The 71,144-nt window shown below is 38.4% G+C and overlaps 3 protein-coding genes across 4 annotated transcripts; all 3 read left to right on the forward strand.

Moving 5' to 3' along the window:
* Nucleotides 1-9,259: 9,259 nt before the first annotated feature.
* On the forward strand, nt 9,260-9,787 carry LOC109012238. The gene has a single exon (XM_018993774.2). The coding sequence runs from the start codon at nt 9,260-9,262 to the stop codon at nt 9,785-9,787; it is 528 nt and encodes a 175-aa protein (XP_018849319.2).
* A 142-nt stretch (nt 9,788-9,929) lies between these two features.
* LOC109012217 (DNA-binding protein RHL1) lies at nt 9,930-37,814 on the forward strand. Of its 2 annotated transcripts, XM_035685956.1 has the most exons (13): nt 9,930-10,478; nt 11,378-11,488; nt 23,457-23,543; nt 23,662-23,873; nt 24,498-24,613; nt 24,826-25,052; nt 27,420-27,459; nt 27,545-27,594; nt 27,742-27,787; nt 29,367-29,398; nt 35,999-36,040; nt 36,244-36,319; nt 37,571-37,814. In XM_035685956.1, exons 1-12 carry the CDS (start codon nt 10,149-10,151, stop codon nt 36,277-36,279), a joined length of 1,329 nt encoding a protein of 442 aa, XP_035541849.1. In that variant the 5' UTR covers nt 9,930-10,148; the 3' UTR covers nt 36,280-36,319; nt 37,571-37,814. The 2 variants fall into 2 exon arrangements, with proteins under 2 accessions (XP_035541849.1, XP_018849295.2); XM_018993750.2 differs by lacking the exon at nt 37,571-37,814 and having other exon boundaries at nt 36,244-36,517.
* A 12,983-nt stretch (nt 37,815-50,797) lies between these two features.
* On the forward strand, nt 50,798-51,202 carry LOC109012236. The gene has a single exon (XM_018993773.2). It carries the CDS (start codon nt 50,798-50,800, stop codon nt 51,200-51,202), a length of 405 nt encoding a protein of 134 aa, XP_018849318.1.
* Nucleotides 51,203-71,144: the final 19,942 nt, after the last annotated feature.

The following is a 71,144-nucleotide window of genomic DNA, read 5'->3' on the forward strand; positions in this document are numbered from 1 at the left end:
TGAGCCTGACCCTAACCGAAAGTTGGATTTGATATTGATGTTTATGGCGATGGCTCTATACACCATAGAGCGGATAAGAGAAATGATTTGACTTGCTTTAATTACGAAACCTTGATCCAGTGTCTGTAATAAGTTGATTTTATTTCCCACTTTATGTTTAAACTTATGTCTTACTATTTGAACCTCTTTTAAGTAAGACAATATTTATCTATGGTTAATTTGATCTATTGAGATGTTTAGTTCATTTTGATATAAAATTTTTATAAGTCACAATGTTTTCGTTGCGATTATTGTATACTGCTAGTTGCATACTATGATACATTGCATATTAACTATCATGAATGGGGATATGTAACCATGCATTGCATTTCTCGACGCTATAAGTCTCCGTTACATCCCAAGTGAAGGTTGGGGTGTTACAAAGTGGTATCAGAGCAATTATGTCTCTGGGTAAAAACCACATGTTGTTAGGATTGATGTGCCAGAATTTAGGTTTGAATCTGTAGTTTGAATAGGCTTGAATCTTGAAGTTGGAGCATCTTAGAAGTTGGAAGATTGAAGCAAAATTGGCACGTGACAGACGAGAAAGGAACACTGAAGGTTCTAATACCTGTAGAGAGCAAGATCGCCTATCGAACGGAGTACATGATTTGGCGCGGATGTAATTCATCAAATGACTAAGACGATGAAGCAACAATAAAATATAATCCTCAGACAAAACCAACAGCAGCACTACCCCCAAGCAACAAGGCAAGAGTATGTGAAGAATAAAGGATGCTCTTACGAAATTTTTTTGATATACAGATACCTTAACTTCATGGGAACTGAAGGGCCCATGAAGGCCAATAAGTGGTTAATTGATCTTGATAGGACCTTCGAGGTCAGCAACTGCACTGAAGAACAAAAGGTGCAGTATGCTGGGCATTTGTTACAAGGAAAAGCTAGTATCTGGTGGGATACCAAAAGACAGTTACTGATAAGGGAACTAGGCGACATAGTTGCCTTGAACTGGGAAAGGTTCAAAAAAGAATTTGATAATCAATTCTTCTTAGAATCGATGATGCTGCAAAAGGCGCAAGAATTTGCAACCTTAGTGGAAGAGAACTTCACAGTTGAGTAATATGTTGTGAAGTTTATGTAGCTCGGAAGGTTCACTCTATACTTAATAGCCATCGAAAAGATACAAGCTCAAAAATTTCAAGGAGGACTGCAGCCCCAGATCTGCAGCCACTTAGCTTGCTTCCACATCGATAATTTCTAGGAGAAGGTTAATGTGGTTTTAATAGCTGAAGTGGAGCAAAGAAATGTCACAACTCAAATAAATATGGAGAGGAAGAGGGCTTCTCCCTTCGCTGTGGGAGGAAGCGATAAAAGAAGGATGGTGCCCGGAGCTAACGAAGGAAAGGGCGTCATGCCCACCACACCTGCTACCTGTCGAAAGTGTGGAAAAGTCCATGGCAAACTATGAAGATTTGGGTTGGGAACATGCTTCAATTGTGGACAGCCTGGCCATATGATTCGAGATTGCCCTAAGAATGTTCAAGGAGGGAGAAATTCCACCAACCCTAGTAGCAAGCCGAATCAGAGATCACCTACCCAAGCCTGCGTTTACGCCATTACCCTTGGAGAAGTAGATGACGAAGCACTAGGAATAGAGGAGACAGAAGTCATTATTGGCATTTATTCTAAAATGTTTTTTTTTTAAATAGAAATTAGTCCTTTGTTTTAGCTACTAAGTATATGGTAGTTGATGATTTCACTTTAAGTAATATCACATTATACGGATATACGGCGTGTGCCTTATTTGACTTTGGTGTAACGAGGTCTTTCGTATCAGCGACATTTGCACGAATGTGTAACTTACCGACAAAATCACTACCTCTAACAGTAATAGTTACAATTCCTGATGGAAGTATTGTGACGACCAAGACTTTCTAGGCTTTTGTGTAAAAAGTTTTTTCTCTTATAAGCCCATGAGAGTTTTGGCCCTTGTAGGAAATTAGAATTTTGAAGCCCAAGGGAACTAGGGCTCATGCCCAACTTAAGATTTATGTATGCTACTTGTCATCGAATGAAGTTATGTATAAGACTTGATGAATCTAGATGTAAATAAGGGAAGAAATGTGAGAATGAGTTAGGGTTTGGCTTACACACCTACCATAGGAAGATCTATCACTTTCTTGCCATGTGTCACGCATGCATAAAGATCTTTGCTTGTGGGAGAAAACTTTTTAACACATGTCACTATGAGAGAGAGATTCTAGAAGAAAATGATTAGGTTATAGAAAATTGGAACTTAGGGAAGGCCAAGAGGCCATGGACGGTGACAGAGGAGAAAGGAAGGTTGCTTTTTGCCATGCATCATACATGTATAGAGATAGGTAAAAAGGAAAGAGCAAGATCAAGGTTGGAGGAAAGGCCTTACACACCTAGGGCTTCTAGAAGAATATTTTTGTCTAAGACATCTTGAGGTGGACGGCTAGGGCATGGTTCTTTGTGCTAGAAGGGACCAATCACGTGCTTGCCCAAAAGTATGGTGAAAAGAAGATCTCCTAGGGAAGAGATGGGTTCGGCAACCTATGCACACACATGCACACACACACACACACACACACACTCCTCACATGCCACTTGGCACTCAAGCACACATGTAAGAGATTGAGAAGGATTTGAGTTTGATAAAAGACCTTATAGCCACTAGATACATTGAATCAAGACATGAAATGTAGGGCAAAAGGGGAATTGAGTTTCGGTTTTGGAAGAAGGAGGCACCACATGTAAAAAAGGGTGCTTTTGGTTCCCAACACAATCAAATGATGAGCTAGAGGAATGGGTCATAGGGTTACACACCACTTGGCATCTATGCATGAGCTTGATTCGTGTAAGAAGCATTTTGAGTGTTTATAAAAGAGAATGAGCCGAAAACCTAGGACCTTTGGCCATTTTATGTATTGTTATTGTAAGTTTCAATCATCACCATTTTCTCCATGTTTCCATCACTTTCTCACCAACCAAACAGTCTCCACAATATTTTCTTTCAACCCAAACATCCTTTTGAGAATAAGCAAAGTGAGGAGATACTTGCAAGAGGAAAACCTAGAAGGTATGAAGTCAACTTTTATTTTGTTCTACACACACACACACATGGCTTCAAGAGAGTGACGATTCGGTTTAAGCATAGTTCATCCAGAACTCATGCTCACTTATACATCCTTTGGATGATTTTCACATGAATCCATAATCTCACATACACAGCTAGGTTAGGGTTTTCATCAAAGAAAGATAAATGTAACCCAAGCCTTAAAGCATGATATTTTTTAGATTAAAGGCCATGACATTAGTGTTTCTTTAAGTTACGGTTTTGTTGAAAATGAGTTTTGGATTCAAGGGGGAATGGTCCAAATGCTTGGAATCTTTTCTTGAAAAAGAAAAGAGATGTAAAGAGCACTATACTTGAACACTTGGGTTAGAGTTTTTTCTTAAATAATGATCCTAACTAGTATTACACGTGATTTTTCAACTTGCTTGCTATAGACATATTTTGGATTTTTTGTAAGTACACCTCTAACTTGTATTTGGATATTTTATGCACATGACTTGTGAACTTGTTGTTTGTTTCAGTTTTGTATGGTCATTTGTGACATTGTTATTCTTCCATGAGCTACGAACTTCTCTTGACATGATTATTTTTAAAGTATGATTAAAATAGTCTATGGAAGATGTGTATGTTATGAAAAATGGAGTAAGAAGCCATGCTAGGGTTTCGGTTTGTAATATGTTTGTTTGAACATGAATATTTGTCATTTCACTGTTTTGGTATGGGACTAAGTTCGTGAAAATATCGTCCATAACCACAAGAAAATTTTTCAGCCATACATGAGAATTCTTTATTAAAGACTCTCCTCAATACATTTGAAGATTCTAAGTTCATGAAAATTGATTGGAATGCATGTTTTCCTACATAAGAGTTTTCGGCCAACCCTATGGATGAAGTAAGATTATTGGTGTTTTATGATTAATATGTTAAGGATGATTCTTAGTTATGTTAGGGTTTGTATGTTTCGGCCCTTACAAGGAATTTATTGGAATGTATGCTCTTGATTGATGTGAATGCCCTTAAATTGTTGTAAAGGAATATGTTCGCATGTTCTAATATTTTCAAGTCGTAACGCGATATGTATTGCATGCATGAATGTCTTATGGTTATGATGAAGCATTCTGGCATCTCATGTGTTTCCTGAAAGTTCTAAGATCATGTCACATGCATTGGGATTGTGAAAACCCTTTTGAAATGAAAATAGTCTTTTTAAAAGTTAAGTTTTATCACGACCCCAAATGCTGGGATGAGGGAAGGTCCTAGTGGAACTCCTCTGTCCTCTTAGGAGTGTTTAAAATGGAGGGATACCTCTGAGACGACGAAGTACTGTCAGTAGATTTTGAATGGTTCCTAAAAGAAAAGACACCGGAGCGGGATCGCACCTAAAGCTAGTGGGTGCACCTACGGTGAAGGCGAAATGTGAGCTGCTGTATATGAAAGACAAGACGTAGTCAGCTTAGTCAAAGTGGCCAATGGTTGATATGGTAACTAGCAGGGAACACATGGTGTATAGGGGAGCCGTGAGATATCCAATTATATGTTATAAGTCAAGAAAGACCACAAGCTCATAAGTATGTTAACGAACAAGTATGAAATGAAGAAAGAATGTTTACGAAAGTAAAAGTTATGAAATGACATGATTTTAAACGATGTCTTTTGAAAGGTCAAGTGCATAAGTATAAGTTCATATCCATGCATTCATTGTTAAGTATTTGTTGCACATTATTTATTTACTTACTGAGATTTTTCGAAATCTCACTATTGTATTTACCCACTATCGTTCTTTACTCAGAATGATAGAAGTTGTATCAGGTACACGAGACCATTATGTATGGACGAAATCTGTGAAATAATAGAGGATGAGTTCACCGTGGAGGCTCGTCATCAATCTACCCTAGGATTTTATGTTTTAGGTACCATGACTAATGTTCCTATAATTGACTTAAGTTGACTTTTCGCTGTGATATATTGTATACTGTTAGTTATTATTAGGTGCATTGTATCTTATCTGTCATGTACCAGGGGCAGGTAACCCTGGTGTTGCATGTCCCGCGTTTCAGTTTCCTTCAAATTTCAAGTGAAGGTTGATGGCGCCACAAGTATAGTCACCTGTACCTGAGTCATTAGAGACTTCCCTCTAAGTCTAGATGGAAGGATTATGGAAGAAGAACTTATCATCTTTAGTCTATTGGGCTCGATTTATATTGTTCTAACCCACAACTCTTGGTTCTCAAAATTTTTGTGTGGTTTGCTTTTGATTTGGGAGAGAGGGAGCTAGAGCTTCATGTGTGTGTGAGTGAGTAGAGAGAAGAAAAAGAGAAAATCAAGGAATAAGTATGATTTTCGTGTAAACCCTCAAATAAGAAGACGATGGGTGTTTTTATACTAAAACTAGCTAAAACTCTCTTTCATCTTGCTCTGGCTTTATTGCCAAGTAGATGACTCTGGATCTTAGTTGTTCCATGTTGGACAAGTGGCGCCTAGCTACTACATGTTGGGCAAGTGGCGCCTAGCTGATGCATGTTGGACAAGTGGCACCTAACTGATGCATGCTGGACAAGTGGCGCCTTGCTGATGCATGCTGGACAAGTGGCACATGGCTGATGCATGCTAGACAAGTTGCAGCTAGCTGTAGTTTCCCATGACTCTAACAATGACTCTTCATAAATGTTGTGCAATTTCCTACGAGAATTAATGACTCTTCATAAATGTTGTGCACTTTTCCACGAACTCCATTAATGACTCCATAAATGTTGTGCAATTTTCCCACGAGCTCCATTAATTACTCTTCATAAATGCTCTATTAACCTCCTCTAAGCTTTAAATGCTTGAGTACTATTGGATGATGGTGGGCGGGCACACTAGGCTAGGGTATGGAGAACAAAAATATGAAAAGTGTCTTCGAAAAGAATCCTCTTGCCAAGTGGCGTGGGTCCTTGAAAATCTGAAATCCTCTTCATTTTCCTCATAATTGCTTTCCTAGGAAAAATAAGAACACTTTGCATGTATGCCAAGTGTCCATTTGTTGCTAGGGTTAGGGACTTTCGGAATCCCCTTTGCCCTAATTTCGAAACCCTAAACGCCTCTTGGTGTGTTCCTCATGTGGTCTAGGTTCAATGAACCTTCAAGGGCGTGTAGGCCTTTATGGCAAAAATCCTAATGTGTCTCCTCTATGCTAGAGCCTTCTTGTTCCTAGGCATGTGCATGGTTGCCATTTGGCATAGGCGTGTGTGTGTGTTTGCCCTAGTTGCCCATTTCTCTTGTCCTCTTCCCACAAAGATTCTTCTAGAGCCTTGAGAGATGTGTGTGCCTTTGCCCTAATAATTGTCGGGATGCAAGCGCAGAGCATCGACTTAGATGGTTCTTGTGACACGTTAGCAATGAGGGAATAATAGAACATTTTCATTGAAAGCTTTGGCTTACATGACTCGATGAGAATACCTCTCTTTTAAGGGATTTTTAGAAAAAACACTTCTTGAGATGTTCCGCATTCCATGGGCGTGGCAGCTCCTTTCCCTCTGTGTCCCTAAGCTAGTAGGTTTTGAGTCAATGGTAGGCCGTAACCACGTATGGTCCTTCCCACCGTGGCCTAAGCTTCCTTCTTTCCTGGGATGTCACTCCCATTTCCCTTAGCACCAAATCTCCTTTTTTGAAGGACTGGGGTATGGCTCTTCGGTTGAAATATTGTTCTGTTTTCCTCTAGCTAGCTGATATTCTTATCTCGGCCTCCTCTCTCCTCTCTTCCACTAGGTCTAGATTTGCACGCAGACCTTCATCATTTGTTCTTTCGTCGAAGCGTTGGACTCGAAACCTCGACATTCCTATCTTAACTAGAATGACTGCCTCACTGCCATATACTAATGTAAAGGGAGTTTCCCTAGTAGGGATTTAACCGTAATATAGTACGCCCATAGGATCCCGAGGAGCTCTTCCCCCCATGCTCCCTTTCTAGCTGTCAACCACTTTTCTAGGATACGTACCAGGGTCATATTGGTCACCTCAACTTGTCCGTTGGCTTGCGGGTGTCCTGGGGACGAATACCTGGCCTTTATGCCCAGCTCATTACACAAGCTTTTGTAATGGTTGGAGTTGAACTGTCACTTGTTGTTTGCAATGATGATCCGGGGTATGCTATACTGGCACACCATGACCTTCCACAAGAATAGAGTTACACTGGCGGCAGCGATTGTCGCAAAGGGCTTTGCCTCCACCCACTTAGTAAAGTAGTCCACTGATACCAACATGAATTTTGCGTCTCCCTTTCCCGGTGGCATCGATCTAACTATATCTAGTCCGCACCATGTGAACAGAAAGGGGGAAGTGATAGATGTTAGCTCCTTGGGTGTGCAATGTGGAATTGGCTAGTGTATTTGGCACTTCTCGCACTTCCGGACAAATGCCTTCGCATCCTTGAGGGCTCAGGGAAAATAGTAACTAGCCCTCAGTGCCTTTCCTGCTAGGGTCTTTTCTCTCGAGTGATTTCCACATACCCTTTCATATATTTATGCCATGAAGTACTAGGCCTCTTTTGGGGAGATGCACCTAAAGAGGAGGGAAGAGAAACCTTGTTTATACAACTTCCCGTCCGCAAGGACAAATCAGGCTGCCCTAATCTTTACTCTCATTACCTTCTCCTTCTGCTTCGACAAGTCTTTATTGGTTAAAAATTGGCTTATCTTGTGAGCCCACTCAGGTATGGCATCCTCTATTTTTGAGATCTAGATTCCCACGGCCGAAACCCCTACTACCCTAGTAACTACAACTGATAGTAACTCTATGTCATCCATGCCCGATGCGGCCCGCACTAATTGGTCTACCTTCCAGTTATCCTTACGGAGAATTCGTTCGATGGTGAAGTTTCAGAAGCGGTTGCGTTCTTCCCATACCTGTTAAATAGAGCTAGAGTCTTTTGCTCTTCACCATGTACTTCCCTTTAACCTGGTTCACTACTATCTCAGACTCTGCCTTTACCTTCACATTCGTTGCGCCCAGAGCCCTTATGATGGAGAAGACCGCCAACAAGGCCTCATATTTTGCTTCGTTGTTGGTAGTTTTGAACTCAAGCCTTCTAAAGTAGTAGGTCTCTTGCCTTCATTGGGAACCACGTACACCCTCACTCCCCTGCCTTTTTGGCATCACGATCCGTCAACGAAGACATGCCACAATTTGCCCTCTGGCAAGGTGGGCACATATTCAGAGTCTCTGGTCATCTCAAAAACGAAGTATGCAAGGGCTTGCCCTTTGATGATTGTTCAGGGAATGTAGTCGACGTCGAACTCGCTTAGCTCGATCAACTAATTCACTAGGCATCTGGACGTTAAAAAATCTTCTTCAGTGGCACTTTCGTCAGGACCTTTATCAGATGTGCTTGGAATTAAGACCTTAGTCGGCGGACAACTGTTACTAGTGCAAATGCTAACAACTCATCAATGGGTCTCTCGGCTTTGCTCCTCTTAGTGCCTTGTCGGTGTAGTAACCAGGCCTCTAGGCTTCATCCTCTTACTGGACGAACACTGTTGAGACGACGATGGCCGTGACAGATAGGTATAGGGACAAGGTTTCCCTCAATGCCATTTGGCTTAGGAGGGGCAAGTTATTGAGATATTCCTTGAGTTGGGTAATGCCTTTTCGCAATCATCATTCCACTCATGAACTTTTAACAACACACAGAAGAACGATAAGCACTTGTCAGTTGATTTGGAGACAAATTGATTGAGCGTCGTAATTCTCATCGTAAGTCTTTGTACTTCGTTGATGGTCTGAGGGGATTTCATGTTGATTACGGCTTGAATCTTCTCTGAATTGGCTTTGATGCCTCTTTCTAAGACTATGAACTCGAGGAACTTTCACGACCGTATCACAAAAGCACTTTGGGAATGTCTTGCAGCAAACGATGTATGGGCAAATGGCTTGAGTGATATACACAAGTGGAAGATGGAGGGTGTTGATCTGCTGACATTATGGGGAAAGATGATGAAAGTACTTGAGAAAGCTAAGTTAGAAGAGGTAGCTGTTATCCTTAGAAAAGTCTAGCTGAGAAGAAACACCTTTGTTTTTGATAATAGACTCACATGCCCAAGAAGATTGTTATCAATAGCCATTGAGACACATGAGGATTCCAATAAAGAAAATGGAAGGGTTATTACTGAAGATCATCAGGCTATGGTGCTTGTTAATAAGTCTAAATGGGTTCGACCTGCAGCAGATTTTGTAAAGGTTAATTGTGATACATCATTGGACTTGAAGAATAGGAGAAAGGGGGTGAGAATAATTAGTAGAAATGAAGAGGGAGAGGCACTGCTTGCGGTGTGTGATAGTAGAAGGAATGTACAGTCTCCGAAAGTTGCAGAAAGTATGGCTCTGTGGAAGGCAATGCAGATTTGTAATGAACTCAATATTCAGAAAGTCATCTTTGAAGGGGATGCAAAGACAGTTATCATGGCTGTGAAAAATGATGAAGAAATTTTGTCTCTTGTTGGTCCTTTGATAGATGATATTAGAAATGTCTTTAAGCTTAGGAAGGACTGGTTTTTACAATTTGATTATAGGGAAAAAAACTCTATTGCACACAATTTGGCTAAGGCTGCTTTACACTTAGATTTGGAAAAAATTTTGATAGAAGAAGTTCCGGTCTTCATAGTCAATAATCTGAATTTTGATAGAAGATGTAAACATGAAACACTTTTATAATATAATGAGGTTTCTTTTCAAAAAAAAAAAAAAAACCATGGTCGCAATAACACCACCCATATTTTAAATAAAGACCAAATACAATTTTCTTAATATTTTATAAAAAATTTTATTTTACGAAATCTATGTGAATGCTCGAATAAATTATAAAATTAGTTTGAACTTTTGCTACAGCTTTCCAAATTGAAATTTGGATAGCAAACTTGTGATAATCTCTCTATTATCGCACATTAGGAATTTTCTTTCGAAAAGATTTCCGACCCGTCGTGAGAAAGGGATTTGGCGCATGCGAGCTGGCTGTAAATCTGGTATGCTCAGCTACTGCGAGTGAAGCGCAAGGAACCCTGCTGGTTCGTGGGGAATGGCGCGGGGCTCTTCATCATCATCGAAGAAGGAGGTGCGTGAGAGTAGTAGGCAGCTCGGTCCAGTTGTGACAGAGCGCAAGAGGCTCAAGAGACTAGCATTTGCCAACAACATACTCTCCGAGACTCCGGCCGAGGTCCACCAGCAGCTGAGCCCTTCAAAGGCCGTCATCAAACACCATGGCAAGGACATTCTCAAGAAATCCCAGAGGAAGAACAAGTTCCTATTCTCCTTCCCGGGCCTTCTCGCTCCCGTCGCAGGTGGTAAGATAGGCGAGCTCAAGGATTTGGGTACCAAGAACCCCGTTCTCTACCTCGATTTCCCTCAGGTTTTATGCTCTCTTTCTTCCTTTATCTGCTTGCCGATAAATTTTGCAGGAGAGAAGAATCTTCTTTTTTTTTTTTTGGGGAGGGCGTTGTGTTTTGCTTCTTTTTAGTATTTGCAAGATTACTTAAGAAGCGTTGAGATTTTTTGTTATCGAAGCAAGCGAGATTCTATATTTCAATTGAACTGAAAATTGATGGGCATAATTAACAAGATATTGGGTTGAGAACATGTTTTTTTAACTGTTTTTTAATGTTTTTTTAATAGGTAAACTAGCTATGTTTAGTTCTGAGAACATGTAGTAAAAGGTGAGAAATAAGAGCAATTGGGTTGCTGGCTATCACTAGCTATTTAATGTCCCCTCTTTGTACTTAGTCTATGTATCAAGAAAATGAAGATGGATTATCAGATTAATAAAAAATTATAATATCAGAACATTTATTATGTTAGGCGATATAATGGAGAGGTTCATGATCCGTATTGCAAATGTAGCTTGCCTTTTCTTTGCAACTAGTTCGAGGGTTTTGGTTGATAAGAAGATGAAGAAGAAAATGCAAAAAAGCAACCTGGAAGTTTCGGTTGATAAACTCAAATAGGTGTGGTTTCTTTACTTATATAAAAAAAAAGGTGTGGTTTCTAAGATTTTTCGTGTGCCTATCTCTATATCAATAAAATTTCTTCTTACTTATAAAAAGAAAAAGATTTTTCATGTCTTGTTTTTACTCTTGTCCTACAAGTCTGCTTACAAAAATTGCAATCATTTCTCTCTTTCTTTCTTTATGATTTTTCTGTTAAAGGTGGTTTATTGTTCTCATTGGTAGAATTTGCACACATGGTGTCAATTTGTCAACAGTAAATGCTATATGTACAAGATATATACTTATTTTTTGTGTGCCAATTCAGGGTCGAATGAAGTTTTTTGGGACTATTGTATATCCGACAAACAGATATTTGTCATTGCAATTCCCAAGAGGCGGGAAGAATGTGATGTGCGAGGATGTCTTTGATAATATGGTTAGTCCTATCGGTTTTGCTCAAATATCTTGAGTTACAATGATTTTTGTTGGCATTGATTGTTATGGTGTTGTTTTCAACCCTATGGGATTATTTTCTTTCTTCTTTGCATGCCTTTGATACACCCAGTCTCTTTAGGACTTTAAGATACTTGTCCTACATAGTTGCAGTGCCAATATGAAGGAGCATGAATTAATGTCTGACAACGTTGAGGCACTTATAAAAGATAAAGTCTGAAAGTAATAGGGCAAAAAATGGATTGACTAGAATTGAGAATGGTGCTATTTTTATAGATATACTTTAGATAATTTTATTTTTTTCAACAAGTAAATCAGGTAATTTTAACTTTTTAATTGGTGAGGAAAACCATTGTGTGTGTTTATTTATTTTTATTATGGAAGATTACAATGCTAAGGATGACACGCAATTGATAAATTTTTGTGATAAATTTAAGCTGTTTGAAGTTCAATATTTTCATTCTTTAAGCAGAAGGTCACTAGAGTTCCATTTAACTTGAGCTAGGCCAAAAGCAATAGTATAAAATTCCAATTCTCCAAAATTACACGCAAAGTTGTGATTTTATGGATTAGAAAGTGGTGAAGAAGTTAGATTTTTTTTGATCGGTAGAGAAGTTAAGAGTTTTTAATGGAGATTTTTGTTTTTTTTTTGGGGGGGGGGGGAGTAGAATGCCATATATTATTGATAAGTTGCTAGGGGCACAAGCCAAGTACACGAGGGGCATACAAAGGGGAACACTGAATATAAGGAATGTTAGGGAGCAAGAACTAGTAAACTCTGTAAAGGATTCAAAACAAGACTTGTTATGGACCGTAGTCCACTTATACAAGGATCTAAGCATGAAAGTTCTCAACTCTAGCAAAGTTCTTTTGCAATCCATGAAGTTTTGGGCTTACACTCCTTCCAAATCCTCCACATCCAGCACAAAGGCACCATTGTTCCAACATCTATGCTCATGACTCCACCCAACATACCTCATCTAGCTGCCATTACCTCAACCACTAAAAATGGCATCATCCATTCTATCCCAAGAAGTTGGAACTTGGAAGATTGCTACCGACAAGACCCTAGCCACTTCATAGGTGAAGCAACGGGTGATCAATGGTTTCCTTATTCTGCACTATACTCTTCTTGGGAAAGGAATGTATATCTTGGGGTGTGGGACATGATGAAGTGATCTAAACTCAAATTGTCTTCTTCTGGCATGAATTATTTGAATTTTGTTCTCATGTTCACCTCTCAACCTTAGTGAATACAGGAGGTCGAGGAGTGAAGTGATAGATTCCACTTCCCAATCCTACACCAATATGATGAAGTAGATACTACACTATGGTTTACCATTCGTAACCTGGAGAAAATCAACCACTTAGGCCTAACTGCGCAAGGCAATACCATAAAAAACTGGATAGGTTTCCTTCGAAAAATTCCCCATCCTTGATGAATGTTTTTCCACACCCTCATTTCGAATGGCCCATTGTCCAAATAGAGGTAAATCTAGAAGTTGACACAGGACCTGAAGCAATGTAATGAGCAAGTTTTTGGTAATGTGTCTCAGCAGAGGCGCTCTCTTGTGGAGGAGTTACAGGGTTTGGAAGGTGAGGAGGAGGCCAGAACTCTTTCTGAACTTGAAAAAACTCGAAAGAATCAGGTAGTGGCTGATCTTGAAAGATTAACCTTGATGGAGGAGATTTCATGGAGACAGAAATCAAGGGTGCTCTGGCTTAAGGAGGGGGATAAAGGCACGAAATTCTTCCATTGGATGGCCAACTCTCATAGGAGGAACAATGCTATTGATATATTGATGGTGGATGAGGCAGCTTCTTCGGATAAGTTGATAATTAATAATCACATTGAACAATATTATCAACAACTCTTATCTGAAGAACACAACTGGAGACCGAAAGTGGATGGTTTGTCTTTTTCCACACTAGACCAGCAGAGTGCAGGGTGGTTAGAGAGGCCTTTTACAGATGAGGAAGTGTGCAAGGTTATCAAAGGTATGGCAAGAGATAAGGCTCTTGGTCTGGACAGTTTTACTATGGGATTTTTTCAAGCTTGTTAGGAGGTAGTCAAGGAAGATATAATTAAAGTTTTTCATGAATTCCATACTAATGCTAGCTTCGAAAAGAGTCTCAATGCCACCTTCTTAGCCCTTATCCCTAAAAAGGTGGGGTCAAGGGAAGTGAGAGATTATCGCCCCATAAGTCTTGTGAATGTGGTGTACAAGATTCTTTCCAAAGTGTTAGCAAATAGATTGAGCTTGGTGGTGGAAAAACTAATCTCAAAACTACAAAATGCGTTTGTCAAAGGTAGACAAATTCTTGATTCGGTACTTATCGCAAATGAAATTTTGGATGGTCGATTGAAGTTTAGAGTACCCAGGCTACTTTGCAAGTTAGATATAGAAAAAGCGTATGATTATGTTTACTGGAAGTTCTTACTTTGCTTACTTGGTAGATGTGATTTTGGGGGGAATTGGCAAAAATGGGTAGAATTTTGCATCTCTTTAGTTCGTTTCTCTATCTTGGTAAATGGCACACCGGTGGGTTTCTTCAACTCATCTCGTGGCCTGAGACAGGGAGATCCGCTTTCTCCTATACTTTTCTTATTTGTCATGGAAGCACTCAGTAAGATGATTGAGGGTCTGGTGGACGGGGGGTTACTCCATGGCTTTGCGGTGGGGAATGGTGACCTCAACATTTCCCATTTGCTATTTGCTGACAACACGCTCATCTTTTGTGGTGCACACCTTGGCCAGGTTCAAGCCTTGAGAGCGTTACTCCTTTGTTTTGCTGCTGTATCCGGTTTGAGCATCAACCTTGCAAAGTCAGAATTAGTGCTAGTGGGGGTTGTCCTCGATGTGGAGATTTTAGCTACTACTTTGGGATGCAAGATATCTTCGCTTCCTATGAAGTATCTTGGCTTACCCTTGGGTGCTTCCTTCAAATCGGTGAGGATTTGGAATAATGTGATCGAAATGGTGGATAGCAGATTGGCCTCTTGGAAGAGGCTATATTTGTCGAAAGGTGGTAGGTTAACTTTGATCAAAAGCACTCTTTCAAACTTACCCACCTACTTTTTGTCTCTATTTCCACTTCCTACAAAGGTGGCTAACCGCATTGAGAAGTTACAAATGGACTTCTTATGGAGGGGATTGGGAGAAGAGTTCAAATTCTACCTGGTTAATTGGCCAACAGTTTGTACCCCAATGTCTGGGGGAGGTTTGGGGATTCACCACTTGTTGAAATTCAATCAAGCTCTGTTGGGTAAGTGGTTGTGGAGGTATCAACTGAACGAGAGGCCTTATGGAAGTCCGTTATAGATTCACAGTTCGGGGAAGCTTGGGGAGGATGATGCTCGAATGAGGCTCGAGGCACTCATGGAGTGGGGTTGTGGAAAAACATTCGGAGTCTTTAGGGGACCTTTCGAGGACATGAACATGTTGTTGTGGGTGAGGGTTCGCGGGTCCGCTTTTGGTTTGATAACTGGTGTGGTAACTATTGCCTACGAGATACCTTCCCTACTATATTTGCGCTCGCTAGAGAAAAGGAGGCATCGATCGCCGATCTTCTGGTCTTTTCAAATGGCACCCCGCAATGGAATATTGACTTCACTAGGGCAGCCCAAGATTGGGAGTTGGAGCCTATTACATAGTTCTTTGCGGTATTATATTCTGCAAGCATATCAGGGGGCACCGGAGACAAGATGCTTTGGAATCATTCTAAGAAAGGTATTTTCTCTGTCAGATCTTTTTACCAAAAGCTTACGAACCCCGGAAAGCCTATGTATCCATGGAAGAGCATTTGGCAGACGAAAGCCCCGTCAAAAGCAACCTTTTTTGTTTGGACAACATCGTTGGACAAGATTTTTACTACAGATAATTTGAGGAAACGACGGGTTATTGTCCTAGATTGGTGTTGTATGTGTAAGAAGCATGGAGAGTCAGTTGATCATTTGCTTTTACACTGTGAGGTGGCCAAGGGCATGTGAGATGATTTTTCTCAAGAGTTGGATTGTCTTGGGTTATGCCGTGTAGATTGGTGGATTTTCTCACAAGTTGGAGAGGACTATACGGCAATTCTCAGATAGCGGCAATTTGGAGGTTGGTACCAATATGTTTATGTTGGTGTATTTGGAGGGAGAGAAACACAAGAAGTTTCGAAGACTAGGAGAGAACACATGAAGAGCTAAAAGTTGTCTTTTTTAAATTATTGTTCTCATGGGCGGGGGCCATAGTTTGTAATGGACTTAGTATCCATGATCTTCTTCTTTCTTTTGTAACTTCTAACTAGGCATTTCTTCATGTATACTTCCTGTGTACTTGGGTTTTACCTATTTCTATGAATATAATATCTTTGATTACTTATCAAAAAAAAGAAGTTGACATTTGAAAGAATCAACACAAAACACTAAGGGTGAGTTTGGATCCCAAACTCATCTTAACTCATCATTACAACTTTTTCAAATTCCAATACAAAATATAATAAACAATTCAATTTTTTCAAATCCCAAAATAATAATAATATTAAAAAATAATATTCTAATAATATTTTATCATCTCAACTCAACTCAACTCAACTCACTTTAACATCCAAACACATCCTAAGAATAGGTCAAACGAAACCTAATCGTGATGCCTTTGGCCTTTCACTTGAATTTTGACACTAAGGAATCCAAAGGATCATAATCCTAACCTCTAACATGCAAATCACTTGACCTTAGTTGATAATATGCATGACTAGCAACAAAAATCAATTTGCTCAATAGATGACAATCGACTTGCACAAAAACCCTAGGACCCGAAACATAATCATGCTTGGCTTTGAAAAAAATGTCTAAATCCCTAAGTTGCATGCGTATATTCTTGAAACAATACATCCATACATCCCATATTCAAGTCTTGTCTTGATCCTAGCACCATATTCAACATATCAAAGCAATTCAAAACATCATAAAAACGTATCTCTTTGCATGTTCATCAAAACTCCAACTAAAATCCTAGTTATAAAGCTTTAAAAAGGCAACTCAAATCATGAATTAAAGCTTTATAAACAAGAGTTTATAAAATCAAACCATGGATTCAAGTTTCTAAAGCTAAAAGGACAAACTTAGTCAAACAATCCCATGGTTGAAGGTTTCAGTTTCTAACACCTTAGAGGAGCATGCAAATCTTTTTTTTAAAACCTCAAATGCCATAAATCCAACCAAAGATTTGTATAATCATCAAAACATCCCACCATAGAACCGAAATACTAAGGAGTACACAACATTTCATCACAAACTTCCAAGGCATACCAAACATACTCAAACCGTGAACCTTAACACCAAACTAACAACTTCCAACCTTCAAACTTTGAATAAAAATAACCAACATACTTTCAACAAACTCAAGACTCAAAGCATCATAAAAATAAAAAAGGTTGAAGTTAGAAAAATAATACTTACAAGCTTGAATGTCCAAACGAACTAAGCACCAAAAAACTCTCTGTCAATTCCTCACTTTCAGTTTGCTCTCAAGGAAGGAAAATGAAAAGCTCAAGTGTGAGGGAAAACGAAGAGAGGCATGAGGCTAAAGGGGAAGAGGTGAGGGCTGACTTTGAGTGACAAGTGATGGAATGGTTGCTTGTGAAAATGGTGGAGTTGATCGGCTGAAATGGGCTTGCTGAGTGAGAGTGTGTGAGTGAGGTGAGGTTGAGTGTTTGACTTGCAATTTTAAGTACCCTATTGGGCTGACCAAATGCTACAAAATCAGTCAAGGGAGTGGTCATTCCATGGGAGGAGGTTGCTTGTGTGAAGAGCCAAGGGGGTGGGGGGTCATTTGGCTGGAACCTTTTCCTCCAATTCGATTGGGCTCATTTGGGGTTTGGTTAGGGTTTCATTTAGGGTTTCAAGTTCAAACCCAATTTGGTTGGTCAAAGGAGGGTACCTTGGTGTAAGGGAGTGGACGAGGGTGTAAGAGAATGTACAAGAGGTGATGGTTGCTTGTAGGATGAGTTTAAACCAAGAGAGAAGCTTGCATGGTCAAAACCGAGTAGCATCCGTTTAGGGTTTGGGGTTTCGGTTCCCTCACAAGGATTTGGGGTTTCCAAACTCTCTTTGGTGGCTGACCATGGTTGTACTTTGGTGGTTGGAATAGTGTGATGGGTGTGAGGCCTTGTTTGGATTGTGAGATGATATGGGATGATATGTGAATAGTAGTGAAATAATTTGTGAATAGTAGTGAAATGTTTTAGTTAATATGTTTTATGGGTTTTGGAAAAAGAGAGAGAAAAAGTTGAATAAAAATATTATAAATTTAAAATATTATAGAATATAATTTTTGTTTCGAAAAAGCTAAATTGTTTTTTGTATTTTGTTTGGAAGTTTGGGAAAGTTGTAATGATTAGCTTATGTTTGTGTTTGTGGTGTTTGGATATTGAGATGAGATGAGATGACTTGAGAGTAGGCCTGTGCATAAAACTATGCTATCCGATCTGTCTGTGAAATTCGACCCGACCCGAACAGTAAAAGCGGTTTGAATTAACTTGCGGGTCGAACCCGCTGAAACCGACTACTCTCAAACCCTAGCTGCCATCCTTCCGCATTTCTCTCTGTCGTCAAAACCACTTGCAGTAGATTGAAGAAGAAAAACAGAGCATGCTTGCATCGACCGTGAGGAGCTCTGAATGAGTAATCAATCGATGACAACAAAAGCCCCATTGCCTTGGCCATCTAGTACTATTTCCACCATCATAAGATCCCATCCATCTAGAACTCTCCATTTGAACTGAACCAGAGAGTGCAGTAGCTAAACTGGCTATGGAGGCTGTTGTGGGACAGATAGTACTAGACTAGCTATGAATTTTATGAAATTGTGAATCGTGACTAAACCCAACCAGCCCACGAGGGAAACCCTCAGTACCAATGGTCTCCTCGTACAGGAGTTGTGTCGGCGTCACAATCTTCTGGAGAAAGAATGGCTCGCCGGTTGGTTGTGTAACGGCGAGAAAACGAGTTCTTCCAGCCATGAAATGCCGGAAATCAAGCAGGCCACGATACTCGGCATCCATTTCTAATATTCTCTGGGTTTGAGAGAGAGAGAGAGAGAGTTCTTGGCATCCACGATACGCTGCACAAAGGCTAGCTTCTCTGAATGGGTAATCAACGACGAAAGCCCCATTGCTCGTGCCAAAACGATCCGACGTCAAGTGCTCTTCAGCATTCTCTTTCTCCACGGTGAAATCGACGCCATCTCAATCTCGCTTTCTTGAGAATAAATTTCTTTCACTCAGCAAACTCGGGTCGGGTCGGGTCGGGTCAAGACGGTTTAATTCGACTTCACACCGGGTCTGGTCGGGTCGGTCCAAAACACAAGCCGGTTTTGTCGGGTTGCAGCCCTACTTGAGAGGACTTCATTATCCAAACCAAGCCAGAGAGCATGTAGGTTGATTTTCACTCCATTCACCTTACACATTTGTACTACACTGGACAAGTGTAAAGTGTGCTCCAAATGGAGGGTTGTGATGGTGCCATGTGTCCAATGAGATTCCCTAGTGATCCTAGCTGATTTGGACATCCTATATGGCGATGTGACGGCTATTTGGTGATGTGGCGTGCTAGGTGCCATGTGGCGCTCTCCAGTTGGCTTATTTTTCACTCGAAAAAACTCAACTTATTATTGCACCATAAAATCCCAAAAATTCATACGAGTCTAATGGTGCAATCCGTTTCGTCTAATTATGATCCTAAGTTCCTCAAAAAAATCAAGAAGGCAATCCATCCCCTTAGCGGATCATAATTCGACTATACTAATAGACTAAAACCTAATCAATTGTTTGATGCATGAAATCCTCCTAGATTTTCATGGCATTCCTAAAGTACAAAGAAATTACTTCTATCGAATTTCTTTTGGGGTGTTACATGCATCGTGGATGAGGGTGCTCTGTTTGCTGCATCTGTGTGAAAGTTTGTGGACTGGGTGCTGGATGTGTGTAGTGGCTGTTGGGGCTGCCGTGAGAGGTTGCCTCCTGTTTCTTTCATTGCACGAGGGAGGCCTGCAGCGCGCGCGCACACACACACACACAGAGCAAGTGGTTGACGTTAGAGCATTCTCATTGGCTTGATTAAATTCATCTTCAAAATTTAGCCAATATCACACTTTTTTACATTTACATATTCCATTTAAATTCAACCCCCGCATTGGATTATCCATTCACTCTCTATATAATAATAAAATATTATTAATTTAATAATTTTTTTATTTAATTTTTTTTATCACATTTTGTATCTCTACCAATTAAATGTTAATAATAATTATATTTTAATTAATATTAATATTAAAAAAAATCATATTTTCAAAAGTCATTTAATGCTAATAAAAAAAATATTTGATTAAATTCATTTAAAATTCTATCTAAATTTTTTAATTACAAATCAAATAGTATTTTTGCTTGGAGTGAGAAACTAATATTTTAATGTTTGTTTGGAGTGAGAAATTAGTATTTTAATGTTTGGTGAATCAATTGTGGTTCTCCATATTTGGTCAATCACTGTAGCAAAAGTCTAAACTATTTTAGATTTGCCAAATTCAATGTGGGATGCTTTTGATATCAATTATGTAAATTTTAACCAATCTCCTCATTTGGCCAAGCCAATGAGGATGCTCTTAGGCAGCAACAAGCCAATTGTGGTTGTTGATTTGGTTTGCATGTGCAGTAGCCCTAGAGAAGAAGGAATACACACACACACACACACACACATATATATAGCGGTTTGCATGCAGATGGTTTGTGCTTGGGTTGGATCTCACATTTGTGTCAAACTTCATGGGTTTTGGGTCTAATTTATAGGCTTAACACATGGGTTCTAGGGTATTTCCTTGGGTAGTTGATCTAGTCATGGGCTTGCTTGTGGACTTTCAAAGGCACCCTTGGGGCCTTGGGCTTAATAAACAAATTGGGCCATTTAACGGTCCTAACCCAATTCTTGGGCTTCCCTATATTTTTTTAGATCAAGTTGAATTAAAAGCACTTGGAAAAGCATTTGGAGGGTGAAGGTACCTACTAAGGTAGTGTTTTTCAGTTGGGTGGTTGCTCTAGGGAAAGTATTGACCACAGATAACCTTAGAAAACGTGGTTTGTGTATAGCTGATTGGTGTGTCATGTGCAATAAGCATGGTGAATCTGTAAATCACCTTTTTTTACATTGTGAGGTGGCAAAGTATTTGTGGAATGAGGTTATTGGTCGGACAGGTTTATATTGGGTGATGCCTAAGGAAGTTGTGGATTATCTTGCATGTTGGCGTGGTTTTGAGGCAAGGAAATGTGTAGCTGCCAGATGGAGAATGATTCGTTTGTGTTTAATGTGGTGTCCATGGCTGGAAATGAATGAGAGATGTTTTGAAGACAAGGAGTGTGCTTTTGAAGATCTTCGGAATTTTTTCTTTTCTACTTTGAGTTTGTGGGCTAAGATCTTTGTTAGGAATGATGATAATGTACTGAATCTGTTTTTGTTTTAGTTTTCCTGTTTTCTAGAGCGTAGTAGGTATTTCGTTTGTATACATCCTGTGTTCTTGTGCTGTACCTATTCTTGGTAATAAAATTTCTTATTAATTAGAAAAAAAAAAAAAAAATTCTAATGGGCTGGGTTTGAGTCCAAAGTAAGCCCAACTCATCCAATAGATACTTTTGGGCTCTTAAATAATTTATTGGGCCTAATACCAAATAAAATAGGGCCCACTTGCTCCCTAAATATTCAATGGGCTTTAATCCAATTGTTGGGCCCAATAAAAATCATTAACCTATCGCAATAGAATTTGGGCCCATGGTCTATTAAAAATTACCCAATAAGTCTTAATTGGGCTTACATAAAATATTGGCCCATTAATATCATCCTAAATCATCCACTAGACCTCAATGGGCCTTGAAACCATCCTAAATAAATTATAGCTCGTGGGCTTTTCAGTATGGCCCATAAAACCTAATTTAGGCCCAATACAATTACCCATATTCTGACTTTAGAGATATTGGACTGGGTCGTTACAGCTTGCTTTGGGTAGATTAGCAGGAGACAAAAACTAAGAACTACTTGGATTAAAGAAATTGATGACAAATACTAAGGTTTACCACCATTTGGCCAGTTTGCAAAAGAGGTTTAATTTGTTGAGGTTATTGAGATTGATGGGAATCATTTTAGAGAAGAGGGAGAGATGAAAGATGTGATTGTGTAGTTTCTTATGGGGATTGACATCCTCTGTTTGATTACTTGTCATTTGCCAGTATCCACGTGTGGGATCGTAGTTGATTGGAGGGTTGATGTAAGGGGAGAGAAGCTTGCTTTCCTTGATTATTTTGGTCCTATGAAATTGGAGCTATAAAGATTAGATATCACATACCCCTAAGTTTAGCTCAGTGTTTTAAAGTTCCTGGTGAAGGTGTTGGCAGGCAGGTTAAAGAATGTAATGGAAGAATTGATTTCTGATACTCAAAATGCTGGGGGGTGTTTAATTATGGACTTGGTCTTGATTGCTAGTGAGTGCTTGGGAGGTAGGTTAGGCAGTAGAATTCAATAGTTACATGCAAGCTGGGTATTGAGAAAGCTTATGATCATTACAATTGGATGTCTAGTTACTTATAAAAAAAAAAACAATTGGATGTCTAGTTTGTATGTTGGGTATATATTACTTATAAAAAAAAAAAATGTTGGGTATATATGGTTTTGGAGTTAAATGGTGATGTTGGGTCCAACAATGTATTACCTTGTCAGGATTGTCAGATCTAGCAGTGCATTACCTCACTTGGACTTTCTGTCTTATTAAATGGAAGGCTTCTTGATTTTTGTATGCTTAAAGGCCAATGACAGGGAGCTCCTTTGTCTTTTATTCTGTTCATTCTACTGATGTAAATTCCTGGTAGGATTTTAGTTGGGGTAGTGCAGAGGATGTATTTTAGGCTTGTTGGCAGAGGACCGACAAAAGAGTTGGTTATCTCTCATTTATTGTTTGATGTTGATACATTCTATTTGTGATGCTGAGTCTACAAATAAAGCATATTAGGTGTATTATCTTGCATGTCATGGTTGTCTGGTTTCAAACTAAATTAGTTGCGCTCCGTCATGATGCAAGGGAAAAATTTTAATTTTAATTCTATTTTATTTGTTAATTTTGTTTATAATCTGATCGTGAAGTAATTGAAAGTGATTTTTTTATTACTAATTTTAATGAATTATATATAGACGAGAGAAGAAAAATTGTTATAGATGAAAGAATACAAAGCGCTCTTGACTTTTAAAATTTAAGAAAATTTTTACCCAGTCAAAAACAAATTCAAGGAACTTTCAAGTTATTTTAAATTTGTAATTATTTAACATATGAATGGATGGCATGGCTCAACAGCAACAGGGTTGTTGTTTTGAAAATAATATGTTGTAGATTTCTGGACAATTGAGATTGGCTTAGTTGGTAATGTTGTTGGAGTTGAAGATGTGGCTGTTGAAGTTCAGCCCATACACTGAATCCAATGCTTTGGGGTGACGATTTTATTTTAAGCCATACAGAATTTACTTGTATGGTATAGAATATAGTATGGCAAAATAATAATCCTTACATAACTTGCAGCTTGCAAGTAATACACTACATAATCCATGAGTTATATTCTGATATATTTGTCAGGTTAATTGAACGGGTCTGTGCGTAAAAAATCTGTACCATATGTATATAATGGTTTAAGGCAATTGTTACTTTATTGTGGTTGTCAATCGGATGCGAAACCATTTGGTGGTCTCTTCCAGGGCAGCACTTTTGACAGCCCTGCATGTCTTTAATCTGAAAACATTTTACATTCTTCCCTTCCTTCTTCCTCATGTTCTTTCCTGGGTTACAAGACATTATTTGTGCCCCTTTATGATTATCCCTATGAGTGCGTTTCAAACTCCCCTTTGAACCGAGCCTCAGCAGTAACTTTTGATACTGCAGATTGTATTTTCAGAAGCATGGTGGATTGGGAGAAAAGATGAGAACCCCGAAGAAGCTCGACTTAATTTTCCTAAAGAACTGGATGAGGTTAGTTTCCCTCAATACAAGTTGCTCACTAGTTGAAGTGCATATTTTGTATTTGTTTGAATTTCGGGGTAGTTATGTCCCTTCATGATCCATGTATTCAATGTCCATTATTTTTCAGGGACAACTCATTGAATATGACTTTAAAGGTGGTGCAGGTGCTGCATCTACAAATCAGCCTAGTTTACATAAAACAGAGATTAGACTTGTTGAAGAACAGTCTCCTAAAGTTGAGTTTGAAGTTGATTTATCAGATGGTGAAAACATGTTGAAAGATTTTACAGAAGAGACTCCAGTTCGACATTCAGAGAGAACTGCTGGGAGAACTTTTAAGTATTAGCTTCGCTGTCTTATTTTGCTTGATATAAATTGTTATCCTAACACAAAGGTGTGATTAGCTGTGAATAAAGTTATCATGTTGTCTCTTTGCTTGAGTGGTAAAGGGATAGGAAGAGGTTGTGGTATATCTTAGGTTATAGTGTTAACAATCAGAAAACTTGAGTGTAAGCTCGTATTTTTTAGGCTTATTGATTGTACATGGTTCCCGGGAAAAAGAAAAGAGGAAAAATTTTGTTGATGGTTAAAAAAGAAGTGCTGTTTCTGAACTTATCATATGTTGACATAGGCATGGTCAGTGATTTCACCGGATGGAATGTCGAGAGATTGTCACGCATCCATCAGATACAAGATCTATAAACTACGTTATTATTGTTTGTGGTTCCTTTCATGATGGCTCCCTATTCCCTCTGAATTTCTGACAAGATAATAAAGCTTTCAGATCACCTCAAAGACACCAAAATTTGAAACTGTCATTCATTTGCTGACGCTTCTGCTCATGTTTTAGCCAAATATGTTAAATATTTCATTGATTAAGCTTTGATTCCTATTCGGTTTTTGTTAATCCTGTCTTCTAAAATTTCAATAGTTCCATTTACCTCTAACCCATTTATTGGTCAGTTTTGCAGAATCTTCTTCCGGGGAGGATTCTGTTGAATGCAATGATGATGTATCATCATCAGAAGAGAAGAAAGTAGTGGAAGTTGATTCTTCAACCACAAATTGTACTGCTGGAAATATCCTGCTCATATTATCTTGATTAGTTAATGTTTTTTACAAGCAATAAACTTCAATAAACTTTGCACAAGGTAAAATTAATATTCAAGGGTTGCTAAACATATCTGGAAGCCAGCTGCACTAGAACATTGACTTTTTTCCTCTTTACATTTTAATTACATAACCATTCCATTCAACTGCAATACTTTGATTCCCTTAAATTTGTAACTACAGACTGAAAATCTCAGCAATGTAAATATTGACATTGACTATAAGGATGCTGTAGAAAGAACTCAAATTCCTGAACAGGATGAAGGCGACGTTGTGTTGGTGTCCAAGTTGAAAAGGCAGTCTCACACTGCCACTCCAGGGACTGAATCTAAGGGAATGTCTCACACTAGTGATGGTTCACTTGTTCAGGCTACTATATCCACATTGTTTAAGAAAGTGGAAGGGAAGGTAAGGCCTTTTAACTTTATTTTAACAACTTAAAGTGCAAAGTAGTTGTCAAATAACTTTGTTTCATTATCTTCTAATTTTGGCCAGAACTCGATTGTGTTGTTGAGGTGCTATAGTACTTCTAATATATGGTTTTTTCGTTGGTGCTTACATTTCTGCACCTTCACTCTTTCTTAATATATGATTCAATATCATTCCCTATTATCTACATCCATTGAATATTAGTAAAGCCCATGTTTTTTTCCTGAAGTCTAACAAACAGATCCCTTTTTTTTTTTTTCTCTATTTTTTTCCTCTTCTTCTTATAATAGAGAAGTTATCTTTATCTTTCATTGCATCTAAGCATAGTACTTGCTTGATTCCATCTCTTTATGATGGTGGTATTACTTTTTCTTGTTCTTGAAACACTTGTAGGATTATGCCTCTAGTTAAATAAAAAGTGTTAAGGAATATTAGTACAAGGAAAACATTATTGTAATCAATATCAGGTCAACTGTATTGATTGTTCAGACTATATAATAGAATACCGAGGGGGAAGGAGTTATCTTTTTTGTTTCCAAGTTGCATTCTTAACATGGTATCAAAGCAAGGTTCTCTGGTTTAGCTTTAGCTTTTTTCTGGCCCAAGCCCTTCCTCCACATTTCTAAGCTTATTTCTCTATTGACACCAATTCTAACCTACCCAGGGGTCATTTCCTGTCGATTGACACCAATTCTAACCCCCTTGGTGCAGTGCAATTGCTTTGATTGCTTTCAACCAAACAAACAAAAAACAATTCTGCTCTTTTTATTCATTTTGCTTCCACGTTTTTCCTTGTTCTTTCTGCTTCCTTCTCCATTCTCAGAAGTGCAATTTAATCCTTCAGCATTGTAGAGTTATAATTTTTTTTTTCTTTACATTCAACTTCATTGAGATTTTTGCACTAAGTTCGATCAGAGTACAGGACATTTCTTTTAACCATGCCCGCGGTTCTGAAAACAGTGTGAAATGGAAAAACTTCCACTATGATATTCATATTAACTCGTTCAGATAACATCCAGACAATCTGGTTGGGATGCAATGAGATTTCATTAATAGTTCCACCATACAACTTGTTCAAATGCGGTATCACTTTCTCAGAGTTAATTTTCTATGCCAACTACTGATGAGTAAGGACCTTAATATCATTGTTTCCATCTCTCTCCTATTATCAAATGTAGAAACTCTCCTTTCTTGTATAAAGACTGTTGATGGCTGTAGAGATGATATTGGTATTTTTTTGTGAATTGTTTGCCAATTTTTGCTTTTTCTAACCCATGCTTGAGTGATGATCTCTGCAATCTAATACGCCCCCCTTATCTCCAAAGAAGATGAAATGGGTGCTTGTTCAAAATGATCTTAATAAAATGGGCTCTATGAAGTCCCCATAGTCAAAGATGATGCAGTTAAATTATACAAGGCTTTTTTCTTTTTTTTTCTGTTTCAGTTTTTGAATTTACTTTAGAAGGACTTGTGTTTTGCTGTGCTTTTTTCTGTGCAAGCTAAATTGCTTTATGAGCAATTAGGGTTTCGATGCAGTTTATGTTTTGATGAAATCCATTAGCTAAGTTTGAACTTTGAGCTTTTGAAAAATTCAAAGCAAGACATTTGGGAAAATCTAATGGAACTTAAAATTATAGTTTCAATGTTCAGTATGCAAACTGTAATTATCATCTTTGTTACTTCATTTTTTTTCTACTTTGTTAGGAAAGGGATTTATGTAAGTTTATCAAACTCGAATAAATTTAACCTTGTTACTAAGAATCTTTTATGGATAGACCCTATTGGTGAGCCTTTCTGAAGCTCACAGTGGCCTCAATGTTACTGATGTTGACATGCTATTACTGGGGCTTATCCTTGTATAATATATTCTAGATGGCCAAATTCATTATCCATGCATGCCTGCTACAATTGAATTGTTACTTGGGTAAGTTATGAGGAGCCTTGTTTTTAAACCACATAGTAGGTTCACCTTTTCATGCCTGCTTTCGTCTGAAGTTGCCTGTGGAGTTCTTTATTTATTTTTCCCCTGCCTTATAATAGTAGAATGGTACCAACTAGCTTTAGCTCAAACAGACCTTCATCTGTGCTTATGAGTAGGGTGGATTATAAGGTTGTGAGCCTCTCTAGGTGGGTGCAACTTATCAAAAAAAGAAAAAAAAAGAAAAAAGAAGGCAGAATATTGCTCCATGGACATCAAATTTGCCTATCATCTTGCCCGGTGATATGTAGTTTCCTGCATTTATTCCATTACAGGTCATATTGTTAAAATAAACTCGAGCTATACTGCTAAGTACACTGGAACTAACTGTTATTCCCAGATTCTGAATAGAACTTTTCAATTTTCAGATAGCACCAAGAAATCCAAGGAAATCTCCATCTCCAAGAGGTTGCTAATTTCCCAATTTATTTTCCTTTAATGAGATTGTTGGGATTAGGAGACTCAGAAAAAAAAACCTATTGATGTTTTCCAGTTTCTGGCCAGAAGTCGAGGAGTACTGAGTCAAAAAGGAGCAGAAATGAGGTGAGAACTCTGTGCCCTGTTTTTTTCTTTTGAAGTTTGAAGACAGCGATCTATTAGCGATTGTGCTGCTTTATGAGGGATAGTTATAAGATCCAGGTAAGTGTGTAAGCTGAACAAAGTTACGAGCATTACATGTTGTTCTTGCAGGATGGACCTAGAAAAAAGGCAAAAGTTATCAGGGCAAAAGATGCTGGTGATTCTCTCTCTCTCTCTCTCTCTCTCTCTCTCTCCCTGTCACTAGCACCTCTTAATATTCCCATGCTGTTGCCTACTATATGTTTAATTTATTGATACTTCAAAATCTTTCAATATATTTTATGAGGGAATCAAGATTTAGAAGCTAATTTGTATACCGTGATGGAAGAATACTTTTTTCCTTTAAGTGAGTCCCAAAAGTAGCAACAAGCCCCTAGTAGATGGAGGTCGTAAGAAATTCACCAATTAATAGGAACCCTGTAAATTAAGGTGTTAAAAATATCTGAAGCTCTGGAGTAAAATAACCCCTTCTATCTTTAACAAGATCAAGAATGGCACTACACTTCCATCTTCAAGTTCTATAAATGTATAGATTTATGCCTATGTTGTTGTTGGGATGTAACTTTGATACTATTTGACAACTTAATATTTGAATATTAACCCTTTTTTGTTGGTATGCAATCTTATTTTATTGGAGATATTAACTATCATGTGACTACTAAAAATTCTTGATATCTATTTTGTTATGGATTATTGGTCTGGATGTTGATAATGAAACTTTATCATGAATCTAATTGTAATTTGTGAATGATTTATATAGTTGTCCCTAAATTATATGTGAAATTATGTTAATTGGGTCAAAATAAATTTACAGGTAAGCTCAACCTATTTGTATGAAACGGGTTAACTCAACTCGAGTTGATTATTAAGTGGGTTATATGGGTCGCCTTACGTCACCCGTTGTTTATATGGGTCATGTTAGGGTTTTGGGATCTTACCCATTTAATTAAATAGGTCATGTTTAGGTTTTAACCCATATGGTCAAATACTCATGACTTAACATGACACGAACTCGACTCATGAACATGAATTGCTTATAGGTTTCTTGACTCTAACTATATATAAAAACTATATAGTTTCTGCTATAGAGAAAGTTTATGCCTAAATTTCTTATCTTTCCACTTGAGTTCCTGATGTTTGTAATCTGAATTTGATCTCTTAATTTTTGATTGAGCTGTTATCATATATGTTTGTATTTTATAGATTTTGGCATAAAACTTTTCTTTGTTGCTTGTGTGTTGGATTTTGATCCGCACTTTATAGACAAACTTGGGATCTACGATCTCAGGTAATATTGGTTCATGATCATGGGATCCCTTTGTTATTCCTCTTTTTAGAAAAGCAGGAAATTTGGTCGGTTTAGTAGTTCTTTTCATTGTTGTGGATGGTAATAATAGCAGGAGCATACTACTTTTGTTTTATCAGGCCTCTCTACCTTCTGTGGGTCTTCATTTTTCACAATTTAATATAAGATGTATGAATGGCTTGTAATAAAATTTGTTTAAAGATAGTTCAGCCTTTCTAGTTGTGTAAATTGCATAAAATTATTATTATTTTAATTAAAAGGCAGTCCTTTCTGGAAATCCACACATCTATGCATGTGTGTGTGTGTATTGATGCTTCACTCCTAAACATATGCATTGTTTATGTCATTTTACTTGTGAAAATAAATCATTACAAAATGTGAATATAAATGTCATTGGCAAACTTACGTATCAGCATTCCTGTGTTTGCAGGGGGAAGAGCCATGGCAAAGAAAAAAGATGAGGTATTTTGTTTTAGTTTTAGTTCATTTGTGTTCTTTGCATATTTCTATCGTCTCATCATACCAACTGATAAAAAAATCATTTATCCCTACCATGATAAGTTATTTCTCTCTCCTCATAATATCTTATCATGTACTAGGTGAAACGACTCTAGCTACTAATGGTTCTTTATGTTGGCAAAATGAATTTAAATGCCAATCAATAAGAGAGCTTTTAGAAATAATTATATGTGCTGAATATGAATTGATCATTCTGCCTAGTAATTGAGGTTATTTCTTGTTGCTTTCAAATCATTGATCAATAATTCGTAGGACAGAGAGGTCAAGGATGTGGCTCTTGGAATAAAAGCACAATGGATGAAGTGGAGAAGTGCATCAGGAGAATTGTATGACCATAGATTACCTTGAAAAGAAAATACAATAGGATTGCTTTGAGACCAGCTATGCTGTATGGTACAAACTTCATTGTTTAAGAAAGATGTTCATAAAATTAATAAAATTAGAGTAGCCAAAACGAGAATGTTATAATTGATGAGTGAGAATACTAGGAAAACTTGATATTAGGAATGAAGTCATCATTCAAAGGTAGGGCAGCCACTATCGAGGTAAAGATGACGAAAACTTGCTTAAGATGGTTAGTCTTGTGCATGAAACTGTTAATGCACTACTGAATCGGAGTGATTTAATGTAAGTTGAGGGGTAAACATAGGTAGGGGGAAGCGTAGAATAATATCAGTAGATGTAATGAAAATGATTTGTTAGGGTGGCAACCGTGTTGTTTCGAAAATTATTTTCTCAAGCCTTTATTTTAACACACCTGTCCACCGTCCAGCTGGAGTAAAGTGACCAAAAAGCCCAGGTAAAAAGAATTGAAAGGCATGAGCTCTGATATCCTTCCCTTGACCTCCTTCCCCCTTTGCACTGACCTCTGCTTCCCTTCCCCCCTCTCCCTTCCCCGTTTCTTGCCTGCACCAACCTAATGACTTTCCTCTTCTAGCCGGCGTTTCTCTGCTTCCCATGAGGAAACGAATTGAAAGCCAGTCACATGTTAAGCTCAAGCACTACAATTAGACAAAGTTCTATCTTTTAGCATCAAAAGACCAGAAAAGGAGGGATTTGATAGTGTGAATCAAAGGGTGCCATTACGCCAGATTTGAAAAGAGAATGGCCCATTCGAAGTCAAGGCTAGGAGAAGAATGGATTCTAACATCTAATGGGTGCTTTTCACTTGGCCATTAATTGAAAGAAACCCAACCAGTTGAATTAAAGGCTGGGAGAGGAAGGGAAATTCGTTAATAGGTGCCACTGACTCATTTGGCCATGGCACGAGAGAGCATGTTGCAGAAAGCACAGAAAATTATGTCAAATGCTGTGGGACGGTGGAAGCTGGAGGAGACAAAGGCTGTGGGACAGTGGAAGCTGGAATTGACAAATGCTGTGGGATGAAACCCTAGATTGCAGTGTTAGAAATTGGTTCACGGTGAAGAGGGCTCGAGTGTTTTATGTTTCTATTGGTTTTATTTAGCTAAATTCCACATCAGCCCCCACACTGGCTGGTGTGGCCTGTGTGGTAAACTAAGGGCTACTCCCTAGCAGCTCTGGTGTTATTTTGGTTAGGATGTAGTGGAAAATAATACGTGGCTGACCTTGATTGGCCAATGGACATAGTTGGGTACAATAATTTTTTTTTGATAGGTAAAAAAGAAAAGGATTAAACTATATATAGTTTATTAAACGAAATGCTTGGTTCGCAAAAGAATTATAAAAAAATTACTTTACAAACTAACATGACTTCATGTGATATGCTAGATTGTAAGTAGTTGGGTACAATTATAATAGCAAGAAGTTTCTGAATGTCTGATTTGGGGATAGACTTTTGAATAAAAGACAACTATAGAAGCTATATTTTCTTTCTGCAGACAATTGTATTGTCACCATAGATTTGTTAGGGTGGTGCCTAAGGTGGCATTCTTTGAACCTTCTTTTCCACAATCTGATCAACTGTCAGAGCATTGGCAGTGATGTATGCAAATGCAAATGCAAATGCAAAATCACATGTTTTGGAGATTGCCTTTGCCATTCAAGAAAAACTCCCACATTGGATTATGCATCTTTGAGCCAAAATAATAACAAAATATATATATATATTTTTTTTATTATTAATTTTTTTTCCTAAAATTAATTTTTTTTAATATATTTTGCAAGTAGCACCCACTACAGAAGATCTTCAAATATACACCAATTGTGCTGTCTTAAAATTGATCATCAATAAATATACACCAATTTCATCAACAAATACTAACCTGTACTGCCAACACTCTGTATCATCAACTTAATACAAATTTTATATATCAAAATCAACTTAGTACAAATTCTAGAAAGTTGATTTTAATACAAATTCATCAACTTAATACAAATTCCAGAAAGTTGTCTGCAATACATATTTCATGTATCAAAATCAATTCCATTCCATTATATTACATGAATATGTATGTGATACAAAAAATTCCATCAATTGGTCAAAGAGCAAATAGCAACCGGCAACCAACCACCAGCAGCCAGCTTCCAACCAGCAACCAGCTTCGAAGCAGCAACCAACCAGCAACAATAAAACTCCTCCAGCAACCAACCAGCAACCACTATCCCCACCAGCAACTCCAACAAGTCCAGTACAACAAAAAATCAGGAAGTGCAGTACAAAAAACAATACTCAGCCGACCCACAAGCAAGTCAAAAAATGTCACCACACAGTCAAAAACAAATACAAAATCACCCACATTACATGAATGTACCAGCAAGTTCACCACCAATCAAAATAAACCAAAACCAAGCATATTGCTATGTATGAGATATGGCCTTATTCCTTTGCTTCTCAATGATTTCCATTAGAAGATTATGAAAATACTCTTGCTGCACAGAATTCATGGAATCAATAGCCAATTTCATAATTTCCATATTAGTTTTCCTCTTCTTAAGAGCTATTAAGTCAGATCTATCATTTTCAGCCTTAATTTCCATATCAAGTTTTCTCTTCCTAATAAGTACTAACTCAGATCTATCATTGTCAGCCCTTTTTTTTTTTGTATAAAGTAATAGATAAAATTTTATAGATGAGAATGAAATAGGCATAGCTCGTGTACACTGGAGGTATATAAAAGAACACCTAAATACATTCTATGAGCGATAAATTAAAGACAAAAAGTCATGCACATTGTTCCCATCTAGTACAATAGCTGAAAACCAAAGCATTAAAGTGTGTACAAAGAAATTCTGCATTTCCGCCATTGTGTGCTCCTTGTCTTCAAAACAACGTTAATTCCTTTTTGACCAAATGCACCACATGATGTACAATATGATCATCTTCCACACTGCCGCCACTTGGTGACAACCTTGAATCATTTTCCAATAGCCCAATAAATCCACCACCCTCGATGGCATGACCCAAGCAATATCAGCCCTTCTAAAGATCTTATCCCACATCACCCTTGCCGCCTCACAGTGCAATAAGAGGTGATCATTGTCAGGCTTGATTATTGCTTCTTTTCTCTCCATCATATAAGTCTTCCTATCTTCACTCATGTGCCTTAAGGCCTCATTAGACTCATTAACTTGTCTTTCCTTATATTTTCTTTGTTTCTCTTTTTTTTTAGCCTTATTGCTCGGGGGTCTCTCACCATTCACGGGCACATTTTCCATGTCTTCCTCTAATCGTATTGAGTTTGGAGTATTACCTGAACGTGACACATTATCTTTTCTTATGAGTTCCATGTGCGCTTGCCATTTCGATTGGTGTCTCGAAAGATTCCAACAATGTTCCATATTGAAGTTGGTTTTTTGGGTCTCTCGGTACAAAATTTTTGCCTTATCAATCTGCAAAATAGTTCCACAATCTGTACGCTCTATCATTACAAATACTTAATAATTACAACAATAAAACATTGAAAAAAACATTATACCTTGTCTAGCTCGGTCGCACCGCTTTGATGCATTCCTTCAACTTAAGCTATGGAACCACAAAATTTATTTACGCATTTTTGAATGCTTGACCACCAATTGGTCAAAGAGGGTACACAGACTATTCTGGACTATTAGGACTTTTATAGGTGTTGTAGTAATCATAAATTCTACTCCACAATTGTGTGGAGGTTTGGTCAATCTCCTGTATGGAGTCTATACTAATGTTAAGCCAAGCTGAAACGAGGAGAGTATCTTCCTCTATAGTAAATGATACACCCCACTGGGATCTTTGTTTAGGTGCCCTTGTTTCCCTTAGGGGTTGTTTGGCTTGGACATAAACATTTTCACTATCCATAGGGGGGTTGTTAATACCACCCTCACCACTTTCCAACAGTGTGGTGAAGAAGGGATCCTCATCAATTAAAGTGTTCATCCTTCAACAAAATATTGAAGGAAAAAATGTTACTAAACAGTTCAGAAATATATGCTGCCTCATTATCAAGATGAAGCATATGAAATCGTAAAATCACATGCTTACTCATAGTCCAATGTTGTTTGTAACATTATATTACTCATAGTCATGTTGCCAATTAAAACAACAAATTATAATAGAGGATTAGCAAAACAAACAGCAAATTACAACCAAACAGCTTCCAAACAGCAAATGAAAAACCCCAATTCAAAACAGAGGACCAAGTAAAACAGAAGATTAGAAACAGCCACACAGCAAGTCCAAACCAATTAAAACAGGCCAAACAATTTCCAAACAGTAGAGGACCCAAAATCAATGGTACACAGCAAGTCCAAGTCCAAACCATTTAAAAACAGCCACACAGCAAGTCCAAGCCAATTAAAACGGGCCAAACGGCTTCCTATTGAGGCATTTACACGTGGCTTCAATTATTTTATAATGATTATTTTTGTTAGATTAATTCTTCATAAGTCAAATACACTCAATCCAAGCTTTAGATGCATCAAGTCCTCCTAAAGGGTTGTTTTAAATTTAACTAAACCTCAAAGCATAAAACATTATAGATAGGAAGTCTAAGTGCACATTATAAGCAATTTAGAACCAATTAAGGAGACAGCTCGGCTCATTAGAGTACAACAATATTCATATCCCAAGTTGTTAAGAAAAGGCTAAAAAGCAAGTAGGCCACAATAAATGATAATGTAATACAATTAAAGTTGGAATACTCTAACCTATTTGTCCTCGAAATCAAATCTTTTATGGGGATGTTCCTTATGATTCTGTTCCCTATGGTGGAACATGACACCTTTAGAGAGAGATTATACAAATTTCAAGTTCACTCATCAGAATGTTGTGATATTCAATCAAAGGTGTCAATTAGGTCACTTTTAAGTGATATTTGGGGTTAGTGACTGTGTCAAGGGGATATTGAAAAGCAAGACTGAAGTTTATACAACAATAATACATTTAATATACATATCCCAAGCATCCAACAATTCAGATTATACATCCAACAATGACTGAAGTTTTTACTAATTATTCAATTTAATATACAAACCTAATCTAAAAGCAAGAACAGAAAATCGAAACCTAATCTAGATTAAGCAAAACCAGAGGACAAAGCAATAAAATACCACCCTCTTGCTCCTACATGTTTACAAAAATCAGAGGACCCATTTTCAAAAATCAGAAAATCAAAACCCTAAATTCATCCCAAAAATCAGTTCAGAAATCAAAACCCTAATCTAGATTAAGCAAAGCATCCAAACAACAATTACAACAAGCTGAAATCTATGAAATAAAAATCCCTAGGCAAAACAGAGAGAGAGAGTTTCATTTACGCAAGCTAATCGATAGAGAAAACACCAAGCAAGTGCAGCGGCAGTGGTGATGAATAGCGACGCGGTGGAGGAAGTGTAGTGTCCTTGTGGGAGACCGAATCCCTGGAAATCATCACATGATCAAGAGTTTTGGGAGGGAGAAATACGGAACCTTCACTCAGCCCCAAAGAGAGAGAATGAAGAAATAGAGAATAGAGGGAGAAAATCATTCCTGAACCGTTGTGAGATCCGTCGAGAGCTGGTGCTGTTCCGTCGAGAGAGGGAGCTGCGTGGGTTTTTGAGAGAGAAAGGGTTCTATCAAGTGTCGAGGGAGAAGATGAAAGTTGAGGGTTGAGAGGAAAAATAATCCCATTGTGTTGAGAGAGAGAGAGAGAGAGAGAGAAGTAATAAAATAAAATTTCAAAAGTGAACAGTCCATCTGCAAAGATGTAGTAGTATTGTTCATAGCAAAGAAAATATTTACATATGCATAATCCAATGTAGTAAATTTAATGGTCTACCTAGCTAAATGTGTTTGCATTTGCATATAGATACACCAATGCCAATGCTCTCAGCTTTGGTTTTGGTGTTTGATGTGTCTGGCTTTTCTTGGTCATTACTCAAGTCTATAATTTAGTTTCTGGAGTGTTGGTGTAAAGCAGCTAGTAAATTAAGGAAGACAGATCCTTCTATATTTAACGATTTGGCTTCTATACTTGTAATCATGGGCTTATGAGTCATGATGGGTTTCATAGATTCTTTTATATTTGGCTTTCGGTTCAACCTTTCTAATGATAAGAGTGAAATCCCCGAATGTCATTGAAAGGTAACTAACATCTTATGTAAACCATGCAGATTGAAGATGATGATATTGAACAATTCTCGAGCTCTTCACAGGTGATTTCTCGACGAACTAAAATATATATCTAAATTGCATTTGCAAATTTTTCAGTTTCAGGACACGGTGATAAACAAGTCATCGTATATTTCTTTGTTATCATTGGTGAATTGATGATATAATGTTATTTGAAGCCAGCTTATGATTGAATTATATTTGATGTGTTGATCTTGCTAATTACTTTTATGATCATCTTGTTAAGGATGGCCATGGAAGTGATGATGATTGGGCTGCCTAAGATTCTTATCTCACATTCAGGAAATTCCAAACTAGTTCAGGCAAGTGATGTATATTACTTACCTTTCTGATGCCTATATGTAAGAATTGTGTTTTAAGGCGATTTCAGATTAAATAATGGGAACTTTGATGGAAGCTTTTGTCATACAACCCATCAGTTGTTTTGAATGCCGTCTTCGGCATTTTTAGTTGGAGCGAAAATATGAGCAATCAAAATGAAGGCTGGGGAAATTGTTTTGAAGAGAGAAACATGACTTCAAATGATATCTGTCTATTTCTCTTTTGGAAAATTTAGAAACAGTCCCATTTGTTTACACTTCAAAACATGGTGTCTGGATTTGACTTCTTAGTCCGTAGGTATGTGTGGTTTGTTAAAAAAGGTCTTTCTTTGTTATGCATGACATGCCATTTCTTCAAATCATGTTTAGACGGTATGTCGTTTATTATCTCAGAAAATAAGAAATACTTTCAATCTATCTCATCTCATCATTACAAGTTTATCAAATTTTCATACAAATTATAATAAACAATTCAACTTTTTCAAATTTTAAAATAATATTTTAATAATATTTTATTCAACTCATCTAAAACCATCCTATCTCATTTCATCTCACTATCTAAATGAGCCCGTGAAAATCTCATCTTATCTCACATCTTTCACTTTCGTGAAAATCTCCCAAAGGCATTCCCCCTTTTTATATATTTTTTTGAAATGAAACTTCTCATTAATAAGAACATATCAATTACAGTGTTTATCAAACAAGACATTACTTGAGATAAACCCAAGACTCTCCTCGATCATTACAATCTCATTGCTATAATTAAAATTAAACTTAGCTAGTTGGTGTGCAACACCATTTCCTGCTCTCGGTACACATGCAACCTTCCAATCTTCTTGTCTTCTCTTAAGTAGTTCTTTAATATCATCCACTATTTGCCCAAACCATAGCCAATTATCTTCTTTGCTATTGATTGCCTTCACAACACTTTATGCATCACCTTCAAATATTACATTGTGTAAGTTAAGTTCAAGGTACAAAACCATTGCTCTAAATAATGCCAATCATTCAACTAGCATTGGTTTGGAGTTAAAACTCTTTTTAGCAAGGAGTGTAACCAGAACTTCTCCTTCATAGTCCCGAGAACTATAACTCCAATACCCATTTCCTTAGCATATTCGTGTAGTGCAGCATCCTAATTGGCCTAAATGTAACCTTCTATGGTGTTTTCCAAGTTCTAGTTGTTGGAACTAATCCCTCCTTGCTGACCTTCTCGCCTTCTCACTTGTGCAGTCTTAAACTCTTCCATCAGCTGATTAGTTCCAAAGGCATTCCCTTTGAGCACCTTGCCGTGTGCCTTTTTTGTTAAGAAGTCGTCCAGACACTTATTCGAACCCTCATTGAATGAAGTTTTGTTTGTCAAAGACCCAATTTATGTTTGTAGCAAAAGTTCAGAAAGCTGTGTTCAGACGAAGGTTTAGGTAAAGACGTGGCATTAAATGATTAGAAAATTATTTAACAAGTTTTTATGTATCTATTAATTATTCGATGTCATAATAAGGAATATCAAGAGAATGATGATTAAAATGATGATAAATAATAGTTTTTTAAATAAAATTTATTCTACAAGCCAATCTCCAAAGTCGAAGGAGATATAAAATTATGATTTAATTCTCTCTTTTTTTGTGTTAATATATATATATATATATTTATGCATGTATATTATTTCATGTAGAAAAACAAAATAAATAACACAACACCTTCTTTGTCCCAAGAAAAATAGTCGTCATAAAAAAACAATAATAAAAATAGAACTCATGCCATCTTTAGAAAATTTCCCATGATCCTCTTAAAGTTGAGATACTTCGTCGCAAAATGTCCATTCTTTTCGTTACTAAAAGTCGTGCACCCGCAATGACATCAATGTTTTTGACTTGTAAAGTTTCCTTCAGCAATGAAATTTCTTCAATCGATGAAAGGTTTGTTGTCAGCAAATGTAAAAGCTTTTGTAGGTAGCTAGTCAAAAGCTCGTTCAATTCCGGGTAATTTCTTATGATTTTTGTTTATTTATTGAGCTCAAAATAAAGACTCAAATATATCAAGGTGAAAAATATACAAGATTACAATATAATTATTTTGTAGTAGGATATCTCTTATTTTTTATGATATTGTTTAAGTGTGACCAAATAAGGGTATTTTTGTAAAATGATATTACTTTTTTAAGTTATTATACAAAAATTTCGCTAATTTAAAACATGATTGTGTAAATGATTGTGAAAACAGATGTATGTGTATCATTTTCTTATATTTATTAACGGTGGATACAAAAAATAGTCTGTGGTTTGCTTAAGGCAGATTACTAACAAGAGTGTGACAAAAAGATTATTTTGATCAATAATGAAATGTCAAGGAGTAATTTAAGTATTTAACTTTATATTTTAAAAAACAATTACTAAATACTACTTATAACATCCTTAAGGGACCATCGATTATTTTTTGAAGGTCACGAGTGAACTTGTTGAGACCCCCAATTTACTCTTGCCCCGACTTCATTCAGTTATTCAATGAGCTCAAAAAGCAAGGTTAAGCCTTGTCTATTTATCAAGTAGGAATTTCCTATTACACTAGCACGCTGTCTCTCTTTATTTGGCCGAAAGAAAGTTCTCTGGCGAGTAAAGAATTCTCAATAGGGTTGGGCTCTAACTCTGACTCTGACTTCGACTCCGATAGAGTTGTATTGGACAACTTCGATCTTCGATTTTGACTTGGTTCGAAGGTCAGTTTGGGTTCTGACTTTGATTAGGATCCAATTTTGACTTTGATAGGAGTTGTTAGAATAAGAGTCGGAGCCTAATTCGGAGTTGGGCCAATTTGCTGTGTTGGGCTGGGCATTTTCTTAACCTATTTTTGGGCCTGATCCAATTTTAATGCCCCACTTGTTTTATATGTCTACATTATTAGTTTTGTAACCCAAATAAACTACAAAAATCCAAATACTAAAATCCTAAATCCATAATGTAAATTAAGGTGCCGTTTGGATAATGAGTTGAGATGAGATGAAAGTTAAAATTTGAATAAAATATTATTAAAATATTTTTTTTATAAGTAAGAAGAAATATATTAACACATGAAAACAGGCCAGACCCGAGTACACAGGGAGTATACAAAAGAACCTAGATACACGCTAAGCGCTACAAAAAGCAGTGTATAGATCATTGAAAGAAGTGTCATTTAATACAAGAGAAGAAGCCCAAAGTAATAAGGTATGATAGAAAAAGTCCCTAAACCCTTCCGGTTAATGCTTCTTCTCCTCGAAACAACGACTATTCCTTTCGTTCCAAGTGCACCACATCAGACAAAGAGGCACGATCTTCCAAATATTCGCAATTTGCCCCTTACCCCGAATTCCTCTCCAGCATGCCAATAGCTCTATCACCCTTCTAGGCATTGCACATGCCATACCGAGCCTTGTGAAAATGTCATCCCATAAAACCTTGACTACTTCACAATGAAGGAGTAGATGACCTGCTGGCTCACTGTCATGTTTGCACATGTAGCACTAGTCTATTAAGTGGAGGCCACGCCTTCTCAGCTTATCGATAGTCAAAAATTTCCGGTGGGATGCTAGCCAAACAAAAAAAGCCACTTTTAAGGGAGCCTTAGTCCTCCATATGCATTTCCAAGGGAATGCATTGGAGGGGTGTGCCGATAAAACCTTGTAAAAGGAATGGACTGAGAAGCTCTTGTTCCCTGAGGATGACCAAAGTAAATGATCATCTCCAGTAGCATGGAGATTCAGCGCGTGTGACACGCTATAAAAATCAGCAATATCTCCCAATTCCCAATCCTGTGCCGCTCTAGTGAATCTCACTGATCATTCATTGACCATTGGGTGGAGTTGGAGGAGTGGGCCATATTGTCAGCAACTGTAGCATCCTTATTGAACGCAATCCTGAAAAGAGAAGGAAAAGCAATCTTCAAGGCAACCTCGCCACAACAAGAGTCGTGCCAAAAACTGACTTGTGTGCCCTTACCAACCGCAAACCTGCAATTAACTAGAAAATCTGCCCAGCCATTATGTATAAGTTTCCACACACCCACACCGTAGGACCCTCTTACTTCATTGGGACACCAACCTCCCAGCATACTTCCATATTTAACGTCGATAATTTCCCTCCAAAGGGTGTTCCTTTCCCTATTATATCGCCATAACCATTTCCCTAGGAGAGCCTTGTTGAAAGTTCTCAAGTTGCGAAGCCCCAATCCACCGTTAGATAAAGGTGAGCAAACCTTTTCCCACTTGATCAAATGAAATTTTTTCTGTCCTCAAGCGTGCCCCATAAGAAGTCACGAAAGGTTTTCTCCAATCTATGTGCCACACCTGCAGGCAAGGGGAATAAAGAGAGAAAATATGTGGATAGATTGGAAAGTGTGCTCTTAATAAGAGTGATTCTGCCACCTTTGGACAAATAAAGTCTCTTCCAACCCGCTAGTTTGTGCTCGATCTTCTCGACAATCCCATCCCACATTGTCTTGGATTTATGAGGGGCCCCCAGAGGGAGACCAAGGTACTTCATAGGCAAGGATGACACCTTGCAGCCCAGATAGACAACCAAATCGCTTAAGTTATCAACCGCACCGACTTGCACAATTTCATATTTTGCAAGATTTACCTTGAGACCAGAGGCTGCTTCTAAATAGAGCAAAATGGCTCTTAGGGAGCGAATTTGATCAGGATTTGGCTCGCAAAAAATCAGCGTGACGTCTGCGAAGAGTAGATGAGAAATTGAGATATTGAGTAGAACCACATACTGAGAAGCCCGAGATAAAACCCCCAACCACCAATCCATTCAACATTCTACTCAGCACATCCATTACTAAGATGAAAAGAAGAGAGGATAAATGGTCCCCTTGCCTCAAACCCCAAGAGCTATTAAAGAAGCCTTAATGAGTGCCATTAACCAAAACAGAGAATCTGACTGTAGTGATACAATGCTTCATCCACTGGCACCACCTTTCCCCGAAGTCGTACCTACCAAGAATATGCACAAGAAATCCCAATTTACATGATCAAAAGCTTTCTCCATATCCAACTTGCATAAGATACTTGGAATGCCGGCTTTGACTCTACTTTCCAAACATTCATTAGCAATGAGGACTGAGTCAAGAATTTGCCTTCCTTTTATAAAGGCATTTTGGGACTTCGAGATGATCTTCCCCATTAATGTGCTTAGGGCTGCAAACGATCTGGTTTGGCGATGGACCGAAAATTTTCGGTCCATCATTTTTTTCGGACCGGACAGGACCGAACACCCAAAGGGACCGGACCGGACCGATAGCTATCGGTCCGGTCCGGTCTAGTCGGTCCGCCTTTTTTTTTTTTAAAAAAATTTTTTAAATAATTAATAAAAAAATTTATTTAAAATACTAAATTAAATTAAGTGACTTATTAATGTGGATTATGTAACAAACTCAATAAAAAAATATTTTATATGGTTAATGATAATAAATTAGATGAAAATTATATTATTAATTTATATAATTACTATATAATTAACTAATTGATATTATATATTTATTAATTCATAGAATATTAACAAGTGTTAATAGCATATTTAAAATTTTATATTGTTAATAGTGATAGCTTAGATGAAGATATATATAAAATATTATTAATTTATAGAATATTAACAAGTATTAATAATATATTTAAAAATTTATATTGTTAATTGTACAATTATTATATATAAAATATATATAAAAAATATATATATTTTTATTTTTCATTCGGTCCGGTCCGGTCCGAAAAAACCGTGGACCGTGAACCGGACCGAATGTTTTCGGTCCTCTAAAATATGGACCGGACCGGACCGGTCTAAGTCTCGGTCCGGTCCGGTCCGGTCCAGATCGAAATGGTCGGTCCGTTCGGTCTGACCGGACCGTTTATCACCCTTAACTGTGCTTATACGCTGGGCTAATACTTTGGAAATGATTTTATAAACCCCACTCACCAAACTTATGGGTCGAAAATCTTGCACTTCCACCGACCTTGCCCTTTTTGGAATAAGGGCAATAAATGAAGCATTGAGGCTTCTCTTGAATTTCAAGAAAGAGTGGAATTCAAGAAATACCTTCATGATATCCTCCTTGATAATGTCCCAACTAGCTTGAAAGAAAGCCATTGTGAAATTGTTTGGGCCTGGGGCCTTGTCTTTTTCCATCCCCTTTAGCACATTAAACACCTCATCCTCTTCAAACGGCCTCTCCAACCAAACTGCACTTAGTGGATCAATAGAATCAAAGATTAGCCCATCGACCTTTGGCCGCCAAGGGTGTTGCTCTTTAAGGAGCTGGTCATAAAAGTGAACTATGTGTTCCTTTATGGCCATTCTATCTGATAGAATCCTCCCTTCGGAATGGAGAACCTCAATGGCATTGGTTCTTTGATGAGAATTAGCAACACGATGGAAAAATTTTGTGCTCTTGTCCCCTTCCTTCAACCAAAGGGCTCAAGACTTTTGTCTCTAGGATATCTCCTCCATAGAGTGATTTTCTCCAATTCAGCTGCTACAACTATTTTCCTTTGTTTTCATCAGTCGTGAGGGCCTCAGTCACCTCTTGATCCTCAAATCGTTGCAGTTCCTGAAAAAAATTATCCCTTTGTACATTTACGTTCCCAAAGACTTCCATGTTCCATATTCTCAGGTCATTTTTCAAGGCTTTGAGTTTCCCGACTAAGACAATGTAATGCTCGTCCTTGTGGTGAGACTTTTTTCAAAATATTTTTATAAAAGGACGACGAGAATTACCGTTCTATTTAAAACTTTTCACTTGCATACCTAGGGTGCGAGACTCCACGTTTATAAATTAAAATGTGCTTTAGGATAAAAGAGGTTTATAGCGGAAAGCATAAATCTTATAATAAAAGGCCTCTTGTGCGTTTAAAACTTGTGCCTAGACTTCCGTGCTCTTATTGGCCGTGTCCGTTGACCGCTGGGGAGGGGGGACATGCATAAAAACTAAAATGAGTCGAAGACTCGTAAGCATTACTTCATACAGTTAAAATATAACAACATAGGTTTTCATTCATGCATTCATCATTCGTACATACTATTACGTGCATGCATACGTGTCATACGTGCGTTCGTTTGAAAACTTTACTGGACGGGGTTTTTCTCTTTAAAACATGGGCATCCTTTTCATAAAATGTTTCTCCTGTCAGTGCCTTCATTTCTTCAAGAGTGAGTGCATGTTTACGTGCATACGTGCGTTCTTTTGAAAACTTCACTGGACGGGGCTTTTCTTTTTAAAAGGCTTTCCTTTCTTTAAAACGTGTCCCCCGTCAGTGCCTTCATTTCTTAAAGGTTTGTGCGTTCGTGTGTTCATACATACATGCATATATCCATTCGTTCTTATAACTTTCATAGGCCAGTACACACTATTACGCCTCGTGTGTTTGGGGTTAGCGGTCTTCCTTTGGACCCGGATTTCGCCTGTGGCCACGGGTTGGGAATCCCTTTCATAGGGGGCAACACTGGGTGCACTTCCAGTACTACTTACCCGGCATTGCAATCTGCCCATTCATTGGTACCATTTTCATTCATTCATGTGGCCGTTACGTATCTTCATACATTCATGCTTTCATTTCTTTCTTTCTTGCCTTTCATTTTTTCATTCATTCGTTGATGTCAGCTCGAAAGAGCTGAAGTTTTCATTCAGTTCATTCTTTCATTTAACAGTCATTTCTTTTCATGAGAAAACATTTCTTTTCATGGATAAACATCGTTTGGGGCATAAACCCGAAAATCATCTTTTCGTCTTTCAGTTCATTTCAGTCCTATCCTTTCTTTAACGGTTCGTTCGTGGAAAACTTCATTTAAGGACATACATGGGCTTAAACGTCAGCTTTCATGGCATCCCATAAGCGTCTCCTTGAACGTCGTCAATCATGGCGTCCACGAGTATCACCTCGTGACGCACATGAGAGCGTCAGTTCGTAGGATCCATAAAAGCATCCGCTTTCATGCCTTTCATGCATTTTCATCAGTTTATGGATTTTCTTTGAAAATACATTCAATAGATACAGCGTATAGTCATCCATTCACATGTGTACAATTAATATTTTGGGTGCGTAAACAGGGGCTGCCAAGGAGGGGTCGTACATACTTATACCTTTGAACACTTAGCATTTTCTTTCGTAAAACATCTTTAGTCTTTTCTTAAAGCATCATAAAGGAAAAACTTTCGTTTTCATTTTCTTTTATCTTATAAAGACTCTAGAAGAGTATGAACGTAACACTTACTTGGACTCTATGCTATTTGCATGTCATTCAGTCCATTCATGTGCTTGTCAGATGGCAACCTACATGCATACACATACCTTAGCGTCATTCTCTATCTAATGCATAAGCAACTTGAACTATAAATAGAACTACACATCACTTAGAACACTCTCCTTCTATCCCGTGCCCTTTACTATGTTAAACCCTTCGGGGATCACTTACGGTCACCACATCTTCCAACTCAAAGTCTTGCCTCCAATACTTATCCACTAAAGTGAACCCATGTTTCACCTTAGGATTAAGACATTAAGACATTCGTCTTACTTTTCTTACAACCACATTCGATACATGATTCCGACCGATGAAATCACACATCTTAATCCTAGATAATACGTCCTTCACTACCTTCATGCACTTTAGCCCATACTAAATCCTCATTCCCATCCATTCAAGCCACACGGCTCTAAGCCAACTCTGAGGCTCAAACACCGTATAACTGTACTCATGACAGATTATCCATTACATATGATGAATCCGTTCGACACATGTGTCTACCCAAATTACATATGTACTTTATCTCTTCATCACCTAAGATCAACATGTAACATGTTAAGCACCTGTTCGTAGGGACAAGAGCCATACTCCGATACCAATCTTTTCTTAACCCGGCTAGCATGACTTTTCACACTACCCGTCCCTTTTGACAGTTCATCCCAACACTTAACACGACAAGACTCCATTCACAACTACGCCTTATGTCACGTCACATAGCTCGAGATTGCTCCAGAGCTACACTGTGACCTTGTCGCGTTACCCAATATTCTGCTACGTCAACTCTTGACTCATCACGAGTACGGTTCCTCACGTACTCCCGTCACATCGTGACATCTTGTCAAGTTCCCGTTACGCCATTCCTACACTCTAACATTTCACCCATCATAAGCATGACTTCCAATAACCACGCCACTTCGTGACGTTGCCCAGTCATGCTTCCGCTGTGTACTCTTACACTTGTTCCACTACTTCGCCCATCACAAGCACGACTGTCAGTAGTCATGTCACTTCGTGACATTCCTCAGTCATGCTTCCGCTGCGCACTCTTATACTTGTTCTGCTACTTCACGCATACTCTTAGCCATAAGTCCATCACAGTGACACTTGCCACCTCAGACTACAGGCTATGCCATAACTACTTCGGGACACTGTTCCACAGTTCCCGACACTATCCATCACGTTCCACGTCCATCAATCACATAACCATCCTTATCTCTACGACACGCCACACGGAGTGTCGCTGCCATGTGGAGTACACTCCACGTATACTCCCTTCATACATACGCCACATCACCACTATAGTATACTCGCTATATGGTGCATCATTATATCACATGGAGTACACTCCTCGTATACTCCTTTCATACACACTACGACACATCACCATTATGGCATACTCGCCATATGGTACATCACTATATCACATGGAGTACACTCCTCGCATACTCCCTTCATACACACTACGACACATCACCATTATGGCATCCCCGCCATATGGTCCATCACTCCACCACATAGAGTACATTTCACATGTACTCCCCACATATACAACACGCCACATCACCATTATGGCATATCCGCCACATGGTGCATTACCCCGCCATATGATGCATCACTCCACTACATGGAATACACTCTGCATATACTCCATGCACGTTATGCCACATCACCACTATGGCATACACGTCATATGGTGCATCGTCCACCACATAGAGTACATTCCACATGTACTCCCCATATATACCATACCCCACACAGAGTACACTCATCGTGTACTCCCTTCATACACACTAAGGCACATAACCATTATGGCATATCCGCCATATGGTGCATCACTCCACCACTTGGAGTACACTCCACGTGTATTCTTTTTACATGCATTACGCCACTGAGTACACTCCACTCGTACTCATCCCGTTCCACAATACACCAGGAGGGTATATTTTACATATACTCTCATTGTCTCACATTACGCCACACACAAAGTACACCCAGCGTGTACTATTCCCATTCATCTGCCACGTCACCAATACAACGCATACTCCACAACCACATTACATGGCACATTCCACAACACTACACATCGTACTTTCCAATTACACCCAACACTTCACAGCACACAACACGGCACAATACATCTCCATACAACACAGACAAGCCCAACACTTCATTACATAGAGTGCCCAACACTTTATCACACAACACCACATCACAATACCACAACTCCACAAATACCAACAGCACAAGTCCACAACCTAGTCAACTAATCAATATCTAACATAAATACGAGGGATAGAGGGTTATACCATCGACAGGATAACCCGTGCGTTGCTTGTTGATCGTCATAGCCGATGATGTCAGAAGGGTCGTACGTGGAGGCTAACCTACGTACGTTAACTGTTTAGGCATTTGGATAGCTAGGTGTGGTCTTGGAATAGCTCGTGGTGGCCTTGTGATGGTGGTAAGGAGCGTAACACGGCAGATCTAGCCGTGTGCAGTGGCGGTCAATCACGTGCAGTGACTGTCCATCATGTGCAGTGGTCACCCACCACATAAAGTGGTGGTTTGGACCTAGGGCTTGGCTAAGGGAGGTGCGGTGGATCTCGTGGTGGAGTCGAGGTGGCGCCACGGTGGCTCACGGTGGCGGATTTGGCCATATCATGGAAGAGAAGCCGTGGGAGAGTGAGAGAGAGTGTGCTTTTGTGGGTGGCAGATCGGGGCTATAGGTGGTTGGGTTGGTTTGGTGGTGGCTTGAGGAGGCTGGACGTGGTGGTTACCTGTCGTGGGTGGCGGTGCACGGTGTGCAACCCGTGCGTGAGGGGAGGAAGCCCGTGCGGTGGAGAAGGGCTTCTGGCCATGGGTCACGTGGAGGAGGAAGGGGGAGGGAAGGGAAGATCCATGGTGGCGCTTGGTGGCCGTGGGTGGCTGCGTACGGCGGCACACGGTGGGGGCCAAGCTTGCTGGAGGAGGTTGGCCGGTGGAAGAGGAAGCTGCCGTGGGAGTAGTGGCACCGGAGGACGGCGCAGGGCGGCGCTACGTGCACTAAGCCCATTCGGGCTGTACATGGCCAGTGTAGAGAGAGAGGGAGCGTGGGAGAGAGAGGCTGGCATGGTTGAGCTCGCCGGAGGGAGGTGCAGCTGATGGTGTCGGCGGTGAGAGCTGGCGACGCACGGCGGCGTCGGGTTGAGGCTTTGAGCCGTTCGGGCGTGGGGTGGAATGCGTACGTTGTACGCTGGGGTGAGGGAGGAGAGAGAGGGCTACAGGGGAAATGAGGGGAAAAGAGAGGGGGTCTGGGTATTTAACCCAGTCCCTTCATCTGGAGATTTACACAACGATCTAACGACGATGGATTAAAACACTGATTTGAAAATACGTAAAACATTAACTTAATTAAAAGCGCTTAGAGGAATTAAGGTAGAATATTATTTTAAACTAACTTTAGTTTATAAAATAGGAAAATACAAAATTGCAGCCTACTGTGCGCTGCAACCGCAGCACACTCCACTGTATTGAGTGTAAAAAAAAAAAAAACACCATGTAGGTGTGCTGCGGCTACAGGCTGATGCCAAGAATTCCTTTATAAAATAATATTCTTCATCATTAATAAAAATTCACATATTAAATTGAATAAAACTATTTAATTAATAAAAGTTTTCAACATAATTTAAATATCATAATATCTTAAATAATTGAAATCATTTTAATAATAATATTAAAATGATTTCCGGCAATTATAATATTTTTGGAGCTCTTCAATAATATTATGATTGTCGTATTTAAGATCAAATCTTAATTCAATAACAATGGAATTACTCCTTATAAATATTTCCAGCATATTTAAAACACTGGGCGTGCCCTAGAAGTCACAAGATATCTTTCGAAACACATCATCATGGTTCGACACGCATAACGAGTCTCATAGTCGCTAGTGAGAAGGGCAGATGATTACATAATCTCTGCCTTCGGGATTTGTTTACGTCATAAAGATGAAACATACGTCAGAAAGAAGAAGCGTACGTAAGAAGGAAGGAGCAAGGTATTACAGACAAAGTTGAGAGTGCCCGAGAGCGGATAGGAGGGCCACCACGATCTAATTTTATCCTTGAACCCCTCCACCTTCAACCACATATTCTCAAATTTGAAATATCTCCGCCCCTCATGAAGACCCCCGCAATCCAGCAAAAGTGGGAAGTGGTCTGAGCAAAGCCAGGGGAGACGGTTCTGACATAGGGTGAGAAAGTGTGCCTCCCAAGAAGGTGAAACAATAAATCTGTCCAGCCTAGACCATGACCTCCCATTTGACCAGGTGTAGTCACCCCCCGCTAGTGGAAGGTCTATCAAGTTCAACTCAATGAATAAAGTTGAAAAGTCAGCCATGGCTGACCTCGAGTTAGAAAACCTCGACCTTTCACTCGGAAACCGAGTGATGTTAAAATTGCCTCCAATGCACCATGGGCCCTCCTACCAGCTACACAAACCAGCAATCTCATCCCAATGATGCTTCTTGCTGTTGTCATTGTTAGGTCCATAAAAACCTGCAAAACCCCACCCAAAACCATCATCCAAATTAATGAAAGAACATGCAACCACAAACTCACCAATGAACTCCTCCACCAAATCAAAAACTCTCTTATCCCACATCACTGTAATACCCCCTGATGCACCCTTAGAAGCAAGACTAGTCCATCCCCCATACGAAAAATTCCACAAACTTCTTATAATTTTCCTATCAACGTACTTCAATTTAGTCTCCTGCAAACAAATAATGTCGACCTTCCAATCACGAATTAAGTTCTTCACTCTAAGGTGTTTGTTCGCGTTATTGAAACCCCGAACATTCCATGAAAGAATTTTGGGCTTCATGGATCGCCTAGATTCACCCTATAAGTAATCCTCCCTCTACTAGCGCTTCCTTCCCTTGATTCGTAATTTATAGAACAATGTAGCCTCTTAAGCTCCCTTTCTCTTTTGATGGTAGATTGGTTTAGATGTGGCTATCTAGCTACAATGGTTGTGAATAATGCTATAAGTTGATCCTCAAAACCAACACAGAAGATCCCTACGCAATGCCGAATCTCTTCAACCTTCTTCAGTACCCAGTCTGACTGTGAATCATATTGCAGTAATGTTGGAGGTAGAGAACAAATAGGACTAGGATCATCCCCAATGTCCCCTAGTTCAGCGAAAGGCACAATGTCTCCAGACCCTGGAGACTCAGCTGAAACAAGTTCCACTTCTTCCTCCTCTTCAGAAACAACTTCCTCTTCTTCCTCAACTGTGCAAAGGACCCTGGAAGGGATCTCAGAAGCCTCAATCGAGAGAGGACCAGTGGTGGCTTCGAAAGGCTTTTGGCCAGCGTGAGCTTCAACCATGGGGTTCATGGAAGCTTCCTCCCGAGCTGAGAGAAGGTCCTGGTTGTAACACAAGGGTGCAACTAGGAAGGTTGGCCCTCTCTGTGCTAAATTTGTGGAACAGTGCCTAACTTGCCAACAGGTGAAGGCGAAGCATCAGAGACTAGTAGGATTATTTCAGCCACTCCAGATTCTAGAGTGGAAGTGGGAGCATATCTCCATGGACTTTGTGACAGGCCTACCAAGGACATTAAGCGGGCAAGATGCTATATGGGTGATTGTGGATCGCTTAACGAAGACCGCTCACTTTTGCCCATCAAAGTTTCTTACAAGCTAGAGAAACTAGCTGAGCTGTATGTGCAGTATGTGCAGTAGATAGTGAGGTTGCATGGAGTACCGGTATCCATTGTGTCAGATAGAGACCCTTGCTTCACTTCCAAGTTTTGGCGAAGCTTACAAGAGGCAATGGATACTATGTTAAGTTTGAGTACTGCTTTTTACCCTTAGACAGATGGGCAGTCAGAAAGGACTATTCAGATCTTAGAAGATATGTTGAGGGCATGTGTGATGGATTTTAAGGGAACTTGGATGCGACATCTACCATTGGTCGAGTTTGCTTGTATGACATAAGGTGTAGATCTCCATTGTATTGGGATGAAGTAGGTGAAAGGAAACTTTTGGGGCCAAAGATGATTCAGCAGACCACAGAGAAGATAGATATCATTCGGGCTAGAATGAAAGTAGCTCAGAGCCAACAAAAGAGTTATGCAGATAAACACCGCCGCCAGTTAGAATTTGAGGTTGGTGATAAAGTATTTTAGAGGATAGCACCGATGAAAGGAGTTATGAGATTCGGAAAGAAGGGTAAGTTGAGCCCAAGATATATGGGACCGTTTGAGATTCTTGATCAAATTGGACCAGTGGCTTATAGAGTGGCTTTACCACTGGAATTCTTGAGAGTGCATAATGTGTTTCATGTGTCTATGTTGAGAAAGTACAACCATTCCCCCACCCACGTTATAGATCATGAACCACTTCAGATTCAAGAGAATATGACCTACACCGAGGAACCAATACGGATTTTGGACAGGAAAGAACAAGTGTTACAGACTCGAACTATCCCTTTGGTTAAAGTGTTGTGGAATAATCATGCTATTAACGAAGCATCTTGGGAATTCGAGGAAGAGATGCGAGTTAAGTACCCCCACCTGTTCGACGAGAATTTTGATAGCTTGTAGCAAATTCCGAGGGCGGAATTTTTGTAAGGGGGGGATGTGAAGCCTAGGCCTGTGGCCCTTACAGCTGAAGCCCAGCCCCAAAAACCCCTGATACGATGCCGTTGTCCCTCCTTCTGTTTTGCATTTTGTGAGTTTTCCCTTTATTTCCTGACGATTTTCTTCTCTTCCAAAACCCTTGCTTTCAACCGTATCTCTTTTCCCCTCACAATAGGTTTCTTTCTCAAGTCGACGCCCTCCCTCTTATCTTCTCTGTTTCCTGCGTTCCTGCTTTGAATTTCCAGGTGGTGTAGCTGTGATTTTTCCCACACTGATCTCCCTCATTAGACGCTCACTCTCTCCCATTTCTCTCTTGTTCCCTCACATCTGCGAAGTGGATAACCTCAGTGCCGAGTTGTTGACGCCGAGCCCTGTTGAACGAAGGTAAGACCCTCTCTTTGTTTCGCAACTACCTCACACACTCTGAAATTTTCTCTCTTCTGCGTCCACTCTCTCAATCACTTGGGATTTCTAGTTAGTTCTTGGTACTGCGAATTTTTGGGTGGAAAATTCAGACTTGTCGCCGAGAGTCCCTCACGTCAGTAAGCTTTCTCTTTTCTCTTTTCCTCTGTAAGAAGAATGAAATTTGATTTGTGGTTATGTGCTTTGGAAATAAATAGTAGTGAGTCTTGTTGGGTGCCAATTAACATTTAGAAGTGTTGGATTCTCTTTTGTGGAGTTGTGAATGGAGAAAAATGTTTGAGGTGTAGTGTTGTTTGGGTTGAGTTATTGGTGGTTGCTTGGTGTTATGGGTTGCTGAAATGGGTTTGATTTATTGATTATTTGAGTTGACGTTGGTTTTGGTGGGTGTATAGGCCAATATTGAAGTTCATATATGGTATTTTGGGTTGAAGTGTGGGCTGTTCAGATTATTATTTGGATGTGTGAGTGAGTTATTTTGCTGAAATATGGTTTAGAATTTGGGTCTTAATTTTAGATCGAAATTGTGTTGTTGGTCTTTAATACTTAGTTTATATATTTTATTTTTATGAATAGGTGACGAGACTGATAGAGGTCGTTTTCAGGGCATAGATAATAAGTTGCAAGAGTCAGGTAAGCGGGGTTCCTATGCTAGATTTGCATAAAAAGAAAAGAACTGAGATTGGTTTGTAAAAACGTGCATGTTATTTTAAAAAAAGAAAATGTGAAAAACAACCTCAGTATATGTTTTGCATTCACTCATGAGATACATATGAAAGAGAAAAGAAATGCTTTTGACATGAATAGTGTGGACATGAGCAATATTTGACATATTTCTAAAATGTGCAAAATAGCGAATATGATATATGTGAATTTTTGTACATATGATACGAAAATGATTTGGGTTTATTTATGATCAAATGGAAATGATATGAATATATTTAGCAGGTGGTTTGATATGATATGGATATGAAAAACCTTTGACATACTTATCTGTTTTGATTCTGATTCTGAATATGGTTATGATATGATGATATTGATTCACGTGATATGGTTGGTACCAACATAATATGATATGATATGGGTGCACCCACTTTGGAAACAAAGTGATCTTTTATCTGTTCTTTCCTGTGTGCATACTCGGGGCTCCGAGATTGAAAAAGGGAAAGTTTCACAATATGATACTGCCTAGTTTAGTCACCGGGGATAGCACAACCTTACCACGAGGGTTAAATATGGTATATGATATGATACGATACGATATGATAAGATGAAGATGTTCAGTTATGTTATGCCAAAGTGTTCCTAAATATGAAAATGGTTTATGAATACGAAAAGATTGAAATGTCACTCTGATTTTTCTGATAATACGTTTTGAGATGTGCATATGAAAATGAAATATTTTGCTTCTGCATACCAAACTTTTTAAAAAGGGCTCATATTTACACACTAGTATAGGTTTACTGCTTACTGAGTTGTTGATAACTCATCCCTTATCTTCATTATTTTTTTTAGATGATTTTGATGACCCAGCTGGGGGTCAGGAATAGAAATTAGAGGTTGACTAGATATGGATAGAAGGTTGAGTACCTAAGGGTACCATTATTAGTAGAAGGGTTTGACTTGAGTATTTGAAATTCTTTATATTATTTGGATTTATTGAGACTTAAGATGTATCAGTTTATAACGTTGAGACTTAATTATGTTTTTGGTTTAGTAGGACCTATGGTTTTATCAGTTTGGTATGTTATCACTACAGGGAGATTGTGGACCCCTTGGTTTATTATTATTGTAGTTATGACTTTGTGAAGTTTGTAATGTGTTTATTTACAAGATATGAGATTGATTTTGCTTATGAAGTCTTTGGAGATTTTTAGATGTGTGGGGAGACATGTTTATAAGTGACAGGTAGTAATTCTCCACCCAACCCGAATATGGGGCGTTACATTTCCATTAGAGGGTGGAAGCTCTCTTCCTCCAGGTCCCTAGCTTTCTCCCTTCTCGAGTGGTGGCCGGCGAGTTTGCCTATGTGGTAAGCAAAATCCTCCCAACCATTGCCCTTCAAGCCTTTAGGAACCATCACTGATCCCCTATTCTTCTCAAACCCGAGTTCTGTCAAGTGCAAGAAGCACCCACTGGCGTTTACGTGCCTTTGAATGGCAAGGACACCATTTCCCATCCTCTTTTGCCTAAAGAAAGAATCTCGTCGACGAGAGGCTAACCCTTCCTCCACCATCTGGACCACCCATATAGCCAAAGCCCTGCTTACTACGATGGACGTGACCAATCTTCGGCTACGTTCAGTGATACGTATGCTACTACCCCCCTCCCATGAGAAAACAAAAGATTTTGCTTCCACCTTGAAGTGCCTAACATACTCCATAAGTGAAACTGACTAAAAATACCAAATGGAATTCACTTTGGCAAAGGGTGAGTCAACTTCGGCTAGAAGCATTGGAGGTTAGGTTACGGATGTGCATGAAAAAGTTGTACGAAGAGAAAAAAACACTTGTGTGGCAAATTTTTTCCTATATGTTTTTATGATGCACAACTGTATCATACCATGGCCACAGGAACCAGAAAATCATTTTATTACCCAAAAAACATTAAAAACATCATCATATTATTTTTTAATATTATTATTGTTTTGAGATTTGAAAAAATTAAATTTTTTATTATATTTTTGTAGGAATTTGGGACAGTTGTAATGATGAGATGAGATGAGATACTTCTAATGTCCAAACGGGGCAAAAAGACAACATCACCAATAAAATTATAAATTATATTATTACAATCCATCTATAATAAAAAATAAAATAATCCAATATAGATAATAGAATCATAAAAATTAAAACACAATCATGCAACATAATATCATAATGCACACTCCTGCAAACATCACACAAGAACACACTTATGAGTATTTGTAGTTTTATGTAAATTACAAAGTTATAAACTATATCAAATCGATCTCATGCTTTCTACTATCTCCAAGGACCAAGAGTCAAGACTCCACTCTCCATTGCTTTGATAACAATATAACTCCAAGACTTTCCCATAATCCCATTGCCATTGGACTACATCATTCATCAATTCAACCACACACATATTTGCATAATCATTCCACAACCAAAGTTACAAACCATAACCAAGAAAAGTTATAGAGTATCATAATTAAACAATGAAAAATAAAATGTGTACAAATGTCAAGTAGATCAATCATATTCACTTTTCTAGAATCTAAATGCATAGTTCCCAACTTTCCAAGTATCTTGTATTGTTTTGAAAATTAAAAAAAGTTAGTCATTACACCACTTAACTAAAGGATAATAGTAAAGTTCACATGAAAGTTAATGATATCATTCATCGAACGGCACTAAAATAAAATAATATATATCACTGTCTCAGTCCTCTACAATTATTGTGGGGTCACAGATAGGTCCACAAAATAAGAAAAAATATAAGTTAAAGAATTAAAACAATAAAAATATCTAATTAGTCATTAAAGGCTAAAAGCATAAAGTTACCCGACTTAAGCCTATAGCTCTCGGCAACATCTACACCATCTAGTCTAATAGGTGTAGACCTTAGCCAATTCTATGTGCAGTTAAGGACCTCCACAGTTTTCAGAGCCAATGAACTTTGATAAGCATGCAACACATGACCTTCGGTGCTAAACATTAATTCAGAGGCAACCGCAATGATGTAAATGACCAACACATCCCGGACTACTCGAGAAATGATTGGAAATTTGGTGGAATGAACCTTCCACCAAGTTAAGATATTAAATGTATCACTTGGTGCCTCGATATCCTCTATAAAATATCGTTCAACTTCAGATTTACACTATATAATATTCCTTGATGCTCAGATTTGATAATATCTTCGCATCAAAACTAATGAACTCGGAGCATGTGTGACATCTAAGGAAGAAGTAGAACTAGGTGGTCTTGAGGAGCTCCCACCTGAGCTTGAAGACTGGCCACTATTATTGTAAAGGTGATATAAGGCTTCAATATCATTCTTCAAGATTGTAATGAACTTACCAGTCTTCTCATTACCAAGAACGTCCCTAGTTCAAAACTCTACAATAACCAACTTTATATCCGAGATCAAGAATCGCAACCACAAATAATAATCTGTTTATTTTCTCAATATCCCTCCAATATTTATCATATTTGGACTCATCCTCATAATTATACCATTTAACAACCTATCACTACTTTCACCACTCATTTTCAAGTGCTTATAAATCCTGAAAGCATCTCAATGTGTAAATTGGTAGTACAATATAAACTAACAGAGATGCGAACAATATTATAAAATAATTTCAAAAACTTAACAAAGTACCTCACATTATTTCAATCACGAAAGTCTAGCAGTCTGAGCCACCATTTCCCTAGCGTGTCCTCAAACAATGTATGACACAAATGTCCATCTTCCTATTGCATCCTCTAGAAGGCTCTCCGATATTTTTATGCTACATTCAATATAGTGTATGTTGAGTTCCATCTAGTGCGAACGTCCAAGCATATCTTACTACCACATGGGATTTTAGTTGTTCGACACATGACTTAAATTTGTCAAGCTTTTGGGGGGAAGACTTGATCTTGACAATATTGCGGACCTTGACAATAAATTCATCAACTTCCTTCATACGCTCATTGACTATGAGATTGATAATGTGAGAACAACATCTAACATGTATAAATTGGTCGCCACAAATTGTATCTTCATTAGCCACTCCATTTCTCTTCAACCATTCAATTGCGTTGTCATTGTTGCATTATTAATTGCCATGGTAAGAAATTATGTAATTCTCCACTTGGTCATACAATCTCCCAACTCCTTTCCAATACTTTCCACTTTGTGATCTTAAATCCGTCTAAATGCCAAAATCTACTTATGCAATGTCCACTCATTGTGAATGAAATGAGTTGTGATACACATATAACTCAAGTTCTAATTGATGTCCACGTATCAATTATAAAATAAACTCTTTGTCCACTGTTCATAAACATATCCTTCATGCGGGCTTTCTCATTTGCATATATCTTCAAACAATCTTACATGATTGTATACAGTGCAGAAATGAGAAATCGGGGCTCAAGATTTGTATTAAATTATGAAACCCTTTCCCCTCAATGGTGATAAAAGACATCTTATCCGTTATAATCATGGTTGCAATCAACTCCCTCACTCTCTTCTCGCTATAATGAAGGATTGAAAACTTTTTACTAGTTATATCATCTTCCCCAATTGTTGTTTTATAATTTAGTTTCTTTTGATCATTAGACACCAACCCCTTGAAAGTTTTATAGCGCACATAACAATTTAGGTGTGCGATCAAAACTGGCGTCCTTGCTTCTTAGAGTGACAACCAAAATAATCTCCACAATGGTGACACCTTGCATGTGGGTTATCTCATGAAATGGTCTCATGACAATGACCTTCTCTCAACAAAGTACTCAACTTACAACATGTCATTACAACAATGGCTTCTCTCTCTCTCTCTCTCTCTCTCTCAATGGTTATTACAACATGTCATTACAACAATGGTTAGCTACAACATGCATAAAAAAACCATCATTGACCCAACACCCACACTGAAGATTAGAAGCTAGCAATACTCCTTCCACTTAAATATTTGCATGCCACTATAGCTAACCCTAACCCCTTAAACGGTCACAGATTCACAAATAAGTAAGTTTAACAACAACAACCATTCGAAATCATAGATTCATGCAAACATTCAAAATTAGAAAAGCTCCAAGACTACTACACACCAACCATTCGAAATCACAAATTCACAAATCTGTAAATTTAACAATAGTTTATACATGCGGCAACCACAAGCAAAGCAAACATTAAAAAAACCAAGATTATACCAATTCGAATTGATTGATGATCAAAGTATTTCTTGAAGTCAGAGTCTCAAGGTGGCGAATGGTGGAGAGAGGTATAAATCTAAACGGCCTCACAGCTATATGATGAAGCCTCCCTATAGTCATTGTTTTACGGTGGAGAGTACTACTTCTACACCACACTAAAAGGTGGGGTTGGGCGAGCGGCAAGATGGCAACACGGGTGAGGCTGTGAGGGGGGAGGGAAAAGGGTCACGGGATGGGATTCGGGAGCCTGGGAGGGAAGGGAAGCTTGGAAGAGGGGGGGGGAGATAACTGAGAATAGGGTTCCATTATTTTGACACCTTCCAACTGAAATGATGTCCTTCCACTTTAAATGGAATGACCTCATTTCATCTAGTTAGAATTGGTTATGTGTGGCACAGAGGATATAAAAGAAATTGTTTTACACTTTTTATTTTTTAAAAACAATTAGAGTTGAAGCTGCAAAGTTCACCTAGACTCCGAACTTTGACTTCAATTGCTCAGAACATCCCAACTTCAATTTCGACTATGAGCTCTAATTTTTCTGACTCCAACAAGGTCAGAATTGAATCGGGTGTCGGATGGAGTCTGAGTTACAGAGTTTTTTCCCAGCCCTAATTCTCAATTAGCTAATACAATGGCATGATGGGAGATAGGGCTGTACAGAAACCGACGCCACTGGCTGCCATCAACATGAACTGACCAGCCGCGTCAGGAACCGGCCAGAATTGGTCCACATGCGGTGGAAATTTGAAGAAACCGACGTTTAGCGGTTCGGTCCCGGTTTGAAGCTGGACCAGACCGCTGAACTGACCAATATAATAAAACCTTTTTTTTTTTTTTTAATATACCCTTATAGAAACGATGTCGTTCCACTTAAGTTTAAGTGGAACGGCATCGTTTCGAGATGAGTCTTCTTCTTCCCCAGGCTCTTCGTCCCGAATCCGATTTTTGCAACTCTCTCTCTCTCTCTCTCCCCTATGCAACTCTCTCTCTCTGTCTCTCTCATTATTCTCTCAGTAGATCTGCCAGAGAACTGCCTCGATTAGTTTCCTCCTCCCCATCGACCGGTTACGGTTGGTGCCTCCCCCATTTTTTCAGACCTTGGTCGGTGTTGGTTTTGCCCAAAAACCACGCCGACGACATTGGTTTTCACCCCTAATGGGAGATTTCTCAAGATTTGATGAGACAGTAGTTAATTCCTAACTAGAAACTATATGCTAGCTAGAAATCCAATACTGATTACCAAATACAAAAATAATTTTCTAATTTATATATATATATATATAATCATTTTGATAATAAATCAGCTTGATTTGTTTTATCAAGAAGGTCATAAGTAGAGACGCCTAACTTAAACTTGTAAATTTTTATTGAAATATTTGATTACCTTAGGATATGATTATGGATATTGAGCTACAAAATAGTTTAACTATTGAAAGTGACTGTTTGTTCCTAGTTGAAGAGGTTAATAGATCATCTGAGTCAAATGCAGCTATACGATCTGTGGTAGCAGAGGAAAAAGGATTAATGCAAAACTTTTCCTTAGTGCAGCTTTCAACATTGCAGTAGATTCACAAATGAGGCTGCCCATCGACTTGCAAGACATGCTAGGTCCATTGAAGATATGTTTATTTGGGGAATAGTGTACCTCTTTTCATTGAGAATGTAATTTTCATTGATCAACACTATTGTAACCTATCTCAAGGTGTTATGCCTTTATGAAATGAAGTTCTTTTCTATCAAAAAAAAAAAAAAACTATTGAAAGCATATATGGTATGTTTGGTTAAATGGATGACTGTTTATCTTGGAAAGAGAAAAATATCAATGGAACTCCCCTGAATACTCTGAAGTGAATAAAAGTGAAATGGTAGCCTTCGGATTATTAGCATACAATCATCTACCTTAAGTGGGGTGTATAGACTTTAGGCCAAGAACCATGTTAAATTGATTTTCAGTAAGGATTTTTGAACCTCGTGTCAATAAGCATGAAACTTGCACAGTTTGAAGGGTTGTAACAATGTGGTCTAAACTATAAGGAAGAAAGAAAAAGGAAATGAAAGAAATGATGTTTTATCATAGAAATGTTTATGATAGATGAAAATGTGTTGAGACTTGAGGTGAATGTTTAATATTTATGCTTACTATTTAGTTTGATTAAATTATGTTCACTCATGCTAAGGTATAATTTCATTTATTTTAATGTTTTTTTCTTGAAAACTAAGGAAGTATGAAATTCAATGCAATCACATCATGTAGAATTTATGGATCTTGAACACTGAGATGTAAATCTCACTGGTGGTAGCTAGAGACCCAATTGTGGTATCGATAAAACGGAAATGAAGATTTTATGGCAAGTACGGTCGATTTTGTAGTGGACGAGGATAATAAGGAGGAGGTTCACCATGAAGATTAAGGTATAATGTAAAAACGTAAAGATTCATAAAATCTTGTAGAAAAAGTGTTGGTTAACTGTGCATTGTAAATATTTATGTCTGTATATTTGAAACTTAAATAAGCTAAATGTAATGTATTGTGTAATATTAAGTCCATATTGGATCAAGTTGGATTGAAAATTTTAATATTTATGGATGTGCCGTTTATTTAAGTGATAGTATTTGGTGTATTTTTCTGGTGTATTTCATTTTAGTCGTTTGAATACTTCCATTGCAGTCAAAAGTAATTAAATAATATATCATTTTTCATACAATTTAATAACAAGAAAGTACCATAACTATGGGTTATGTGTATGACGTTTCATCGATTTGGTTGAATAGATAAGGGGAAGCTAGGGGCCTCACAATTGCCGGAATTCTTATGGGGGATGGGTAAGGGTTACTTTTAAAGTTACTTTTAAATGGCTAGGAGTGTGGTGTCTTATTGGATTGACGTGTTTGAGTGTGCATGGAGGTGTGTGTGGTCATGGCTAGCTTCTTCTTTGGTGTAGAAATTAACAATCTCAATGTATATATAAAGACTTGTGAATGAATGTGTTTTCTAGGAGTCTTTTTTGTGGTGTTTGAGTTGAGTTGTTGAAGTGTTTGAGATAAACTTGGAGTGTGCTAGGCGTGTAGGGAGAGGGAGCCTTTGATGAAGGGAGAGTTTGTTTAGGTGAAAGAGTTACTTGGGGAAGAACTCAAGTGGTAGACTCATGTTGTAGTAGGATGCTTGAACTAGGATAGTTTAGTGTGCAAAGGATGTTGCATAGGGAAGGGACTCTAACTAGGTCAAATTAGTGTGGTGTTTTGAAGTGTTTAGGAATTTGTGTTAGAGTTAGATACTATCACAACCCTAGATCTAGGGTTTGTGAGGAGAAGGAGATGGGGTTCGGGAGAGAAGAAAGCTTCAAAGCATCCAAAAGTGTACTTAGTTCTCAGTTGAACACTTGAGGCCAACTGAAGTGCTTGAGTTAAGGCTAGGTTGGGCTCACTGACTTCTACTCACTCAGGAGATTACAGACTATGTTATTCTTTTGTTGCATTTCCTTACATGGGCTAGGCTGTGTTTAGGCCAATTTGTTTGTATTTCCTTTTATGTTTAGTTGCTTACGTGAACTTGAGGGCCCAGGGCCTTTACTTAGTTTCCGTAGTTTCTCATGAGGGTATAAGTACCCAAACGCTACTCAGTGTAATTCATTCTGGAACTTAATAGAAACTTTCCCTTCACGGAAGAGCTCCCCTTGAAGAGAGTAGTCCCTTTTGTGCATTTTGTCAAACACTTGGGGTGTGTAACAAGTTGGTATCAGAGAGACACTAGTCTCTAAGTTTGCTGTATACATTCCATGACTGAAGGAACTGCATTAACTCAGTTACAAGATGGGCTTAGTGCCTGATAAGTGTTATTTTTTATATGATTTTTATCACTTTTTTATTTTTGAGAAGTGTCATTTTCCTTTCGATACTATTGATTTTATTTTATTTCTACATATTTTTATTTATTTTCTTGGACTTGAATGAATGAGAAAATTTAGTGCAAAAGGAGAGCAGTTTGGTACAAAAGAAGAGACTTCGGATCCATACCAATGAGAGGCAGCGAGATCTGAAGAGAGCTGATGAGATTTGGGCAATGAGCCTTGTCCTGTGAGCAGCAAAGAGATTTCTCTCGCCCAAAGCCGAGAAGACTTACCTCTCGGTAGGCGAGGATTTGGCTACAAGGCTCTAGGTGGTTAGTTTAGGTGACTAGTCTAAATGACCAACTTAAAAGACTAACCTAAACGACATCATGTGCAACAACTACAAAAGACGAGAGGAGTCTTTCATCCCAGTTAGGAGTCTTTCCACTCGGTAGACGAGGAGAGAGCCCTTTGGTCTTTGTGACCTCAACGTCGGTTCATTTGCGACCTCCACACCAGTTATATTTAGCGCACACGACATCTACTTGGTGGGATAATTCATCTTGATTGGGATCAATCGGTTGTTGACCACCAAATCCAAGTTTCACAATCAATCTGTTGGCAGTCAAATCCTTCTGAACTCCACAATTCAAGCCACGTATCACTCAATTTTCAATTTTAAATAATCCCGTTATTCTTGGGATAATTTTTTTTATGTTAACATTTATTTTTAGAAACTAATTTCCAGATCTTTAGGCTAGATTGTAGTCGCAGTTATCTTGTTTCCAGATTTGAATTTCAACATCTATTTAAATCTCGACTTGTGGGATGAATAGAGAAGAATTCTGAATCAGAGTCTAGAGTTTTTATGTTTTAGAGTCTGAGTCTGAGATTAGAGTTACATAATTTATTCTTTAAATATTCTTTCGAGAAGGCGGAACTGGATGGCAGAGGCGAGAGTCACATGCTTCATCAATCGACTTCAATGTAGAACACCAGTTTTAATTCTTTTTCTTTTCAATTCCATTATGAATTAATTCTATTTTCTTGAGCTTTAATGTAGCCTTGCATTGAACACACAATTTATATTCCAAGTTATTTTATTTTCAATATTTCCATGATCGAGTGTTTATTCTTTGTTTTTAATGTTTACAATTTTTAGCTAACTATTGTTCGATCTTTTAGATTGCAATGAGACCGAGAGGTGATTTGTGATTAAAGTTTTAGGATTAAACACCATTAGTTGAGTGAATGCAGAGATGCTTTACGGCGACTGGTGTGATTTTCAAGAAAAATCTAAAGAACTTAATGAGTTTCCAATTAGTTAAATTCATATAGAGATATGAAGTTATTAGTTGATGATATTCTTGGTATTAGTCGAGAGAAAATATTGAATAGTTAAGGGATTTTTATCATCAACTTGGGATAATTGAGATTCTATAACAAGGAAGAATAAATTGTGTGAGATTTGTTAGGCGAAGTGTTTTCCAAATCATAATTAATTTATTCAATTTCAATACTCAATAGCATAATTATTCCCTATGGGTTTGATATCCATTTTATTAAAACACTTTACTACTTGTTACGATTCTGTGCACTTGCATATATAATTTTATGCGAACAGTGCCCTTAAGAAGGCTATAGATTCACAGTACCATAATATAGAGAATGAAGCGCTAGCCCTAAAAAGATAGACGGATTCTATTGTCCATCAACTTTCAGCCATGGCTGGGGAGCTGCAAATATGGAACCACAACACCAGCCATGGAGGAAATTCTTTTGACATGCATCCTAGGGAGGACGAAGTCAACCAAAGTCTTGGAGGTGATGTGTAGACCCAAACCAAAGTCTTGAGTGTCCAATATTTCAGGGTGAGAACCTAGCCGGTTGGATCTACAAGGTACATCGATATTTTGCATTCCATATCACTCTAGCACAACATAGAATAAGGTTATCATCATTTCACATGGAGGGCAAGGCCCTAATATGGTTTTAAGACCTTGAAGAGTTAGGGCAACTTACAGATTGGGAGGCTTTTATTAAGCTTTGTTGGTTAGATTTGGGCCAAGTGCTTATGACGATCCTTTGGAGGCACTCACTAGACTAAGATAGATTGGGTATTTAGAAGATTACAAGGCGAGATTTGAGACTTTATCCAATAGGCTAAGAGGGTTATTAGACACTTGCAAGCAAAGTTGCTTCTTAAGTGGCCTATGTGATGACATTAGGTTGCCTGTTCGGATGTTTAATCTCTCAAATTTAACAACTGCTTATAGTTTGCTAAAAATACAGGAAGAGAATGTTAATCTAACCAAGAGAAACAACAGGTCTGGGCTCACTTATTCCCCTAATTCAGGGATACTAAAAAGACCCAAACCAGTTGTAGGTGAAACAAGCAAGAAGGTGCCAAAGCACAATTTACAAATTCAAAAATTAATCAGCATCAAATGAAAGAATGAAGAGAGAATGGACTTTGCTACTATTGTGATGCTAGGTGGAGCCAGGAGCACAAATGTCAAAATTCCAAACTATACCTCTTAGAAGAGGTCAAAACTCAGTTAAATTCAAAGAAATTTTTGAATTGAAATAATTCTCAATTATATCATACGCGTGCAAGACTTTTAGCAAAGTGACACTCTCTTCAACATCAATAGGACTCAACTTGTGGAGAATTTTCAAAACCACAATTTAGTTTGTGGATGGAAGTTAAAATATCAGATATGGATGGGTTGGTTGGTGAGGCACGAGATTTGAGGTGAGACATGTACATGACTTTTCAAGTTGAATTTTATATGTGAGAAGGATCACTTTAGTTCTAGCCAGGATTCCACTTTCAACGGATGACTTTTCATCCAGAGGAAGCTTTTCAAACATAGGCTTTTCAAATTTCAAAGATGATGATAATGATGGGTGGTTATTGGATAGTCCAGATTTGAACAAGGGCTCAACGTGGGAGGACTCTTCAACTAGTGGGGATCTCTTTTGAAAATATAACAATATTAAATTGGAAAAGTGGAGGGGAATACGGCACGTACAAGGGCAGCTTATATTGGTGGGGGTTTTTATTTTATTTTTTTGTTTTTGGTTGGGCTGTTTTTTGGAGAGTTTTTGTTGTTCTTGTTCAAATGGATATCTAAATCTTTAAGCAAGTTTAGGGATGAACTTGCATAATTGAGAGTATTTTTAATTTATTTATGATTCATGTGATTGTTCTTTACTGATGTAAACTCTTGTTTATCATTCTCTAGTTATCAATGGTATTTTCTCATGTCTAAATAATCTTGGAATTGATTCCCTTCATAGATTCAGTCATGCTTTTTCTATAGAATGGTTAAAATCCATGATTATGTTTGGATTAATTTATTTTCTTTATTGATTTAATTCTCTACTGCAATATTGCCCACTAGGTATACTGTTGTCGCTGGATTTTGTCAATAAGGATGATAATTCACAGGGTTAAAAAGTGGTGAATGATTTCTCAAAGAGTTATGTCTGGATTAGTGTGCTTTTTAGTTCTATATCTCCCAATTGGGGACTTTAGAGTTGAATTCCCAATTGTGTAATTCAATAAATTAAGAATGAACAAAAAAATACATGATTTGAGCAAGAATTTGTAATACCCTGTATTTTTTTTGTGTATATTTTTTTAGTGAAGGAATATTTTAATTACTTTAAATATTATTTTTCTTGTTTTAAAATTTATCGGATTTTTTCATTGGATTTTTATAATTCTTAAGTTGTGAAATTTACTTTGATGTGCTTTCTTGATATTAATTAGTGTTTACTTTTAAATTATTCTTTGCTTTAATGAATAATTTTATTGTTGGACTTTAATTTTTATTATTTTATTTATTTATTTTATTTTCCCACGCACGGCACTACCCCATGCACGTCTTTCTCTTTTCAAACTTTAGGGTTTTCTTATCACCCATATAGATACATGTTTTCATCTTAGACTTGGAAAACTACCATGTGCTGTCGCTGCCACCAGCCTCCAGAGACCACCATCGTGCAGCCCCTCCTAGTTCGACGCCAACCTCCATCTCCATGCACGTAAAAATGACTCCTCGTAAATGGCAATCACCTAGGCTCAAAACACCACCGTGCACTTCTGCAGTGCACCACTCACGGCCAGCAGAGGAGGATCATCACCACGGGTAGCACCATGTGAGACGCTGAGCACGCGGATCGCACGGCAAGAGACTCGCCTGCGCACGGCCAAAAGCCAACCTGCATCTTCACGGTTTTACCCAACTGTCTCATGGAAAACGCAGCCTCCCAAGGAGGTCAAGTCGCCGCATACTCCTCCTCAACGCTGCCATACGTTGCCACCATGAACCCACCAGTGTAGCCTTTGATAGCCATCCCGCAAGCCTCTCTTTTTCACTCCCGAAACAGAGGATGTTTTTCCTCCTACCTTGAGCCATTACATCCACTAACCACCGAGAGCTCCTTCACGTTGCGGCTCCAGAAACCACCGGCGAAATTTTCCGTCACCCCAGGTCCGCCTCATGCCACCTCCGCCGCACGGTAATCTCCCTCTTTGTTTTCTCTCTCACGTTCGGCTTGCTCATCCCGTAAGCTCTCTCTCACCGTACATCTCTCTCTCTCTCTCTCTTTCTCGTCTAGTGCATAGCCATGGAGTGCACCACCTCCCACCGCACACTGCGCCATCGCACTTTACCATCTTGGTGAGTCCTTGCTGCCGCTGCATTTTTCCTTTTAATCTTGTGTATGTTTATCGTTTGTTTTATGTATAGGGTGTATTTATATATATATATATATGTATGTATATTTATAAGTAAGGTTTTAACTTGGGCACTTACTATATATATATATATATATATATATATATATATATATATAGAAAGTCGTCGGTTTTAGTTTTCGGGTGAGAAGTTTTTTTGTTGAGTTTATATTTAAATAGGATTTTATTTTAAGTTTCAATAAATATTATATTGTATTTTGATAATATTGTTAGTTAAAGGAAGTAAATCTATTTTTCTTAAGAGATGAGTTGTTCATGACTTATTTTAGGAAAATTTTAGTAACCAATGTATTCTTTTTATTTATAAAATATTGTTGGTATTTTAGATATTTTGAATATTAATTTTTATTGAGTTCTATAATTATCATAATACTTATTCGATAAATTTTCTTCTTCAGTACGAACTCGATTAAGTGGATATTGATGAATTTAGAAAATGTGCCGATATTTTAGGATTATGTGAAGTTAGGTTTTTTTTTTGAAAATTTGAAATAGGTTATTTTAGCATCTTAGGCTTAAATATTGAAATATGTGTTCGATTGGAATTTATGAGAATTACGTGGTTATTTTTATAGGTGACGATTAACTATTGTTCGACATTTTGACGAAAATTCTGAAAAAGTTAAGAAGTTCAGGTAAGCGAGGTTCCTATGCTAGACTTTGCATTAAATAAAATGAACTGAGGTCCTTTTTGGAAAATGTGCATGTTTTGCTATGAAAAGAAATCTGAAAACAACCTCAGATATTTGTTCTACATTACTCATGAGATTCTGTTTAAGAAGAAAATATTTTCTGTCATGACTGGTGTAGACATGAGCTTATTTTTGACATTTTGTTTCTGAACTTTGAAAAAGAGAGCGAATATGAAATTTTGTGTATAAGTTATGTTTTTGTGATCTGATTATGTTCAGTACTCTGTGTTGATAAGATGTGGCACTTGAAAACCTTTGGCATGACTTTCTGATTCTGTTCTGACTCTGATTCTGATTCTGATATGGTGATTCTGATTTTGTTTTGCTCTGATATGTGGCCCTGTCACGTGATACAATAGTGTCTGGCCCTGTCACGGGATATAATAGTGACCTCTGACCCTGTCACGGGAGATAATAGTGACCTCTGTCCTTGTCACGGGATACAATAGTGACCTCTGGCCCGCCACGAGATATAATAGTAGTTTTCTATTCTGAGTGCAATCACTTTGGTAACATGGTGATTTATGTTCTGCTTAGCTTTCCACAGGATGCACAATCCTATCACGAGGGTTAAATATGGTCTCTGTTATGATATGATGCTCTGATATGATATGATATGATAAGACGGAGATGTTCAGTCATGTTGTGTCAAAGGAGTCTTTGAATATGAAAAGTTGGTTTTTGAATATAAAATGTTTGGCAAGTGGTACAGTCTTTGAATATAAACAACTGGTACAATTTTTACTTATGTGTTCAGTGAGCCCAAAGGTCTCCCCTATCTTAGAACTCATGCTCATGCTCATGCTATTAACTTGACCCCCCAATACCTAGCCTATATCCATTCGACCATATAGAGATCTATATTACCCAAAAAGATGAGATAAAGAAGATAGTCCAAAAACTATTAGCCTTGGGGGTTATCCAACCAAGCCAAAACCCTTATTCTTCCTTAGTGTTGCTCGTTAGAAAAGTTTATGGGACTTGGAGGCTGTGTGTTGACTATAGGGGCTCCACCATTAAGGATCGGTTCCCTATTCCTATGGTAGAAGAGTTGATGGATGAACTACATGAGGCTGTCATATTCTCAAAGCTCGATTTGATTTCAGGGTACCATCAGATTCGAGTAAAACCCACTAATATTCATAAAACAGCTTTTAGAACCCATGAAGGGCACTGCAAATTCCTCATTATGCCCTTCAGGCTAACGAATGCCCCGTCCACATTTCAAAACTTGATGAACAAAGTGTTTTGGTTATATTTGAGGAAGTTTGTACTGGTTTATTTTTTTTATGATATCTTAATCTACATCCAAACAAAATCTAATCATGTAAGGCACCTACAAGTGGCCGGCCTTAGAGATCTTGAGGCACCACTAGCTATATGCAAAGCAATCTAAATGTTAGTTTGGGTGTAAGGAGGTAGCCTATTTGGGCCATATGATTTCGGCCCAGGGGTTAAGACTGCCCCAGACAAACTGGCTACCATGAAGAAATGGTCTCTACCAAACTCCATAGGCATTAAGGGGATTTTTAGAGCTAACAGGGTACTATCAAAAATTTATAAGGAGGTATGGGGGAATTGCTACCCCCTAACCAAGATGCTTAAGAAGGACCAGTTCCAATGGAATGAGGAAGCCAAGGCTGCAGTTTTGCAACTAAAGGAGGCTGTCACATGCCCTACAGTTTTAACATTGCCAAAATTTTCTAAGCCCTTCATTATTGAATGTCATGCCTTGGGTAAACAGTGGGGAATGCAACTTGGAAGGCCTATAACTTTTTATAGCCAAGCACTAAAAGGAATGACCTTAATGATGTCTACCTATGAAAAGAAGCTCTTTGCCCTAGCGTCAGCCATGCTTAAGTGGACACTATCTATTATGACAAAAGTTGGGAACCCCTTTACAACAATAATGAGTGTCCAAGCTAATGGGTGATGAATTTATTGTTGAATATAAAAAAGGGGTAGAAAATAGAGCTGTTGATGCACTCTCAAAGAAGGGACAGAAAGAATAGGGCACCCTTATGTTGATCACCTTCCCAACCGTGGACTGGATTGAGAAATTGAAGGCAACCTATGCCATTGACCAACAAATACACTCTTATCTCCCTCCAAAAAGACAAGTTGAGTAGTGATTATGAGCTAAGAGCTGGCTTACTGATGTACAGAACAAGTTGTTTATTCCTCACAAGGAAGAGTTCATACATAAGCTTCTCCAATTAGCACATAACAGCCTTTGGGGAGGTCATTCAGGGTATAACAAGAATATGTAGAGGATTAGAAAGGACTTCTATTGGCCAGGTACAAAAAGTGACGTAAAGAAGTTTATTAGAGGTTGTGACATGGGTCAGAGGGTCAAAGCTCCTAACACTCACCCAAGAGGTTTACTGCAGTCACTTCCCATACCTTCTCAACCATGGGCCCATATAACCATGTATTTTGTGGAAGGCCTGCTTAATTCAAAAGGGTTCAGTAGCCTCTGGGTGGTTGTTGATAGACTCACAAAGTACAGTCACTTCTGGTACAATCACTTCTGCCCTCTCAAGCACCCTTACTCAGCCAAGGATGTGGCTGAACGTTTCCTCAAGACTATGCTCAAGCTACACAAACTACCTCAGTCAATAGTTTCAAATAGAGACAGCACTTTCACTTGCAATTTTTGGAGGGAGCTTTTTTATCTTCCAAGGATTCCAGATGTCCCTCAGCATTACTTACCATCCTCAGACAATTGGTCAAATAGAAGCTGTGAACAAGACCTTGAACAATTACCTACGCTACTTCACATGGGACAGACCAAGTGATTGGTTCTTATGGATATCGTGGTCGAGTGGTGGTATAATTCTACCCCACATATGTCAACTAAAATAACCTTGTTCGAGGCTCTCGTTGGTTATCCCCCTCCTAGACTCCTAGACTATGTACTAGGAACATCTAAAGTGGAAACAATGGAGATTAATCTACACTCTCGTGAGCAAATTTCCAAGTTACAACGACAAAACTTACTCAAAGCACAAGAACTCATGAAAAGTATTCTGATTTAAAGAGGAATGATTAAGAATTCACAAAAGGGGACTGGGTTTACCTGTGGCTTTAGCCCTACAACCAGTCCATGGTGGCACAATGAAGGAATATGAAGTTGGCCTCTCAATTTTATGGGTCTTTTCAAGTGTTGCAAAGGGTGGGTATGATGGATTACAAGCTAGATCTGACTGAGACCTCCGAGATCCACCCAACTTTCCATATCTCATAGCTCAAGAGGAAGTTGGGCCACACCACTCCCATTGTACCAGTACTGCCTCTGGTAGATGAACAAGAAGTCCTCATGCCAGAATGTGAAGAGATCCTAGCACGCTGAATGACTAAGGCTGGAAATTGTTTAAGGGCCAAGTTGCTTATTCGCTAGTGAGGGCAAGAGGCCGAGGATGCCATTTGGGAGGTTTATTAGAAGTTGAAGGAAGCCTTCCCCCACCTTGCAGGCAAGGTGTTTTGAGTGGGGAGGGATCTGTCACAACCCTAGATCTAAGGTTTGTGGGGAGAAGGAGATGGGGTTTAGGACAAAAGGAAGCTTCGAAGCATCTATAAGTGTACTTACTTAATTGTCGGTCAAACACTTGAGTTCAACTGAAGTGCTTGAGTTGAGGCTCCTCGGTTGGACTCACTTAATTCTATGCAGTCCCTTTGGATCATTATGTCAAACACTTGGGGTGTGTAACAATACCATGGGGTCAAAAGAGGTTGTCCATGCATGATGCCTCATTCTAGGTAGAAGTTTGTTTGGTTGCTAGTTTGACTATGTAAGAGTCTTAGGGACTTAAGTGGTTTAGTTAGAACTCAGATTCTACTTGAAGAAGTATTGTTTACTGAAGTTCTTGAATGATCAAACTCTAGAGTTGGGCTAATGTGCGTCATGAGTTAGGCCCAATGGTCCTACTTGGACTTGAACCTAGTGCGCCTAATGGGTCATCTTGATGGGGCCTATTGGGCTTGGACCTACTGGGCTAGACCTCTTGTTGGGCCCTTTTCAAGTCTCAGTCCCAATTTGATATCCAAATCCTAACCTTTATACTTTAGGTCCTCAAACATTGCACACGGGCTTAAGCCTAAGTTCACTTCATACCCTAACTACCTTCTGTAAATGGAAATCCTGGAAGTAGGGATTCCAAAACTTTCGTTAAATTGAAATCCTGAAAGTTTGGGGTGTTACAGCCCCAACTCAATCAATCTTGGGGAGGTCATACTTTATTCGATTGTTCAATGAGCTCAAAATGCAAGATTAAGCTTATTTGACTATTTAGTAGTTGGGTCTAG

This window comes from Juglans regia, chromosome 15 (genome assembly GCF_001411555.2).
Source record: "Juglans regia cultivar Chandler chromosome 15, Walnut 2.0, whole genome shotgun sequence".
In the NCBI taxonomy this organism is placed as follows: Eukaryota; Viridiplantae; Streptophyta; class Magnoliopsida; order Fagales; family Juglandaceae; genus Juglans; species Juglans regia.

Bases quoted from the DNA above. Each gene is read 5' to 3' on its own strand.
- LOC109012236 (XM_018993773.2), top strand. From the start codon at position 50,798: ATGAAAGGAGTTATGAGATTCGGAAAGAAGGGTAAGTTGAGCCCAAGA.
- LOC109012217 (XM_035685956.1), top strand. From the start codon at position 10,149: ATGGCGCGGGGCTCTTCATCATCATCGAAGAAGGAGGTGCGTGAGAGT. The intron at 11,489-23,456 runs GTTAGTCCTATC...TTGATACTGCAG, and splicing joins AGGATGTCTTTGATAATATG to ATTGTATTTTCAGAAGCATG. The intron at 27,595-27,741 runs GTGAGAACTCTG...TTGTTCTTGCAG, and splicing joins CAAAAAGGAGCAGAAATGAG to GATGGACCTAGAAAAAAGGC.
- LOC109012238 (XM_018993774.2), top strand. From the start codon at position 9,260: ATGGTGCTTGTTAATAAGTCTAAATGGGTTCGACCTGCAGCAGATTTT.